Consider the following 70,623-nt stretch of genomic DNA (forward strand, 5'->3'; position numbering starts at 1 on the left):
CACTGGCCGTTGCCCGCTCGGATGTAACAAAAGTAGTGTCCTCGCTCACAGCTCCACCCGGAGTGCACCAGCACGGCATAGAGCACGTAGCCCAGTGGCCCTGCCTTCCGCTCAGACGTGTAGGGCTGCACGTCCAGGCACTGGGGATAGCGCACCTCCTGAGCCCTTTTGGCCCCGCTCAGCTGTGTGAACCGCTTCAGCACCAGCACCAGGACCTGGGAGGTGCTGTGCAAAGTCAACGTCTTGGTGGCAGGCACCTTCCGGAGACAAACGCCACAGTCATAGGCATTTTCCGCCTCCAGCTTCTCGGGCTTGACCAGCTCTCTCAGAGCTTGCTCCACACTCTGAGCCGCCGTGATATCCAGGCTGATGTCCAGATAAGGGTCGAACGTGTCCGAGACACCGAGGCAGTGGAGACACTGGATCTGAGACCTCCACGTCCCGCCGAAGATCTGACGGACGACGCCGGTGTCCTCGGAGGCGTGGCCCGACGGCTGGGATGCACTCAGGCACCCTTGCTGCATGCCACTCAGAGTGAACATCAGAAACTCGTGGGCATCTTCCTGCTGGTGTCTGTGGAAGCCCGCCAGCAGGTCCGTGTGGGGCCGGATCACCTCTCCCGCGTGAAGGAGGGCTCGGGTCACGTGAGCTCGCATGGCACAGAGCGTGCAGGAGCCGCCGGCCGGACAGAGGGTGGCGTGCTGCCGGGACACCAGCCAGCTGGCCAGGGGCGGCGTGTGGCTCAGACACTGCAGCGCCGCATTCACGTAGCACGTGTTCCCCAGATTCTGAAGCCCAGCGCCCACACCCCACGGCCCCCTCCAACTCAGGGCGACTTTCTGGCCAGGCGCCAGCCCCGCTGACCCGGGAGCCAAGTCACCCCGCTGGGGGCGCCCGACTGCCGGCGACGGCCCCTCAGGGACAGAGGGTCCCCGAAGGGCATCCGCACCAGCGGCGCTGGCCCGACAACCTTGCCCTCCGGCTAAGACGTTGAAGGGAGCCGGACACGCACCTCTCCCGTGCTCAGAAGCAGCCCCCGGGTCTCTGCAAACAAGGCCCACGAGGTTTTCCATCTCCTACCTGCAGCTGCACGCCGGTGCCTCCTTCCCTCACACCGTCGTCTCCAAAAAGGGCCCGGGCTCCGCCCCCTCGGTCCTTTGGGGGCTTTCCCACCGCCCCACCCCCGCACGTGCAAGCTCCTCATTCGCTGAGGCGGCCGAGGGCCTGCCCACTCCCACTCCCGCCATCCAACCACCAACACTTTTCTCGGCGAATTCCCCTTGAGGAAGCCCTGCCTGGAGCCACCCCGGGAGATCCCAGCCATGACAAGGTCGTGTGGTAGAGAACTGTTAAACAAGTCTTGAGAACTCAATGGGCTCCCTAGTCTTTCTCGAGCATCCACTCCAAAACCAGTATCTGTCTGTTTTACTATTTCATGACTTTCACCATCTCCTCTAACATTAACTGGGTGCTATTCTTGACCACTTTCTCTGGAGAAAATCATCTTAGAACTATAGCTAATAAGTCTCCTGTGCATGAGAGAAATATTTCCAATCAAAACCCCCTCTTTTAGCATTATATCTTGCTTGGCAAATATATCCAGACTGTTGCACCTAATCATATGATTATTTACAGCCTCCCTACTGTGAGAGGCATAGAAAGCCTAAAACATAGAGCCTTTCAAAGAGTTAACAGTTATTCGAGTAGTACTAGGCATAGGATTTCTTTGTTGGGCCAATGCTTGCTGCTGAATTCCCATATCTCTAATCCACTGTGCACCTGGGAGTGCATTAGTTAACATAGTTGGAAAGTAAGAAAAACAGGTGTAGCCTGAAATTAACCACATCAGACTTTTGAGCTAATTGGTTCTTTCTTGTAACTCACTGCATCTTTGCTTCGTGAGAATGTAACTCTGTTTGATACTTTCTGAGGCCGATATAGATTAGAAATATAAGAAAAAACATTTCAAGGGAAAATAAGTTTTCTGGTTGAACAGCCTTTATCAAAAGAGGGTCATAAAATGTTCACAGGCCTCCAAGGCCAGAAGATAATGTACACAATATTGTTTTTGGGAAAGGTTTACAGAAATAATCTTGATTTCGATAAAGACAAAATAGACGTAATGTTTGGGCTGACTCTGTATGACTTTGCATCTTTCATTTCCCTCTATGTACAAGTAAAGGTATAAAAGACCCTTTTGAAAATAAAAACAATGGGCCTCACTTGAAGAAGCTTGGTAACCCCGTGTTTTTCTTTTTTCTCTGTTTTTCTCTCTTACTTTCTTTTTCAGGCTGATCCTTGGAGCATAGAGGCTCCCTGCGTTCACTTATCTGCCCGGGTTTCTAAGACCTGAATGGGAAGACGTTCTGCATCTTCATTCCCTTGGGAGACCAGGAAGGCACCTGTGGCCTCCGTGAACGGGGCAAACTTCTTGTCTCGAAGTTTTATTGACTTTCTATGGAAACCAAGGAATATCAGCCTCTTTCTCTCCTCTATTTTCTTATCTACAATGTTCTTTCCTTATTTCTCTCTAAATCATCTGCTGAGGCCACTTTTCCTTCAGGTTCCCCTGGATCCTGCGGGGGTTGGACCCCGGCAAAGCCCCACAGGCACTTCTGACCTGGCCGCCTGGGCCAAAGGACTCTGGATGCGAATGATTCAAGGGCATTGGCCTTCCAGCCTTGCCCGCTAGAGATTCACTGCAGGTCTTCCAAGTTCAGCACACAAATGCGGACTGCAGAGGAATTCCGTGGGCTCACCATTCACATCCTAACACACTTCTGGAAACATGTCTGCCCACCTACCCTCTCCCCTTTAGGGGTCTCCCCACCCCAGACCCCTGCCTGAGGACAATCCCTCCCCAGACAACAATAAACCCTTTCTTCAACTTTGTTCTCCAGTGAGGTCCACTCCGATTTCAATGCTTTCTCACTGGACACTCTTCTAGTGTTCAGGGTCCTGGCACCAAAAGATGCTGGGAGAGGGGCACATATGCTTCTCTCCCTTCAGGGCCATTGGTCAAGCCCCAAAGCGAGCTCATTCCGAAAGACATAGGCTTGCTGCAACTTTGGATTCATTTCCTCAGCTCCTTTCCTCTCTCCCTGTCTTTTTTGTTTTCCTTTTTTTTTCTTTCCTTTTTTGTTTTTGCTTTCTTCTTTTAATCATGCTTATATGTTATTTTCTTTTTTTGTTTTTTGTTGCTTGTCTTTTTAAGATAACCAATGTAGGCTTATACATTCACGTCTCAAAATTCTCGTGCAGATCACTTAGCACGAAAGTTGCAATTCTTCTCTTCCTGTTGGTTCAGCCTCTTTCTCTCATGCGGAGTGTCTTTCTAGTTGTTCAGTTTGTTTTCGTATTTTAAGTTTACAATTTGTTTTCTCACAACATCAAAGTCCAAGTTTCAACTATTGTGTTTTAGCATTTTGTTTCAGCCTTCTTAAATTGTACTAGTAGCTTTCGTTTCATTTTCATCACTTTAGTTTAGTTCTTTTCTCCTAGTTCCCTTAGAGTTTTGCGAATGTTCCATTTCTCCAAATCCCACGTTTAACTGTATTTTAATGAGTGTATGTATTTCTGTCCTAAGAAAATATCTGTACTTTTTTCATGTCCCTCTCTACCCGACCACCTGTTTTATCCAGGTGTTAATTATAGCAGGCCCCACTTTGAGTCCACATTGCATTCCCCGGCTTTTCTTTTTACATGGTCGTTATTTTCCCGCTATTTTTCTCTTTCCCATCCTCCTCTCTCCCCCCGCCCCATTCTATGTAGCCTTTTTCATTATTTCCCCTTGTACTAGCTGTAAATGTTTCTTCATCATGTTCTAGATTCCCGCTGTGTCTTTTCCTTTCCTCATTTATTTTCCATGATATAATTGTTCGTGCACCTTTTCTGCAAGTGACTCAGATGGGTTCTTGTATAGCTTATCCGTTTCATATGTTCGACAGTCTTTTTATATATTCCACATTGGTTCCACAGTCATCAATGTCTTTTTCCTTCCTATCTCCTTGGCTGATAAACAGTGCTTGCTGTGTATTTACTAGCATACTTTGGAGTCGTGCCTGTTTCAGTGGTGGTTTTATCACGGTATGCCAGTGCGGGTTAGCTGTTCACTTCCAGGATTTTTTTTTTTTTTTTTGAGGACTATCCATGGCCTTTCTCTAGTGTTCTTTAATTCTGCCACAGTGAACACTTTCCCCTTTCCCCACACTCTCCACACACTATTGTGAGTTTCTGATATTTCCATTGTCTCATGTAGTTTTGCTAAAAGGAGACGTTTATTTTAGCTTCTTCATTTTTCACTAGCATCCATATACTCGAAGAGTGTTTGCCTTGTGCCCATTTTTATTGGGCTGTGTATTCTTATTGAGTTATTTAGCGCCCAAATAGTCTCGGAAGTAATCTCCTTTGTCAGTTTATTTTTTTTTCTTTTTTCATTTTATTCTTTTTTCTCCCTTTCTGAGGTGTTTTTTCAACCTGGTTTATCTGTACAAAGTTTTTAACTTTAATTTATAGGTCTTGTTTTTATTTTCATTTTGTGGGGTAGGATCACAGAAGGTTCTTGCTGAAATAATTAGATAAGATTGCTTGTTATATTTATGTATAATAAATAAGTTTTTAAAAGTTAAGTTATGGTTTTTACAGGGGACTTTGTAATCATTTTGCGTTTTATTTTTTGTGTAGGCACGTGGCTCTCAATTTTTTTACATACTGGCCAGTTTTCCCAGCACCACTTAAAAGATGGTCATTAATATCCACTGTTATCCTCTAGCCTCCATCCATTCTTTAATCTGCTTAGCTGTCTCTGAGTGAACACGCATATTCTTTGACTGGGGAAGATTAAATCTTGTGAAAAATTGCCCATGATAATTGTTTGAGGTTATATATAATATTTTCCACAATATTTTATTCTCCCACCCTGGAGCATGGAATTCTCCTCTCTCCCTCACAGCTCCTTTGTCCCTAGCTGTATTATTATGTTGTAATTGGTAATGTGATTTGATTCTTTTTTTTTTTTTCATTAAGGGGAATTTGGAAAACAGACTTCTGCTATATTTCTATCCTGGGACATTTTGCTTCATTAACTTAAACACAATTTTGATGGCATCACAAGGGTTTCCCGTCCCACTGTTTCCTTTTTCCAACCTGCATTCATTCTTTTCTTCTGATTATTTCTGTAGTTGACTCCAAAAAGTATGTTGAGATTATTTGAAGGATCTGTGGCCTCTCTTAAGACTTGATTAGTATGTGTATTTGTGGTTTTGCTCTATATTCTTGTTGAATTTGATCTATTTTCATCTGTGTATTGCCTGTAATATTCTAAATTTGTGGCCATTGGCCAGGACAGACTGTGCCTTGTTTTCGGAGGTGTTTTACATGTGCGTTCTAAGAGCTTTCAAAGTGACTTAGAAAATTCACTGTGAAGATCAGCCTTTTTCTTTCAAGAGAGTTCCACCATAGTTGGGGATCTCAGAGCTTGGTAATTTTTCTTACAGTTTCTGGATGTCTTTCATTCTTTGAGGTTGAACTTATTAAACTCATATCCTTTTCTCCTGAAGTTGTCATTTATGTCAAAATAGTCCTGATTCATTGTGATCTTATTGTTTCTGTAATCTTCAACTATAGTTTTGTTTATTTACCTTCTTCATTATTGTCTTTATTTTTTTATTACCTTTAACTTTAAATCCTTTTCATTTCTTTCTTTGCTCTGAGCTTTTCTCTGGTTATTGAGATTGCTTTATGCGTTGTTAGGGGCTTTTAGTTTCCCTTTAGTCTGTCTATCGTCTATGAATTTTTTGATTCCCCTTTTTTCCAGTAATTTTCATCATTGTTTTTGGTGCTTCTTTTCTGTACTTAATGCCTTTGCTCACACGTTAGTCAAAAAGATCCTGATACAAAATTTTATTAAATTTACTAAGTGACCCCCAAATTGACTTCTGGAAAATTATGCACTTAATAATTATTCCCACTTGGATGCAATGTACTGAAGATACAATTCACATCCCAGTTTGTGTAAAGGGTTTTCCTGTTTTGACCCTTATTGGTGTAGGTGTTTCTTTTGGAGTTGCTCCAGGTTCCCCTTTGTGTCTCTGTAGTAACATGCTTTTGAGTGCATATGTTAACAATTTTCTTCTTCAACTGAAATGTCATTTAACTTGCAGCATCTTCTGTTATTTTAAATTTGATATAGCAATTTGCCACTCCACCTCTTTTGACTTTCATTGTGTGGGAAAATCTTTTTCTCCTCATTTTTCAGTCTTATATGTTTAGGTCTGTACTGTTTTTTTATGCAGCAAATAGGGCTTGTGCTTCTTCAGCCTGTCCTACAAAGCTATTTCAAATTCTAAAAGATGATACTGTAAAAGTGCTGCACTCAACATGTCAGCAAATTTGGAAAACTCAGCAGTAGTGACAGGACTGGAAAAGGTCAGTTTTCATTCCAATCCCAAAGAAAGGCAATGCCAAAGAATGCTCATACTACCGCAAAATTGCACTCATCTCACACACTGGTAAAGTAATGCTCAAAATTCTCCAAACCAGGCTTCAACAATATGTGAACCATGAACTTCCAGATGTTCAAGATGGTTTTAGAAAAGGCAGAGGAACCAGAGATCAAATTGCCAACATCCACTAGATCATAGAAAAAGCAAGAGAGTTTCAAAAAATCATCTATTTCTGCTTTATTGACTACACCAACACCTTTGACTGTGTGGATCACAATAAACTGTGCAAAATTCTGAAGAAGATGGGAATACCAGACCACCTGCAGGTCAGGAAGCAACAGTTAGAACTGGACATGGAACAACAGGCTGGTTCCAAATAGGAAAAGGGGTACGTCAAGGCTGTAAATTATCACCCTGCTTATTTGACTTATATGCAGAGTACATCATGAGAAGCGCCGAGCTGGATGAAGCACGAAGGTCTCCGCGTAACCTGGAGGGGCTCCCGGCTAAGACTAAGTGCCCCCTTGTGGCTGTGGCCCACGGGGGGGCCCGCTCACCCTACACCTGAGGGACCCCTGTGTCTTTGGGAGGTGGCCTGGGGGAGGTGGGAGGTGGGATGGAAGAAGGAGCAGGTTCAGAGTTTAGACGCAGAATGGGCATCTGAACGGTGCCGGTGGAGGGGAGGGTGGGGGTGGGAGTGGAGGTGCAATTAGACCCTGGTGGAGGGGGGCGGGGCCCGCGGACCTTTGTGCGCCCCCAGCTCTGCTCCTCGCCCCTCACTGGGTGTGCCAAGGGCAGGAGGGGCTCAGAGTGCCCCAGGAACCTTGGTTCCCCGCGCTCCACCCTCGGTCTGCGGGTCTACATGGCGACCTGCGGGGGAGAGCCAGCTCCCTCCCTGTGGGCGTCGGCGGCCTCCTTCCCAAAGGCCACACCCCCGCAGGTGGCTCTGTCTGCCGCCTGCCTGCTCAGGGCTTCTCCGTGCCAAGGGTGGTCACGGCGGCCAGAGTGGTCCTAGAGCCCTGGGTTGTCTCTAGCAGTGAAGACACTGTGACCTCCTTCCTGAGCGCAGCACCACCATCAGCGCTGTGGCCCGGCTCAGCTGCCCACTGGTCCTGTGGGGCTGGGAGCTTTTCAACATCCCGGGAGCTGAATCCAACCTCGGCTGGCTCTCATTTGTCTGGAAGATGTAGCTTTAAACTTTCCCCAAACGCAGAACTCCTGGTAAAGAATGTATAGCAAACAAGGGAAGGACCTGCCCCAGTGTAGACATGCCGGCCCTCCTGTAGTCGGGTCTGACCCAGTGTAGACACACCTGCCCCAGTCACGCCTGCCCCCGTGTAGATAACCTGCCCCAGTGGAGATAAGCCTGCCCCAGTGTAGACACACTGGTTGGTTATCTCGGAGCTACTCTCACATGGAGGTTGGCAGACTTGGCTCCAGCCTCCACAGGTACTTTCTTCCGCTTTGTAAAGAAAATTGTAGTATTTAGGACTAGGAGTAAATTTTTCTAAATTAAATGGATAACTCCTTACCCATGAGGGGTGCTGTAAGTTCCAAAAGTTAATTTGGAGTGTTTAGTTTTAACACGGAACCTGGGAGGCTCATCCAGATGTCAGCACAGTCTCCCCAGCCCCTCAGCTGAGGCCCCACAGAATGGCATCAGAGGGCCTGTTTGTTTACCCTGAGACCCTGTTGGATGTTTTCTTTCCAAGCTTTTGATTTTCAAATATTAAATAGCACTTCATAAATAATAGAGCCTGTTCCAACTGAGAACATATTTTCTGGCTTCTGTCCGAGCACACTGGGCAATGCCAGGCTATGAACAAGACCTTAGGCATGGCACTACACAGTGAGGCAAGGACCTGCAGTGTAGACCATCGTACAGAACATTATCCCCCATGGAGGCAGGGGCTTAGGGACAAGAGCTGCTCAGGTTCTACCCGGATCCAGGGGCTGAGGGGCATAGGCTGATGTTATCCTGGCCTGGCTGTCAGCCAGAGTGACAGCCGTGGCGGTGGCTGGAGACCTGGGTGGGAAGAAGTGTCCTGTGCAAATGCCCACATTTACTGAGAAGTGCTGAGCAATAGCTGAGATAGAGGAACGAAAGGCAAAGAGGAAAGGAAAGATACACCCATCTGTATACAGGGTTTCGAAGAATGGCAAGGAGAGAGAAAGGCTTCTTAATTGAGCAATGCAAAGAAATAGAGGAAAACAATTGAATGGGAAAGACTAGAGATCTCTTCAAGAAAATTAAAGATGCCAAGGGAACATTTCATGCAAAGATGGGCCCAATAAAAGAAACGGTACGGATCTAACAGAAGCAGAAGGTATTAAGAAGAGGTGGCAAGAATACACAGAAGAACTATACAGAAACAGCCTTAATGACCCAAACAAACACGATGGTGTGGTCACTCACCTAGAGCCAGACATCCTGGAGTGTGAAGTCAAGTGGGCCTTAGGAAGCATTACTAAATAAACAAAGCTAGTGGAGGTGATGGAATTCCAGTTGAGCTATTTCAAATCTTAAAAGATGATGCTATAAAAGTGCTGCACTCAATATGCCAGCAAATTTAGAAAATTCAGCAGTGAGAAAACTCAGACTGGAAAAGGTCAGTTTTCATTCCAGTCGCAAAGAAGGGCAATGTTCAAACTACCACACAATTGTACTCATTTCACATGCTAGCAAAGTAATGCTCAAAATCCTCCAAGCTAGGCTTCAACAGTATGTTAACCAAAAACTTTCTGATGTACAAGCTGGATTTAGAAAAGGCAGAGGAACCAGATATCAAATTCCCAAACATCCATTGGACCATTCTCAGCAAGGGAATTCTAGAAAAATATCTGCTTTATTAACTACGCTATAAAGGACTCTTACTCCTTGGAAGAAAAGTTATGACCAACTTAAGATAGCATATTGAAAAGCAGAGACATTACTTTGCTAACAAAGGTCTGTCTAGTCAAGGCTATGGTTTTTCCAGTGGTCATGTATGGATGTGAGAGTTGGACTGTGAAGAAAGCTGAGCGCCAAAGAATTGATACTTTTGAACTGTGGTGCTGGAGAAGACTCTTGAGAGTACCTTGGACTGCAAGGAGATCCAACCAGTCCATTCTGAAGGAGATCAGCCCTGGGATTTCTTTGGAAGGAATGATTCTAAAGCTGAAACTCCAGTACTTTGGCTACCTCATGTGAAGAGTCGACTCACTGGAAAAGACTCTGATGCTGGGAGGGATTGGGCGCAGGAGAAGAAGGGGACGACAGAGGATGAGATGGCTGGATGGCATCACTGACTCAATGGACATGAGTCTGGGTGAACTCCGGGAGTTGGTGATGGACAGGGAGGCCTGGCGTGCTGCGATTCATGGGGTCACAAAGAGTTGGACACAACTGAGTGACTGAACTGAACTTAACTGAAAGCCTTTGACCGTGTGGATCATAACAAACTGTGGAAAATTCTTAAAGACATGAGAATACCAGACCACCTTACCTGCCTTCTGAGAAATCTGTATTCAGGTCAAGAAGCAACAGTTGGAACCAGACATGGAACATCGAACTGGTTCCAAATTGGAAAAGAGTACATCAAGGCTGTATATTGTCACCCTGCTTATTTAACTTATACACAGAGTGCATCATGTGAAATGCTGGACTAGACGAAGCACAAGCTGGAATCAAGATTTCTGGTAGAAATATCAATAATGTTAGATATGCGGATGACCACCACAATAATGGCAGAAATCGAAGAGGAGCTGAAGAGCCTCTTGATGAAAGTGAAAGAGGAGAGTGAAAAAGTTGGCTTGAAACTCAACATTCAGAAAACGAAGATCATGGCATACCGTTCCATCACTTCATGGCAAATAGGTGGGGAAACAATGAAAACAGTGCCAGACTTTATTTTCTTGGGCTCCAAAATCACTGCAGATGGTGACTGCAGCCATGAAATTAAAAAACCCTTCCTCATTAGAAGAAAAGCTATGACCAACCTAGATAGCATATTAAAAAGCAGAGACATCACTTTGCTGACTAAAGTCCATATAGTCAAAGCTATGGTTTTTCCAGTAGTCATGTATGGATGTGAAAGCTAGACCATAAATTAGGCTGAGCACTAAAGAATCAATGTTTTCAATTCTTTAGTCTTGGAAAAGACTCTTGAGAGTCCCTTGGACAGCAAGGAGATCAAACCAGTCAATTCTAAAAGAAATCAACCCTGAGTATTCATTGGAAGGACTGATGTTGAAGCTGAAACTTCAGTACTTTCGCCCCCTGATGCAAAGAGCAGACTCATTTGGAGACCCTGATGCTGGGAAAGATTGAGAGCAGAAGAAGAGGACGACAGAGGAGGAGATGCTTGGATGGCATCATCCATTCAATGAACATGAGTTTGAGCGAACTTCAGGATCAGTGAAGGACAGGGAAGCCTGGTGTGCTGCAGTCCACGGGGTTGCAAAGAGCTGGACATGACTTAGCGACCGAACAACTGAAAAGTGCAGTTAGAGACAGAATGTGAATCAGCCGCGGTAGGGCTGGGGGGAAGGTGGGAGAGGATGCGGGACAGGTATCCTTGAGAAGGAGACAGAAACACCCTCTCACGCCTGGGAGGAAAAGCTTGCAGGTTTTTGGAGGCTGAGGAGATGGAGCCAGTGGGTCAGACGATTTCCTCTGTGAGAGGAGAGACTGGCTTCCGTGCTGCCTGAGTCGGGAAAGAACCTGGGAGTGGGGCAGCCTGGCCATGTGGAGTAGCTGCTGGGGAAGCAGAAAGGAATTCCTCCAGAAGGGCCTTGTGAGGCCCCTTTGCAGACTGAGTTAGAGGAGCACCAGCCGCCAAGGCGCGGGATTTTCCCTATGATTCTCCACAGGCCTAGGAAGTGACCAGTGTGCCTTCACACACTGGTGTGAGCCCCCAAGAAGCGAGGACCCCAGGCCGCTCTGCACTCTGCTCCTCTCCATCCCTTCCACACCAGCGGGTCTCACCTAGAGCGCCTAGATCTTCCTGACCCAGGGATTGAACCTGGGTCTCCTGCATTGCAGCCAGATTCTTTACCATCTGAGCCACGGGAGAAGCCCTTAACATCTCCGTGTATACCATCTGCTTTTCTGCTTTTAATTACGTGATCTCAGATTCCAGACTGAGCAAACTGAGCTGAGAGCGTCCCTAGGGACACAGACAGCCGTGCTTGAGCTTGGGGACAGGGCTGTGCCTTCCTCTGCCTTGGCTTCCCTCTCCAGCTGGGCTCTCACCACGCCTCGGGCAAGGAGAGCAGCTGTGCTGCGGTGGGCAGGGCCCTGCTGTCAGGAGGTGGGGCCTTGGGGAGGTGCGGAGGTCGTGTGGGTGGAGCCCCACGAATGGGGTCGCTCTCCTGGTTACAGAGCCCCCGGGAGCCCCTCTCCCTGTCTCTGTCTCATTCTCTCTGTCTCTGTGCTTCTGTGTCTCTTGGCTTAGGAGCCAGGGCTGCGAGGATCTACTCTGAGCTCCCGGGCTCCCAGCCTTGTCCATGGCAGTGGAACCAGAGCCTCAGGAAACCTCCCCACCAGCATGCGGTCTGCATGCGACCTTCCCAGGCTCCAGCCACGACTTCCCACCATCCTGTCCCTCCTGCCAAACTGCTTCAGTGAGCAGAGCTGGGTGCCAAACACATCCTATGAGCTTGTTTCTAAAATGATATTCAATCAGCATGCTTTCTGGTCCATTTCCTAATACCATAATGCAAGACACAGGGTAATTACTCCAAATGCAAGGAGATAAGGAGTCTTTCCTTTGGTTGCAAAGACAATTTATTCAGTGTTTCTTCACAGATGAATCCTCAGATAAAATACAAAACTGGAAAGGTTTTAATACTTTCCTATTTTATTTCTTGGCCAAAAAAAAAAAAAAAAGGAGAACAGATAATCATCAACAATAAAGCATCTTCTCTTTGTGAGCACAAGCTAAATGCCTCCTGCTTTCTAAATGTCACTGCTACAAAATACGTTTATAACTTCTGGAATCTGCACTGTTCCACGTGGGCTGCAGAGGCACCAGTGGGGTGAGATGTTCTGAACAGGACAGTGTGGCCCAGCTACACACCTCCAGGCCCCCTTCCACCCAGTGCAGGCAGGTGGGCGTCTCCTCGGGCTGTCCCCTCCCCTCGCCCTGTGCTGGCCATAGGTGGTGGCCAAGGGCTCAGAGCTCAGTCCTGGATGAGAGCATCACCATGAAGGACCGTGGCCGTAGGGCTGGACCGACCACCCACCCCCCACCTGCCACTCACACTTCACTGATGTGTCCCCGCCAAGGTACCAACCTCAGGCTAGAGAATAATCCATCCCAAAGAAAACTTTTGATCCGTTGGGAAAATGTAAAAATTAGGTGACAATTAAACCCATACCTGATGGTTTATTTTATGTCACCTTGGCTAGGCTGTGTGTCTTTCTATGGCAAGTTATATATGCTAGATATTTATAAACAGCAGTTAAGTCTCACAACCTGGAGGCTGGATGCCTGAGATTAAAGTGCTGACCTGGTTGGGTTCCTGTGAAGGCTGGCCTCACAGTTGCAGATGCTGACCTCTCCCAGTAACCTCCCTGGGGTCTCTTTTCTAAGGGCACTAACCCCATTCACTGGGCCCCATCCTCATGACTCATCACCTCCCCAAGTCCTCACCTCCTTACACTATTACTCTGGGGGTTAGGAGCCCAACATATGAATTTGGGTGGACATGAACATTCAGACCATAGCACCGCAGGACTGTTTGGGGTCAAACACCACCTAGACGTCACCATGAAGATGTTTTTAGATGGAACTGATAATTACGTCTGCAGACTTTGAGTAGAGCAGGTCATCCTCCATAATGATGGGGGCCTCCTTGAGTCAGCTGAAGGCCTTATGAGGAAACACTGAGCTTCCCCAAGGAAGAGGGGTCTGTGCCCAACCACGGCCTGACTCCAGCTGCAGCATCAGCTTGTCCCCGGGTCTCCAGCTGCTGGTCTTCCCTGCAGATTTCTTACTTGCCAGCCCTACAGTTGGGTGGGCTATTTCCCTAACATAAAGCAGTCTCTAGACAGATAATAGATAATTGATCAACAATAGACAGTAGAGCCTATTGGTTCTGATACACTCTATTTCCTGCTGCCTCTGACAAAGGGGTCAGCCCTGGGTCTGTATTTCCACAGTGCACGTGCCCACAGGGACTGCACAGAGGCTGACCTCAGAGGCGTGGGCTCTGGCCACTCCAGTTTGACCCCAGACACCACCCAGGCCGTGACAGGCCAGCACCAGCCTCTGGGTCTCTGCCATCGCCTCAGCCCCTTCCCCCTCCACAGAGGTGCATGGCCCTGTACCAGGGCCATGTGGGGCAGATGTGGGCAGCTCATGTGGGAGGACCTGGTTGGCACTAGGGGATAGATGGGTGGGTGGGAGGGTGGGTGGGTGGAGGGTGGGTGGAGGATGGTGGGTGGGTGGATGGAGGATGGTGGGTGGGTGGAGGATGGTGGGTGGGTGGATGGAGGATGGTGGGTGGGTGGAGGATGGTAGGTGGGTGGATGGAGGATGGTGGGTGGGGGTGAAACTATGAACAGCTGGATGGGTGGATGGGTAGACAGACGGTGGTTGGTGTGTGGGTCCACGGATGCGTAGATGGGTATGTGGATGATGAAAGGATGGAGGGAGGGATGAGCAGCAAGAGTCATCCCCTCTCTGCAGCTCCGAGCCTGCTCAGTCCAGGGATGATGTCCTCCTGCCTGGACTGCTGCAGTAGAAAACGACCCGCCCGTATCAGCGCTCACAAACTGCCATCCACTCTTCTCACTGCAGCGAGGAGTAACGCTTCACAGTGATGCTTGGTCACATCAGGCCTGCACCTAAAAACCTTCCATGACTTCCTTTTGGTCTGAATAACGTCCTCACCATGATCAGTGGGCTCTGTGGGACTCAGCCTCAGCCTTTACCATCTCTGTCCTGCCCTGAGCTCAGGCTGTCTCCAGGCTCCAGGGTCTCTCTTCCACTCTTCCACTCCTCGAGTGCCCCAGGGTCTCTCCTTGCCCCCAGAGCTGAGACATGGGGACGTTCTGCCCCAGCCTGTTACCGTCTTCTGGAGAACGCCTGCTCACCCTGCAACTCTAAGCAGAGGTGTCCCCAGCCCCTCACTAGCCTGTTGGCCCTCTGCGCCACCCAGGACCCTCTGCTCCTCATGCTCACCACCACGGCGCTCAGCCTCCTGTGGGAGGGGTCTGACCGTGTCTCTCTCAGGGCCTGAGGGAGCCCATGAGGGGCTTTCCCTCACCGTTGTATTTCCAGTGCTAGATCAGGGTAAGTGCTGGAAATCCTAGATTAGCTATGAAAGCTACATGATGAAGCTGGGGCAGCATGGTTTCTTGCAAAGGGCCAGGCGTAAACTTCTCCTCCAGGTCCATGTGGTCTCGGTCACAGCAGCTTAGGGCTGCCCTTGAAGCTCATAGTAGCACAGGGGATACGACCAACAAGCATGGCTGAGTGCCAATAAAACTATTTACACAAACACCGATGGACTCGTTCAGACCAGGATTCATAGTTTGCTGACGCTTGATGACTTGCTGAGTCATGTCTGACTCTGCAGCCCCGTGAACTGCAGCATGTGAGGCTTCCCTGTCCTTCTCCATCTCCCAGAGTTTGCTCAAGTCCATGTCTGCAGGGGGCGCTCCGCAGAAATAGAGGCAGTGGAACTTCCCTCAGCAAAGCCGAGGGGTCCCGAGGAGAGGAGAGCCTGCTGTCCCCCAACCCAGCCCCTCCGAGAGTGAGAGACAATCAGACAGACAGGGGTTCCGTCTAAGTAGTTCCGCTTTATTGCCACAAACTCCTGGTTTATATAGGCAAGCAAGGGGGTTTTTTGAGGGTTGCACCAATCACGTTAAAGGTCAAATTGTAATATGCCATAGTTGCACCAATCACTTTAAAGGTCAAGTCGTTATGCGCTTCATTGTAACAACAGTCTATGGTGATCACCCGCTGTCCACGTGCATGGAAATCAAGAGCGCCAATCAAAAGTTTTAACAAACAACTTAGGCCACGCCCTCATCTCTTCCGCCAGGCGCCATCTTAGCTCTAAACCGCAAAGCTAGCCCTTCTTTTTTCAAGGTTTCCCATTTAGGGCCCCACACATGTCCATTAAGTCAGTGATGCCATTCAACCATCTCCTCCTCTATCGTCCCCTTCTCCTCCTGCCTTCAGTCTTTCGCAGCATCAGGGTTTTTTCCAATGAGTCAGGTCTTCCCATCAGGTGGCCAAAGTATTGGAGCTTTAGCACCAGTCCTTCCAATGTATATTCAGGGTTGATTTCCTTTAGGATTGACTGGTTTGATCTCCTTGCTGTACAAGGGACTCAAGAGTCTTCTCCAACACCAGAGTTCAAAAGCATCAATTTTCAGTGTTCAGCCTTCTTTAGGGGCCAACTCTCACATCTGTACGTGACTACTGGGAAAACCATAGGGTTTGACCCCTGTGATAGTTAAACCCGAAAAAGAGAAATTGATTTAATTGGATAAACATGAATATGCCTCTTTTCTTATCTGCTTTCATTATAAGTTTTGATCTTTAAAATGTAAGCACACCAACAGATTATGGGTTCTTCAGAGCCATTAATAACACCCAAGGGTCTTGTCTCTTTACTTTCATTAACAATCAGGCATTCTTAGTTTAAAAAAGGTGATAATTAACATACAATATGCAGCGACAGAGGCCGCGCATTCTCGTTCTTAGTGAAAACAGTTGCCAGCCGCTCATGCAAGTATTCCTGTTGGACGACCCTGACCTCAGCCTCTCCCACACAGTGCTGCAGTCCGCATTCTTTCAGAGCCCAGATAAGAGTATTGGGGACTCAGCTAAATCTTTCCTAATGAACATGGCTTAATTGTCCCAGGAGATCTGCTCAGTGCTTCAAGCCAACATAATATAACCAAAAATAAATAGAAACAAAATCAACTGAAGAACCAGTGTGCCTGCTCAGGTCAGATGAAGCCAGAGGGCTGCCAGAGGGCAAGAAAGCTGTGTTGCCTGGAAAAAGTTAAACACCAGAGAGCATGGTGGCTCTGATACTTTCTAGAAGGATTAAAGTCACTTTCCCAGTCTTTATGAGAATTGGGCCGAAGCTTAGCTGGTGCAACGAATTTAGAAATGAATGCACTTGCATTTGAAGATGATGTGTCTCTGCCTTGATAGCTAAAAATTTTAGAACTAATCTGAACGTCAACTGCAGGAACCTGCTTCTGGCGTGGTTTTGGTGTCAGCATCTTCTCACCCTCTCTAGTAATTTTCAGTATGCATTTCTATTTTCGTGTAGTTATTTACCGGAGCATTTTATGGAAACCCGGCTCAAATCTTTTTGGGTGCAGGGGTAGTTCAAATGCACTGAGACCCTCAGTGTTCACTTGCTAATCTCCTCCAAAAACCCTGTTCTCCTCGAGCGACAAGGTCAGCAGGGCAGCACGTATGTTCCTGTCACTGCCAACTCAAAATATGAAATTTAAAGAGTTTCACCATCAAATGCAGTGTCGTGGACTGCCCCTGAAGCAGGTGTTTATAATCACGTGTGCAAGTGTGAAGCAAGCACAAATCCTCAGTGGAAAACGGGCAGAGGACACGAGCAGACAATTCTTTTTAAAAAACTGCACAAATTAGCACACTAGGCATGGATGAGCGTGCAGTACCGTGTTGCATGGAGGTGACAGATGCCAGAGCCCGGAGGAGGTGCAAAGCTCACAAACAGATGCGGGACCGGCAGGAAGCCGGGGACGGGCCTTCCTCCCCTGAAGCAGGAGGACGCGCCCTACAGAAAGCCGCTGGATCCTCCAGGCATTTGTTGTGAGCACTTAATCATCATTCGTCATATGACGTGTACTCACTAGTAAAAGGCAGGACTGTGTCCCCCCTCTGCTGACCTTGGCTCTTGGGGGCTGATATGAGCCCCTGATGAGCCTCATGAGCCGGGGGAAGTAGAACAGGCCCAGGTCCAGCCCGTTATTGGGGGGGGGAGATGGGGACATGACCGGGAGGTGGGCAAGGAGAGCGTCTACAGCTCAGGGGAGCCAGGGATCACCGCTCCCCCTTCCTGCAGGTCCCCAGGCTCACTTCCAGGGCAGTTAGCCTGACCACCGCCCACTGACGTCAGTAACTCTCCTTCCCTCCAACGCAGGGCCTCCTGTGAGGGGCCAGAGGTCATGACGCCATCTTGTTGCCAGTCACCGCGGCCGCTGAGCTGAGAGGCGGGCACTGTGGCTGTGTAACCGGTGGCCTGGCCCCTCCCTGAGCTGCTGCCTGGGCTTGGCTTGGGGTGCGGGGGGCGGGGAGGGGGTCTGGGGAGACAAGATTCATAAACAGGTGACAGAGGGAAGTGCCGAGAGGAGAAGCAAGAGCCTGGGAGAACGGCAGCGCCCGGTCTGCCCCTCCGAGGGACCCCCACCCCCGCTCGGTCTGGCCCGGGCCCGCGGCTGCAGCGTGTGGGGTCTCAGTGGGACCAGCGGACGTCACAGCAGGGGCACGGGGCCTGAGACGCCAGGCGCCTGGCAGGGCCCACACTGGGTGGGCGCACCCCGCCCCTGCCCACCGCCCCCCCGGGAGCTCCCCCTCCCCCTCCTGCGGCTGCGGCTTTCCTGGTCTCGGGGTGAGCCTCTCCTCTCTCTCCTCCGCCTCCTTTCTCACCACAAAGGGCGTTCATGTCACATCCCTGAAGCTGAGAGGCCTGAGGGGCGGGACCCAGTCAGCGAGGCCCCCAGAGCCGGCCGCAGGGAGCCGGCCCGCCCCTGCGCTGGGAGGCCCGGCGCAGAGCCCTCACGCCGGGAGGGGAGTAGCGCCCCCTGGTCTCCCTCCCCGCCCGAAGACGCCGGGGCGGAGCCGGGGCGGCGCGGGGAGGGGCGGTGCCGGGGCGGCGCGGGGAGGGGCGGTGCCGGGGCGGCGCGGGGAGGGGCGGTGCCGGGGGCGGAGCCGGGGCGGCGCGGGGAGGGGCGGTGCCGGGGGCGGAGCCGGGGCGGCGCGGGGAGGGGCGGAGCCGGGGGCGGAGCCGGGGGCGGGGAGGGGCGGGGCCGGCAGCGCGGGGGGCGGGGCCGGCAGCGCGGAGGCCGGGCGAGCGCGGAGCCAACCGCGGAGAGGCCGCTGCTGCCGGCGGGCCGAGCGCTCGTCGGAGGGAAGCGGGGTCGGGCACAGAGCCCTTACGGACCCCGAGGCTGCCCTCAGGTAGGCGGACCCCAGAAACAGAGTTCCCCAAAGTGGACGTTTTCCGGGCGCCTTCCTCCTGCCGGCGGGAGGGGCGGGTGAGCTCAGCCGTGTCTGTGGCGGAGACTCGGAGGTCAGGGGAGAGGGCGCCCGACCGACGGGCCTGTGACCGCCCGCACCCCTTCCCCGGCCGCGTCCCGCCCTCCTGAACACCCTCCGCCCGCCCCGCAAGGGCGGTGAGTCGCCTCCGCCGACTGAATCCTCTGCAGGAAAGTTCTCTGTACCCATCCGCGCTGGGCGCGCACCTGGACCAGTGAAGGAACGTTACAAGGCCGGGCAATCCCCAAGCCTGCTTCCCCGGCTCACCTGATGCGCCCCCGAAATGCTTCACACACGGCCTGAAGGCAGGTGTTTCTTGAGCAACTGAACCTTCCTTACTGTCAGAGTATTTTTCAAAGTAAAAGTCTTCCCCACTAAAGAGGATCTTGTGTGTCCATGGGGTAGATGAGATCGGAAGGGTTAGGCTTGGGGTCAGAGTCAGAGTCCGGGTCAAAGTCAGGCACTTTCACCATTCCACAGTCAACGTCTGTTCCTGGGATGACAGATCCAAGGCCGTGTCCGCGCCCCTCCACTGCTCTTGTCCGGGCTGGAGTTCTCAGAACCGCACTGCCTCTCAGGCTGATCAGAGGTAACAGAGCTCACTTGGGTAGACGCACCCCCTGGACGAGGGAGGCCGAGGTGTAAACAGGGAAGATCTAATGATCCCAGGGCAAAGGGGGCAGATGTGGGAATAACACAGAAGTAGCGTGAACCACAAATGTTCTTTGCTGTTACAGAAAATCAGGCGGTCCCAAACACCCACAGCTGCGGCTGGTGTGTCTGAGGCAATGATGGAAGGTGTCCAGTAAATAAACACCAAGGACCTCCAAGATACTCGGAGCGAGGCATCGATGCCTGAAGGGACACTCGTGTGCTGACCCGTGCATAGACGTGTCTGAAAGTGTCATCTCATCCTGCCCACATCTGTGCTCAGTCCCCGCAAGTCTGCACTGTACCTCCAGCTCCAACCATCACCACGTGGATCACAAACCCTCTGTTTGGCCTAACAGGAACTTGGCAGAGGCTTCATTCTGGGAGCCCTGGCTTAGTGCAGGGCGCCAGGACATGGCCACTTGGGAGCGGGTCTGCTCGGCCTGTGGGCGCCATCCACACACTAAGCCAGGTCCCAACTCAAGTTCCAAATCCACATCCTTCCCCAGGAGCTGTAGGCGCAAGTGTTTCAGTCCTCAGGCAGGCCGTGGTTCTGCCCCGGGAGCTCAGCCCCAGAACCGTGGGGGATACCGGTCTCTCACTTTCGCACAGAGGCCACAATGCCTCTGGCTGGCGTGATGCCCAGGTTCTGCCCCCAGACACATGTGTGGCAGCCCTGCCCCCAGCACCTCCCATCGGGCCTGCCTGTGACAGCAAGGTCTTTGAACAGAGAATTGAGTTAAATGAGGCCATTCAGGTGGGCCCTGATCCAATAGACCCGGTGTCCTTGTGGGAAGAGGAGGTCAGGACATAGAGACCCACACACACGGGGTGGCCAAGCGAGGACACGGGCAGGAGATGGCTGTCCACAGGCCAAGGGGAGAGGCCTCAGGGGGACCGGTCCTGCCCACACCTGGGTCTTGGGTTCCAGCCTCCAGGACGGGAGACGGTAAATGTGTGTTGTTAGCACTACATCCATAACACTCTGTTACGGCCGCCTGATGGGCAAATGCAACTGCAGCCTCAGACTTAACCCCAGACGGCAGGAGTGAGCGGCAAGCAGGGGCCACTCAGCTGACCTGCCGGTGGGGTCGCTGAATTGCAAAGAGGGTGATGGTCTCCAGCACCTTCCCTCTGAATGCCAGCCGTGTGGTACCTCCAGTGTGGACACCAACTTCTCTGTCATTTAAAACCTCCATCGCTGCCTTGATACTTCTCAGGGTGACAGCTATGCTTCTCTCCATCTTGTCTTTCTTTTTCCAAAATGGAGCTAAAAACACACCAGCTGAGAGCTGGGCTCCCCTCCTCTTGCTACCGTTCAGTTGCTAAGTCACATCGACTTTTTGCAGGGACAGTTGAACCAATTCTACACATTCTAACGGGAATGGGGCCCCCAGGGACAGAGTGGGCTGCACCCCACGATGGGGCAGCTCCAAGTACGAGCGACACAGATGTCATTACTCGTAAACCCCAGTCAACGGGCAGCAGCACCTGATGGATGAGCGGAAACAAGCCAGGATCGTCTCAGAGGCCCAAACAGGCCCTAATTGGCAGAAAACCCCAGGCAGAGCGACCGCAGGGCCACAGGCCCGCTCCAACCCGGACGTCAAGCCCTGCCTTCAGTGAGGTAAAGAGTAAAGTCAGAGGAACTTTTCAGAGCAGGAAGCAAAGGACACTCCCTCAGAGATGAATCTGGAGAGAACCTGAGAAAAAGTCAACCAGCACGTGAGTGAAACACAGAAGAGGCAAACCTCCCAGATGAAAGAGAGAGAAAAATGGTTAAAATGCCAAAAAGTGGCACCAGAACATGCATTTCACCCTCAGCTATCATCAGAACTTGTGTGGGGTCTTGTTACACATGGTCAGGTGGGCGTGTCTGTGATCAAGTGAGAAGCACCTCCCACTGGTTCACCCACTTCACCGTGAGGTTTGGTGACACCATGGAGCTGGGGGTGGCAGGGTCGTAGGGCAGCTGTCCCCGGATTTCAGAGTCACGGTCAGCAGGAGTGTGAGCAGGGGCTGGGCACCTAGGGGTAATGTGGGGTCCTCAGCGGGAGACACAGGAGTGGATGAGCCACCCCGCGAGGGAGACGGTCAGACAGTGATGGGTCAGGGCGGCCTGGTGCCCTGCAGGGGACGCAGGTGAGGGAGGGGGCGGCCCGGAGTGGGGGACCAGGCCCCCCTGACATCCCGGGGCCCAGAGCTGTGCAGGGTGAAGGCCCGGCCCTGGGGTCTTGGCAGGTGGGAGGGTCCAGTAGGGAAGGATGGGCCGAGGGTGGCTGGATTAGAGGAAGGCGGGGTGGGGTGGGGTGTGGGGAGGAGTGGGCAGGCGTGGGGAGTGTGGGGGCGTGGGGACAGCTACAGGAAGGAGGGTGGTGGGTTGGCCCTGGGTTGAGACGAGGAGGCCCCTCGGGTCCCCCCAAGCCCGGCGTCTGCAGTCTGTGGGGAAGAGTGTCCCGAGGCCACTTTTCATCTCCTCACCGTGGATGGAGAGGGCCTCCTCATTGCGGAAAGAGCGGGCCTTCTCTCCGCTGATGGACACCTCCTCTGTGACCTTCCAGTTGGTCAGCAGCTTAATTTGGGAAACACCACCACCAACCCACAGTCACCACTTTTTAACCCACGCTTGGAATTGGAGCATCGATTTCATGTAGGTCACAGCAGCGCCAACACCCACGGGCTCAGTCAGGAAGTGTCCTGACTCGAGAGGCAGAGGCCTGTCGGCCGTGAAGCACGTGTAACCCTGTAACGAGCCAGCCCTGCACATGCACCTCTCCCAGGTCCTTCCTGATGCCAGTGCCCTTGACCTTCACTTACCCGCCTTCCCATCTAGCAATGCTGATTGGTCCACTTCAGGGCTTTCAGGAGAAATGCCCCTGGAGGTGATATTTTCGGTTTGGGTCGCTCTCATGCCTATTTGGGCTTCCCTGGTGGCTCAGCTGGTAAAGAATCCGCCTGTAATGTGGGACACCTGGATTCGATCCCCTGGTTGGGAAGATCTCTTGGAGAAGGAAAAGCAACCCACCCCAGTACTCTTGCCTGGAGAATTCCATGGAGTGGAACAGGCTGCAGTCCATGGAAACGCAAAGAGTCAGACATGACTGTGGGACTTTCCCTTTCACTTTCATGCCTATTTACCAGGGTGGGTGGAGACCTGAAGATTATTCTTTGTTCCTCAGTCTTGGACAAACCCTCAAAACCCCCATACTAGGCTTCAGTAAAGCTCTCCAGTAAAACTATGAAGATTTCTTATGACTCATATGTGAAGCCATCATTCCTACAGAAACCTGGTGCCATGTAACAATTCCATACCCTGAAATTTCTAATTGAAACTCCAATTAAAGTGTCAGACTTTTAACGGCAGAACCACTGCTTTGCTTGGAAGCTGAAGGGGGAGGGAAAACTAATTGCATTAAAGCGAAGGGCCCCCAAATGCAGACAGCACTATTCTCTCAGTGGGTTGGCTGAGGCTGTTTGTCAACATAAACTGAAAACCATTCAACAGTCATCATTACGCTGCCTGCCGCCAGGAAGCAGACAGGTATAGCCGACCACTCTCACATTCTATGGACTGTGAGCAGCCCAGATGCTGTTACACGGGTGCCCAGAACACTTCGAGGAGACATTTGGCTGTTTGGAGGTCAGTGACCTATCAGTCTAGCTGGATTCCCCCATGGTGGGGCCAGGAGCCACACCAGATGATTGGTGCCCAGACAGCACCACCTCCAGGAATTTCCAGGCTGCTGAAGACCCTGCATCACAGCATTCTTCCCCTCTGGCCAACCTTGTTGTGGTGACAAAGCAAAAGGCTGCACAGTGTGGGTTCAGGACACTGAGATGCAGCCCCTGGTTTTGCAGGAAAGTATCAACTGCATGTGATGCTCAGAGAAAAAGCTACCGCAACTTAGAGTTCGTGGCAAGGTCCTGCCTGCAACACCTGTACCCAAAGAGCAGGGTGTGTGGTGGGCTTACACAGTGGGGGGCACAGTCGCCACATTTCACGTGACACATACAGGGACCCGGAAGAACACATGAACCACGTAAACGTGCATTAGGGACACACTCACTTTACTTCTGTTGATTCAGCTCAGTTCAGTCAGTCGTGTTTGACTCTGCAACCCCAGGGACTGCAGCACGCCAGGCTTCCCTGTCCATCACCAACTCCCAGAGCTTAGTTAAACTCATGTCCATTGAGTCGGTGATGCCATCCAACCATCTCATCCTCTGCCATCCCCTTCTCCTCCTGCCTTCAATCTTTCCCAGCTTCAGGGTCTTTTCCAATGAGTCAGTTCTTCACATGAGGTGGCCAAAGTATTGGAGCTTCAGCTTCAGCATCAGTCCTTCCAATGAATATTCAGGACTGATTTCCTTTAGGATGGACTGGTTTGGTCTCCTTGCTGTTCAAGGGATTCTCAAGAGTCTTCTCCAACACCACAGTTCAAAAGCATCAATTCTTCGGCGCTCAGCTTTCTTTATGGTCCAACTCTCACATCCATAGATGACTACTGGAAAAATCATAGCTTTGATGATTAGACTTTATCAAAATTAAAATCTTTGCTCATCAAATCACTGCTCTGACTGCAGATATATATAATTCTCAAAAACATATTTGACAAAGAACTGACACCTAGAATAAATAACATCAAAATTCAGTAATACAAACCACTCAAGGAAAATAACGGTGAAAACACCTGAACAAACACCAAGCCAAGTGCTGGGAAATAAGCGCATGAAAAAACTCTCAGCAGACCAGCCACAGGGAGTCAAGCGTGAATACCACACAACAGGAAGAACAGCAGGATTTACACAGCTGACAGCGCCGGCGGGGACAGTGAAGACAAGCCGGGGGGAATGCCCAGCAGCTCCAGAAAACTAAGCCAGTGCCGCCCCTGCAGCCCAGACCCCCAGGGGCAATGGAAACAGACGTTTTCAGGAAGAGAAGAGGCATAGCAGACGCTCAGCAGCCAGACATCCTGCTGCAGAGGAGCCCACAGGCAGGAGGGGTGGAGAACAGGGAGTGTTCACAGAGGTCCCTCCTGTCCCCACCGCACAGGTGAGTCTCGACAGGTGAGCCTGTCACGCATCCTGTCCTGTGAGGCCACGGGCAGGCCAGCCCTTGGTGGAGACATGTCAGACCCACGATCGCATCAGGGAAATGGCAGGGGACCTGGAGGGGCCCCGGGAACCTTGTCTCTGCAGGGTCCGTCCCACACTGTTCGGGGCAGCCCGTGTCAAAGCTCCACGAGTGCTCAAGCACTCACTGCGTGTGAGCTCTGCTCCAGAAGGAGAAACGCTGTGAGTGGGCATCGACCTAGGGTGGGCGGAGGATAAAACTGGAGAAGTGAAGACAGGCGACTGGTGAGATCTAACTGGCAGTTCCTAGTGGGTCGGACAGGTGTTCACTGTAAAATGCATTCTGTTTGCAATACATCTGGTGTTTCCTTCCCTTTTAATTCTTCCCCACTTCTTCCCAACATTTCTCTGGAAAGCGCATGTGCCTTCTTAAGTGAGAGCTGAAACAGGCATGAAGAGAAAGGCCCAGCGTTCATCCGGCATTGTTTCTAAGGGGCCCTGTGTCAACAGAGGCATCTGGCTGTGGACTGACAGCTGAATCCAGGTCCCCAGCTGTATCACCAACACCAGTGATGTCCCCTGCCTGCCACTGTTGGGTGTGATGAGGCCACAGTGCTTCATCCAACACGTGACCAGCTCAGGGGTCAGCACCTGTGGTGCAGTCAGAGAGGAGATACACCCCCATGGACCTAAGGTGGGAGTGGGAAGGAAAGCTATTCAGAATTAAGATATAGAAGCAGAATTAGGACTGAAAACAGTAAACATTCAAACTTAAAAGGTTGCTTGTCAGCCTGTAAAGAAACATCGTTTGATCTGCAGGTCTGTGGTGCAGATCTGACTTGCTTGGGGCTCCACTGGCCACAGAAATGGGGATGGTCTCCAGACTGCGTTTGACGTGGGTGGCTGCACCGTCGGCTTGAAACCCCAGAGAAGTGAGCTCTGACAGCCCATCTGCCTGGGACCCGACGAGTCTGAGAGTCGTGTCTCATCCCCTCCCATGTCCTGGAATCTGTGTGGAGCTTCAGTTCTCTTCCGTTGTGGCTGAGACACATTTTAAACGTTTTTTAAAGTTTTACGACTCATTTTCCACCAGGTTGTCCTGTGCCTTCTGTTTTGCTCCAAGAGAGAATTACTTTGTTTGTATGCGGCTGATTTTGCCAAATCCTGACTATGTTCTAGCTGGACCAATCTAAGTGGAGGCTGGAGGACCCAGAAGTCGGGTGGGGGGCCTGTCTGGAAAAGGAACCCTTCCTCACTGGCTTGAAGCTGGAAAGACCCTGCTGCCAGGAAGCATGCCCGAAGGTGAACTCATCACAGAGAAGGCGTCTGCTCCAGAGCACAGAGCCAGGCTGCGAGCCTGGGAGCGGGAGGGTGAGCCCTGGGGGAGGGGGCTCTGCCCAGCCCCGGGGGTCTGCGGGTGCTGTTCACCCCAGCGCTGGAGGCCTGGGCACTCAAGGGGCCACCCCCTGGGAGGGCTTCCCCAGTGCGCCCAACCCTCGCCCAACACGGACCCCTCCCCTCCCCCTCTGCATTCTGGTCCCTGCTATTAGGGTGGGCGGCCCCAGGCCCCAGAGCCCCACCCCACCTGCACACATCCTCCCCAGGTGCCCAAGCTTCCCCACCTCAGGGTCAGGCCCCTCCTCTGCCCAGCGCCATGGGCTCTGCTGGGAGGGCCACCGCGCAGATGCTCAGGGCCACTCCTGACCTGTTCCTCAGTGAGGAGTGACGGATGGAGCCACTGCCGCTCCAGCTCTCTGCACCACCTGGTCTTGGGCAATCAGTCCCTCCACCATCTCAGACACCTTTGAAGATACTGGGTGGTTCCTGACTGGACCAAACAGAACATGCCACCAAGTTCAAAACCAGAGCGATGAGACCTAGCATCACCCAGCCCTCCCTCCCTCCCAGGGAGCATCTTGGAATCATCCCTGCAAGGCTGGGCCCCACCCTCTGATCACTGCAGACCACACTTTCTCGTGTCTTCTGCAGCCCCCAAACGTGAGAACATTTCCTCCCCTCCCTCGGCATCTCTCCCTGTGCCCCGGGGAGCCCCTCACCATGGCCGCTCTTCTCTGGGTGGGCTTATGGTCTGCCTGCCTCCGCACCACCCCCGACAAAACAGGCCAAGCCGGCAGGAGCCTGAGGGTCGAAGTGGCAGCAAATGACTCTGCTGCTGTTGCCCTTTGTGATATCTCTTCTCTCAAGGCAGGGAGTGCTCAGCTGCTAGAATTTAGGCCACGTGCTTATAAAGCATTACTTGTCAGAAACACGGTGTGGTCAGGGAGAATAACCCTTGAGGCACCGCCCATCTGTGACTGCAGACCACCCCGCAGCACGAGTAGCAGAGACAAGCAGCTCTGTGCTCCAGACGCCGATGCCGACCTTAAATGTGGAAGGAAAGGAACCGATGCTTTTAAGGGCCAGTCATGAACTAGGCCAATCAACAGGGTGATTATTATTAAAATATTCATAATATGGATACTTTATTATGAATCTAGAAGTTGCAGCTCTAGTAATTTAGACATGTTGGATACAATAAGCACATCAAGAAGTCTCTGAAAAAGAGTTAGACATGCACACCCTCTGCCCATCCAACCACCCTCTTCCCTCTACCTACCACCCACCCATCTGCCCACCTGCCCACTCGCCCACCCAGCCAGCCAGCCACCCATCTGCCCACCCATCCACCCAGCCAGCCACCCACCCATCTACCTACCCGCCCACCCAGCCAGCCAGCCAGGCACCCACCTACCCACCTATCCACCTGCCCACCCACCTGCCCCCCTGCCCGCCTGCCCACCCCCCTGCCCGCCTGCCCACCCCCCTGCCCACCCTCCCCTTGCCTGGATCCCTGCCCACCTGAAAGCGCCAGGTGCACAAGAATGATGACTCAATGCAATACAATGATGTCTGGGGAATCTGGGGGAAGGGTTTCCTGGAATTACTTGTACTATTTTGCAAACATTTTTTGTAACTCTAATTATTTTAAAGTTGAACGATTTTTAACAAGCCCTAGAAGCTCACAGCCTCAAGCAGGAGGGCTCCGGTCCACGCCACCCCCGGCCCCTGTCTGGATGCCACAGTCTGAACAGGGGTAGCGGGGCCAGACCTGAAGAGTCAGTGTGGCCACCGCGGCCAACACACCAGTCATCACCAGAACTCCCACCCCAGAGAGCGGCCTACGGCTACTCTGCCACCTGGTGCCCAGGACAGCAGGTGACAGTCGGTGAGGGGCCGTGTGGACCCCAAGCGCTGAGGCCTCTCCTTTCAGAGCAGCTGTCAGAGGCCCACCTTCTGGGCGGAGGTGACCCCTTGGCCCCCAGTCCCCGAGGTCAGGGGTGCTGCACCCTCCACCTCTGCCAGGCCCGGCTAGACCCCACCTGCTCCCTGCTCCTTGACTTTGACCCTGACCTCTCTGCTCCCCTGGTGTCTCTCCGCCTGTGTCACGGCAGGTCCTGGACACCTCACATGGCCATCCCTACCACGCACACATTTGCTGCAAAAAACATTTTCCTGGAGCAATAATAACATGTCGGCTTCCAATCCTCCCAGATAAGACCCTGAGCTGAGGGCACGGTGTCTGGGCCGGGCGGGCTGTCCTGGAGAGACGCACAGACGGCCTCTGTGATGCTCCCGGGGCTCCGGGGACCCTGCACACGGCTCCCGCAGACCGTCCATCCCCAGGACACGAGCACACCGTCCCAGACAGAGAGCTGGCCACACGAGACACAGAAAGCAGAGTAAGGGGGCCTTCCCGCAGATGCAGGGCGGTGGGCGCCTGGACCGCCACCCACAAACGCAGGGCCTCCTCCTCCTGCGGGACTCTCACTGCCCCTCCACTCCCGGAATGATCCAGCATCCCTGGAGCAAGGATTCCCAAACACCAGCTCAAGGTCAGGTCGGCCACCCCGGCACATGGCACTTCGAGAATTCCGGAGTTGCCTGCAGCAAGGGAGCAGGAGCAGAGGGAGACGGGTGTCTGAAGGGCAGAGTCAGCTTCCATGTGTTGCAATTCGACATTTGAAGCTCAGCTCTTCAGGACACGTGCACAGGACCGTAATCCACAGAATTCAACGTGCAGTTTCACAAGGTTAAGCCTGGAGCCCATGATAGACTGCTGACCTCCTCTCTCAGAGACAGTGTTTCCTCTAATTCCACTCCTTTTCCTGTAACTATTGTTATTTCTCCCAGGGCTTGCTTTCCTTGTTGCCTGTGACTGCGATGGTCAGCTTTACCTTTTCTATTAACTTCTGTGTCTCCCCAAAGCTTTATTTCTATGCATCATTTCATTTTCTGTTAAAAGCAAGCCGTATTACAGGTGATACATCTCACACACGGACGTGACCCAGCCTCACCGCTGTCTCAGGTGCCCTTAGGGAGGCCCTGAGGGTCTCCAGCCAGCGTCTCGGACCCCCGGCGCCCCTGCCTCTCACTGTCCCCCCGCCAGCCCGGCTCCTCAGCAGTCCCTGTGTTGCTCTGACGGGAACCAACCCTCCTGGGAGGCGGCGAAGGTCAGGCCCCGATCTACAGCCGTGCAGCCCCTGCGGGGAATGCACTGGGCTCCCCCCGGAGCCAGCACGCATGTGTGTGTGCGTGTGTGCACAAGTTCACTGCAGAACGCAGGCAGGTAAACAAAGGCCGGCCTCCCGCAGCTGTGAGAGCTGCCGAATGGGCCAATGAGGAGGCGCCCTTTCAGAGGGCCCTAAGGCCGCCCCTGGGGGCCTCCGCTCTGACGGAGCAGATGGTGGGCGGGCCCCCAGCAAGCACCGCCCGCAGCAGCTGGTGGAGTCCCCAGACAGACAGCTAGACCGACAGCTGCTGCTGCTGCGTCGCTTCAGTCGTGTCCAACTCTGTGCGACCCCACAGACGGCAGCCCACCAGGCTCCCCTGTCCCTGGGATTCTCCAGGCAAGAACACTGGAATGGGTTGCCATTTCCTTCTCCAATGCATAAAAGTGAAAAGTGAAAGTGAAGTCTCTCAGCTGTGTCCGACTCTTCAAGACCCCATGGAATGCAGCCCACCAGGCTCCTCCGTCCATGAGATTTTCCAGGCAAGAGTACTGGAGTTGGGTGCCATCGCTACCAACCCTTAAATTCCGCCAAAGCAAGGCCCAGCCCTCGGCTGCCTCTACGCCAATTAAGGCTTTTTCAGAAAAGTATTTTCTTTACCAGCAGCTTCTCCCCACGCGCAGGGCTGTGGGGCTGCTGCTCCCTGCTTGGAACTTCGAGGGAGACCCGCACCCTGGGGCTCGTCCGTCTGCCTATCCATCCAAGCTTCTGGAACAGCCCTGGCTTCAACCTGGTGATGTCAAATCTCACAACCTGGAGGTGGAAAGTACCGTCAGAGTGAATGTTCTAGAACCCCAGGGTCCAGTTTGCTGTTTCCCAGGCTTTCTGTCTTGAAATTCATTTGTCTCTATTATTTCAATAAAGAAGCTCACCAATGTCATAAACCACCGAGTCTAATATTGCAGAAAGATTGTTCAATATAAAAGAAAAATTTAATGTCTTCCGTTACTATCTGGCCCATAGTTTCAAAGAAATCAGATACCTATTTTACAGTAATCTAAACAGGCATCTCAGTTATGACTTTGCTGGCGTTGGGACTTAATTTTGGGAAATACCTAAAAACTATAATAAAATGTGATTTTTCCGTGATTGAAATTGAATAAAGTTTGAAATCTTACAACCAAATCACCACACAAGGGCCACACAGGCATTTAGGCTCAGTTCTTTACAAGCCAGATCGAAGAGGGAAAGCTGTTAAATCGGAGGATAAAATAAAGCCCCTCAGACTTGCTGCAGGTTTAACTATGTTGATCCGCATGATGCTTCCTGCTGAAACAACTTCAGGTTAGTAAAGCAACAATGACTGTAACTGGTCTGATCCTTCTGGGAAACTAGTGACCAGCAGACGACTGCCCGCACCTCCCGCCCTCACACCGCGGCGTCTGGAAACCAGCCCGCTTTCCAGCCTCTGCGGCTCCGGGGCTGCTGTTCAATAATGCTTAAAGGTTCCTGGCTGTGTCACAGATTTGCACAGCAACTTCCTTCTGGAGCTTCTGCCATCTCGGTAAGAGTCTCCCCTCAGGAGCCAGTCTGCTGGGCTCTTTCTGTTAAATCCCCGGGAGCTCTTTTCCCCTCGGACGCTGTCACTGAGCCTGGACCTGCCTCAGGCTGCCAGCTCTGGCAGAGCTCAAGCGCATGCATCCGTGGGGCCGTGGAGACTCTGAGCCAGGGAGGCAGAGGGCTGCAGGCTCAGAACACACACGGCTTTTGTCTGCCCTCCAGCGTGATGGCTGCACTCATGCCATGCCAGCCGCAAGTCAGCACGTGAGTTCTTTTCAGCCATTTGGTGAGTGTGCCGTGGTGAGTGTGCCTTGGTGTCACGCTGGGGCTTTACGCCTTACTCCCTAACGAGTAACACTTTAGCCCTTTTGCTATTTACTTGCTGTCTGGATATTTTTCTTTTCTGAAGGGATTGTGGTAAATACTTTATTTGCTGTGCCTGTATTTGAGCAATTTGTAGTTTTTCGTTGGATGAGATGCTCTGATGCATGTACGTATATAGAGATAAACAGGTACAGACAAAGCCTCCTGTTCTGTGACCTGCGTTTTCACTTTCTTCGCTGTGTCTGTTGATGAGCAGATGTTCTTAATCCCAACGTCGCACAAGCAGCAAGGCTGTTCCTCGTGTTTATCGAGTGTGTGCTTCCTGCTTAAGACGCCTTCACCTCCCAGAAAAAGGGAGACATGCTCTTTGCTTTCTCCTTAAATCTTGACTGCTTCCTCATCCACGTGTGGGCCTGCAGTACACCTAGAATGTGAATTTGTTTTCGCATAAAATGTGGAAAGAGTCAAAAATTCACTCTTTCCCACCTTGAACCAATTAGCACACACATTTTATTTTTGAAACGTCCTTTCCCCACAGTGAGGTGCCACCGTGGCCTGGATCAGGGGGTGGTTTCTGTGTCATCTGTTTGGTCCTTTGGTCCTTTGTCTGCTTTTACATCAGCATCATGGGTGCCTGTGTGCTTAGTCGCTCAGTCGGGTCCAACTCTTCGCAACCCTGTGGACTGTAGCCCACCAGACTTCTCTGTCCATGGGATTCTCCAGGAAAGAATACTGGAGGGGGTTGCCACGCCCTCCTCCAGGGAACCTTCCCCAGCCAGGGATTGAACCCACACCTCTTGTGGCTCCTGCATGGCAGGCTGATTCTTTGCCACTGAGCCACCAGGAAGGCGCACATCGGCGTCACGCCATCTCAGTCACTGTCGCTTCGCAGGAAGCCCTCCAGCTCTGTTCCCACACGTGCTCTGGCTCTTCTAGGCGCTTTGCATTTCTGTATTGTATTGGTTATTTATTGCTGGGCCCAAAACTCGGCAGTGTAAACACCCTCACTTACTATCTCTGAGCGTAAATCAGGGATCCAGAAGTGGCTTCCTTGAGTGAAGGTAACAGCGCTTCAGAAGTGACACTGTGTCCTCACTGAAGAGGGCCCCTGGGCCAGTCCACTTTGGCGAGGGCGGGGGGTGGGTGGCTACAGGAGGGGAGTTGGGGGTTCCTGGGTCATCTCAGAGGCTGATGACCACACACATTGAGTTCCAAGTAAGAGTGCTGATTTCCAGAAAAGGAATCAGCTAGAATATTGATTAGAATCACAGTGAATATTGATTAGAATCGCAATGAATTTATAGTCAGTTTGAGGAAGATTGACATTTAAAAACTGTGTGGCCTCTCGCCCCACTCACCTTTCATTGCCTTCAGCTGGGATTGGTTCTCAGTGCACATGGCATCCGCATACCGCTGGATGCTGTTTGCACGACTGAGCAGGCTGCTGTCTTAGGATTCTGTTGTCTATTTGTCGCTGGTATTGAGAAGTACAAGTGATTTCTTAATATTGATCTGTTTCCATATTAATTTGGGGAGTTTTAAAATGTATTCTTTCTTTGTCTGTACACAGTCACATTATGAATTTTATTTCTTCTTTCCAAATCCTCAGGCATGTTTTTCTTGCTTAGGGAACTATTGAACACACATGGTGGCAGCGTTATTAACCCACGAGGCTGTTTGTGGCTGGACAGTCACCTACTCTCTTTATTGGATTGAGGCTGCTTGTGGCTGGACAGTCATCTACTCTCTTTATTGGATTGAGGAGGTTCCCTTCGGTTCCTAGTGCCAGTTAAAAGGTTTCACAATGAATGGAGTTTGCATTTTATCAATACTTTTCCTGCATCCATTGAGATGGGGTTTTCTCTTTCACCTGATTAAGTGTTCAGTCACATTGACTTTTTAGCTTTAAACCACCCTTGTTTTCCTGGAATAAACCCACTGCATCATGACATATTAGCATTTCTATATAATTTGGCTAGTTTTTGTTTAGGATTTTTTTGTTTGCTATAGTGAAAGAGATGTTTTCATAATTTTCCTTTATTTAAAGTCTTTGTCAGGTTTTGACATCAAGGGTAATGAGGTGCCTTAAATTTCACCTCCGCATATGGAGACTCGAAGCAGTTTTTCAAAAGCTCAACACTCAATTCTGGTTTCTCAGTATTTCTTAATATCTCCCATATGCTCTGAACAGCTGCTTTTCCAATAAGCAGCTTTCCATTTTTAAAAAAGCTCACATGACATGCACTGCCTAAGAGAATTTAAAGAATGAACTTAAACCTAACAGCAATACACAAAGAGCTTATGACCCAGGTAACCATACTGGTGTGATCACTCACCTAGAGCCAGACATCTTGGAATGCAAACTCAAGTGGGCCTTAGGAAGCATCACAATGAACAAAGCTAGTGGAAGTGATGGAATTCCAGATGAGCTATTTCAAACCCTAAAAGATGACGCTGTTAAAGTGCTTCACTCAATATACCACCAAATTTAGAAAACTCAGAAATGGCCGCAGGACAGGAAATGTCAGTTTTCATTCCAATCCCAAAATAGGCAGCGCCAAACAACGTTCAAACTACCATACAATTGCACTTATCTCATATGCTAGCAAGGCAATGCTCAATATTCTCAAAGCCAGGCTTCAACAGTACGTGAACCAAGAATACCTAGATGTTCAAGCTGGATTTAGAAAATGCAGAGGAACCAGAGGTCAAATTGCCAATACTCATTGGATCAAGAAAAAGCAAGAGCATTTCAGAAAAATGTCTACTTCTGCTTCATCAACTACATTAAAGACTTTGACTGTGTGGATCACAACAAACAGTGGAAAATTCTTAAAGAGATGGAAACACCAGATCACCTTACCTGCATCCTGAGAAACCTGTATGCAGGTCAAGAAGCAACAGTTAGAACTAGACATAGAACAACAAACTGGTTCCAAATTGGAAAGGAGTACTTCAAGGCTGTATATCATCACCCTGCTTATTTAACTTATATGCAGAATATATCATGTGAAATGCCAGGCTAAATGAAGCACAAGCTGGAATCAAGATTGTCAGGAGAAATATCAATAACCTCAGCTATGCAGATGACATCACCGTTATGGCAGAAAGTGAGAGGAGCTAAAGAGCCTCTTGATGAAAATGAAAGAGGAGAGTGAAAAAGTTGACTTAAAGCTCAACATTCAGAAAACTAAGATCATGGCATCCAGTCCCATCACTTCATAGCAAATAGATGGGGAAACAATGGAAACAATGACACTTTATTTTGGGGGGCTCCAAAATCACTGCAGGTGGTGACTGCAGCCATGAAATTAAAAGACGCTTGCTCCTTGAAAGAAAAGCTACAGCCAACCTAGACAGCATATTATAAAGCAGAGACATTGGTTGGCTTACAAAGGTCTGTCTAGTCAAGGCTACGGTTTTTCCAGTAGCCATGTACGGATGTGAGAGTTGGACTAGCAAGAAAGCTGAGTGCCAAAGTATTGATGCTTTTGAACTGTGGTGTTGGAGAAGACCCTTGAGAGGCCCTTGGACTGCAAGGAGATCAAACCAGTGAATCCTAAAGGAAATCAGTCCTGAATATTCATTGGGGGAACTGATGCTGAAGCTGAAACTCCATGTAGGGAGATTCCGTGTAGGGAGAAAAGCCCTCTACCCTGTGCAGTTGGTAATACCTCGTGTGCAGTAAGTCGGGGGCAGACAGTGATGCAGAGCCCCCACATCCCAGAGGGGCTCTGCAACCCATCTGTGGGTCCACCGTGGGGGACACTGACAGACAGCCCAGGGGCAGGATGAAGCTGACGGAGCCACAGTCAGGCCAACCTCCACCCACCAGCCTCCACCCCTAAGAGACGGATCTTAGAATGATTTGGCCAAGTTAACAGAACAGCCGAGTGAACTAAACTAAATCCATGACATCTCCACGGGCCGAGGGGTTTACAGGACAGGGGTGGGTGCCGGGGTCCAGCCCCAGCAGGATCCAGGGTACCCTCAGGAGAGACGGCGTTGGCAAGAGAGAGAGAGAGCAAATGAATGTTGCAGTTAAGAAAGTAGAGGAGAGGAAGAGGTTGATATTCCTTGGTTTACACAGAAAGCCAATAAAGCCCCTGCAAGGGACTTGCTCTGTTCACGAAGACCTCAGGTGCCTTCTCAATGGGATGAAGGTGCAGAGCACCTTCTTGTGAGGGCCTTAGAAGCCCGGGCAGGAAAGTGAACTCAGAGGGCCTCTGTGCTCCAGGGGATCAACCTGAAAAAGAAAGAGAAAGAGAAAGAAGGAAACAATGACACGGGGGGACCAAGCTTCGGTGAGCAAGGCCCACAACTTTAGTTTCAAAAGGAGCTTTTATACCTTAAGTTGTACATAGAGAATAATGGAAGATGCAAAGTCATGCAGGGTCAGCAGTCCTGACCCTTATCGAGACCAGGCTTTATTTCTGCATACGTTTCCATTTACAAAGGTATTAGATGATTGACATCATCTTCTGGCCAGGAGGCCTGATAACATTTTATGATTCTTTCTTCTGATAAAGGTTAATCAACCAAAAAGCTTATTTTCTCTAAAGGTGATTTTTCTAAAGTCTAGCACCATTCTCCTAAACCACTAGATAAAGTTGCATTTCTATAGGACAAAGGTGCAGTGGGCTATAACAAAGAAAGAATTTATTAACTTAAGGTTTAATGTTGTTAATACCAAGGCTATTACTTATATTCCTATATATCAACTATATTAATTAATGCACTCCCAGGCACACAATGAAAGGTATGAAAACTTCGCAGCAAGCATTGGTTCAACAATGAAACCCTCCACCAGTACTACTCTAATAACTTTAACTCCTCAAAAGCCTCTGTATTTTTAGAATGTTTTAAGCTTCCCGTGCCTCTCGTGGTTGGGAGGCTGTGAACAATCACAGGCGTGGTTGTAAAAGTCCAGATAAACCTGTCAGGCAAGTTAGAAAGCCATCAGAGGGGTTTGAATGGAAACACTCCAATTATGCCCAGGAGACTTATTAACTAGAGCTCTAAGTTGATTTCCTTTAGAGAAAGGTGGTCGGGGATAGCCCCCTGTTAATGTTAGAGAAGTTGGTGAAAGGCATAAGATAGTAAGACAGACAGATTCTGGTTTTGGGGTAGATGCTGAGCAGGTCCAGGGGGTCCGTCGAGTCCTGATCCGCCTTGCCCGTTAGGTCTCTTCTGCATGACCTTGTCATGGTGGGGTCTCCCGTGTTGGCTCCCGGCAGGTGGGGGTTCGGGGAACGTTGTCGAAACCGACTAACCAACATGGGCATCTGAGCGTGAAGAAGGGGGGGGGGTGTCGCACAAATATTAGAAAGCATGAATATCACGTATTTTATTGCCCAGCTTCTTTTGGAACTAAACACTGTTTGTCAAATAGTCACCCAGGGAGGGGAGACACGAATCACTGTTTCCAAGCTGTTGGGCCATTTTTGAAGTACATTTGACTTACAGAACTGTATCAGTTTCAGGTGTACAAGATGATTTGACCCTTGTGGACATTATCAAATGACTAATGCAGTAAGGCGAGTTGCCCTCTGTCTTCACACGAGGCTGTTACAATGCTGGCACCCACACGAGACCTAGTCACTTTGCCCCTGGAGGCCTGAGCCTCTGATGCGTCACCCGTGTCACTTGGTGCCCCAGCGTCTCCCCTCTGGCAACCACTGTGCATCCTCTGAGTCTGTGGGTCTGTTTCCATTTCTGTTTGCTTGCTGTGTTTTTTAGATTCCACATATAAGTGAAATCATAGACTATTTGTCTTTCTCTAATACTTCACTTAGCATAAAACCCTCCCAGTCCATCCATGTTGTCACAGATGGTAAGGTTTTATTCTTTTCATGGGTTAGTAATATTCTACTATATTCATGTACTACAGCTTCTTTATCTGTTCACTTATCAATGGCACTTGGGTCAGTTCCTCATCTTCACTGTTGTAAATAGTGCTACAAAGAACATAAGAAAGCATGTGTCTTTTCAAGTTAGTGTGTTTGTTTTCCTCAGAAAAACACCCAGAAGTGAAGTTGCTAGATCCTAAGGTCACCCTATTTTTATTATTTTGAGGAACCACCATAATTTTTTCATAGTGGTTGCATCAATTTACATTCCCACCGACACACACTGTTTAACATTTAAATTTAGGATATCTTTATTTTTACAACATAAAAGTGTTTCTTTTATGTAATCTACAGTGGAAACGGTTCTTGATATACCTTATATCAGTCATGTCCAACTCTTTGACCCCAGAGACTATACAGTCCATGGGATTCTCTAGGCCAGAATACTGGAGTAGGCAGCCTTTCCCTTCTCCAGGGGACCTTCCCATCCCAGGGATCGAACCCAGGTCTCCTGCATTGTAGGCGGATTCTTTACCAGCAGAGCCACAAGGGAAGCCCAAGAGTACTGGAGTGGGTAGCCTATCCCTTCTCCAGTGGATCTTCCCAACCCAGGAATCAAACTGGGGTCCGCTGCATTGCAGGCGGATTCTTTACCAACTGATGGGAAGGACTGCATCACCCAGTGAGGCGTGTGGGACGCGGGCAGAGGAAGGAGAGCCCCCAGAGGACCGCCAGGGAAGAGCACTCCTCAGTTCACCTGGCAGGGGTACTGCCCTCGGGTCTGGAGGGTGGGGGGCGTCGGATCCACCCGTGTTCCTCACTCACCCTTTGCTTGGATGAGGCTCTGGGTCCAGGGGACGACGTCCATGCCTGAGGGTCCCATGCAGGGAGCCGGGGTTACTATGGAAACCTGAAGGCACTGACATCAGCCTTCACCGTGTGCTTCAGAGGTTCCCTGAGCAAGCGCTGCACCTCCTGGAACAAACCTCACCCCATCCCCAAAGGAGAGCTTCTTGGGCCCTCGAGGTGCACAAAACAGGCACTTTTAGGGGCGCCCTGCCACACAGAGAAGTGATTGAAATGTTTGGCCTGCAGATGAGTGAAACATCAAATTGGAACAATTTCTACCACTTAAACTTTTAAACTTTTCATTGTTAGAAAATTGGATGCAAAGCCACACTGTTAATAAAATAATGAGACTAAAAATATGTTGTAACAAAATATATTCATAAAATATATGACGATTTCAAATACTCAGTACTTTAAATACCTACCTCTTAACATCCACTTTGCAGGGACTTGGCAGAGAATGAAAACTAAGGTACTGTCTGGGGAGTCCAGGAGAATCACAGTGAACAACAGAAGAAAACTCAGATTTACAGATCATTGCAATGCCAGTGTGCGATCTGGTAAAACCTGTATGTTTGTCTCCAGACCTTCCGATTCAGCACAACGTTTACCAAGCTCGGGTTCAAAGTCTGAGTTAATCATTAATGCGAAGCTGTCGTCCTGGACAGCAGGCACCCTTGCTGTGAGCACAGGGCTGGGGGTACCACGGGGAGCATCTACTGGCTGCACGGCCTCCTTCCCAGCAGGGCTCTGCTGGGATCTCCGCAGGGCTAAGGCCACTCACAGGCCAGGGCCACCCGGGCCTTCCTGGAAAGACGTCATCCTGATGGTCCACGCACCTGGGGGCAGAAATCCCCTGTGACAGCTGGGGCACATTGTCTGGATGGCCTCTCGGAAGAGGCTGCCAGAGGCTGAGGATTGAGGCCATCCTGCAGGAGTGAGAACAGGAGAGGAGGCTGGGAAACTCCTGGATCCATCATCCCAGAATATTCCAAATGGCTGAATTTCAAAGCCAATAAACATTCAGTTCAGTTCAGTTCAGTTCAGTTCAGTCGCTCAGTCGTGTCCGACTCTTTGTGACCCCATGAATCGCAGCACGCCAGGCCTCCCTGTCCATCACCATCTCCCGGTGTTCACTTAGACTCATGTCCATCGAGTCAGTGATGCCATCCATTAGGTCCTATAATAAGGTCATAAAATACAGGAATTGAGCACGAAGCTCCTGGCCATCAGAGTCTGCACGGGAAGTAAGTGTCGCCAGGCTCACACTGCATCTGAGACTCAGAGCATCTCCCGCACTTAGCCGGAGCCTCTTGAAAACCTGACTTGCTTCAGCAACCAGGCACCGACCTTGGTGGTTCCGAAACAGTCACCCTCCCAACCTCATGGATGAAGATGCCCCAGGACATAATGAAGTAGGGAGCAGCCCTGCCCTCTGGGACACCTGGTCAACCCTGGCCTGGGACAGTTCCCTTGCAAAAGCATGTACAGAGTTGCGGCCCAATCCCTCCGTCCCCAACTGGGTAGCTGCCCCCTGGAAAGGGAAGGGGCAGGAAGCAGCTGCTTTCAGTGTGGCATTGCCCACAGCGCCCAGCAGGATCCAAAGGACACAGCAAGGCATCAGGATTCCTGCTCTAACAGAAGCTCCGAGGTCAGAGGAGAGGCCTGGGCTTCAGGAGTCAGCTCCTGAAGTTTGTTCATCCTCAGATTTTTATCAGCATTTCACAACTCTGCTAAGATGGGCTGCAGGGACTAGTGTATATAAAATTCAGGTGTGACCAGAGCAGAAGGAAGCAAGGGTGCTTGCTGGACCTGGCCCCCTTTTCCTCCCTGCCCAGGGAGACAGATGGGGTCCCTGGTCCTGTCCCGTCTGCCTCTGTGAGAGGACTTGTGCACACACCCTTTGTCATGTGACATGCCTGTGCTCCCCCAGATGCGATTCCAATGTGTTTTCTGCCCCATCGATGCGATTTCCATCAGCCAATCAAGTGCTGTCAGATGCCCGAGAACAAACGCGCTAGCACATGTGCATGCGGCTCTGTCTCTCATGCTCCGTCTCGGGGAGGAGCGAGGCCAGGCGGCCAGAGGACAAGGAGGGCGAGACACGCGCGGTGGAGTCAGTGCACGCGTGCGAGAATGAGCGCCTCTTGTGAGCCAGAGTGTCCGGGCAGCGTGCCACACGGTGTTGCTTCCTCAGTGCTAGCTGACACACCTGCCTAATGCCACCTGTAAACAGTGACTGACTCAGCGGACAGGCACCCGGGGCTCCAGACGCCCCCTCGGTCCCCGTGGGACTCCAGACGCCCCTCGGTCCCCGTGGGACTCCAGACGCCCCCTCGGTCCTGAGAGAGCATCTGAGATGCTGGGGCACAACGCGCACTCTCAGAGCTTCCATCCCAACCTGGGAGGACCTGGGTGTGATGGACCCACCTGGAGAGGCACTAAGATTCAAGTCCATGGCCTGGATCGTAAGGCCAGCAAGGGCTTAGCCAAGTATAAGAGAGGCCTCACACAACATCCAAAGGCCACATCATTAGGCAGGGCAGGTGGTTCCCAGGCATCCTGAGTCAGCCAGGCAGTAACTGGCAGGAGGATGGGCCTTCAGTCACCGCTCCCCCTTCCCGTCAGACCACCAAGGCCCCCAGACACGGGTTGCTCCCCCACTCTCAGGAGCAGATGGCTTCCCACCATTCAGACCAGGGAGTCTGTCTCCCCCCAGACCGGGACAAGCCCAAGACCCACACCCTGTGGGGTCAGGCAGCCCCACACCCAGAGCTTTCTGTGTGCAGAGTGTCTAAGATGAGTGAGCCACAAGCAAGCTCTCCAAGAATCTCACTGCACCTGGGAGGTCAGGGTTCATTCTGTTTTCCCACCTCCCATCCTGTTTGTTTAACAACAAACAGCTCCTGAGAAGGGCTTTGTCCCAAAACCTTGAAAATATCGCCCTTGATGGCTCCTTGTTCTCCAAAAACTGACTGACTTCACTTAAGATTTTTAGGCTAAAAATCTAGAGGGAGAGAGAATGAAATCCAGACGCAAGAAGGCATGCACTGCACAAAGTGGGTCCGTTTATTCAGTTAAGGATAATTGCCAGTCACTGTTCTGTAAAAGGTGAGGCTGATTGGCTCTTATTTCGAGAAATGGTTGGAAAATGGTAGACTAAGGTTTATATTCAATCACAGTGAAGTGAATTCTGTTTTCTGCTGACATCCATGGAAGTCAGAGTGGCTTCTGATAGAGACGGAGCCCACAGTGATCTTTACCCAGAAGACCGAAGCCCAGAATCTAAGTCATCATCCTGAAGGGGCAGCGGTTCAGCCAGTTCAGCCAGTTGACAGATCTTAGCACCAAGTAATAGACATAAGCTTAAAAAGCCTTTGTCACCACTGCAAACATTAAGGACCCAGCAGAGTAAGCTCCTGCCCATGTCACCCAAGCCTTCCGCTTAGCCAAGAGGCCTGTGTCCTCCCCAGGTCCTCATCTTTCTCCAGCCCTGGAGAGCAGCTGCAGCCCCTCAGGGCCCAGGAGCGGCCCCTGAGGGAGGAAGGGCCCAGCCTCCAGGAGCCCCCAGTCCTGGCACGAACAAGCTGTCCTTTCCAGCTTGTGAGCTGGTCTGTGGGGTCGAGCCAGCCATCTGCAGATAGCCGGCGAGCTGTTCTTTGTTCTCCCCACAGATGCTCTCAGTGGGTGTGCGCTTGATTCACTGGACATCGCCCTGTTTATGGGCCTCCGATCCGCCGACAGGCCCACTCCATGTCCCAATCCTTGGACCTGTGGATATGTCCCAAAGGGCCCTGGGGAAGTGGCTAAGACCAGAGACCTGAGGTTGGCACTGTATCCCAGACGTTCCAGTGGGCCTGACCTGTGACACTGACCCCGGCAGACAAGGAGCACTGTCTCCTCTGCCCTCTGAAAGGGGTCAGAGAGGCTGGATGGTGAGAAGGACTCTGCCCACCATCGCTGGTTTGAAGGGACAGAGGCTGGACAGCCAGGAAGCCACCTCAGTCCTGTGACGGCAAGGAGCTGAGCTGCACCCACGGCAGGGGAGCCTACAGATGGAGGGGACTCTCCCCAGACCTCGGATCAGAGCCCATGCCTCCCTGTCACCCACGCAAGGCCCTGGCCAGAGGGCCCAACTGAGCTTGACCTGTGACTCGCAGGAAGAGCTCACAGATGTGGGCGTTGACCTACGCCATGCAGGGCACCTGTTAGTGGTCTCCAGAGACTGTGCAGGGATGTGGGCACATCTGACCCAGAAAAGCGCTGCCCACATGGCCACCCTGGCCCACGGCCACCCCACGGCCACCCTGGCCCACGCAGCTGCCCCGGCCCACAGCCACCCATGGCCACCCCGACCCACGCGGCTGCCCCGGCCCACGGGGCAAGAAGCAGATGCCCCAGATGCCCTGTTGCTGCCACTCGCTGAAACTCCTGATCCACCCCTGGAACCAAAGTAACAGAAAATGAGGGGAACAGCCAGCTTTCCAAAATAACAAGGCAAGCCAGAGAGAGTAGACAGATCTTTTTTCAAAAAAATGGCGGCGCAGTGGCACAAGTCCAAGACCTGAAATGAACGTGTGTTAGAGAAAGAAAGTGAAGTCACTCAGTCATGTCCGACCCTACAACCCTGTGGACTATATGGTCTATGTGATTCTGCAGGCCAGCATACTGGAGTGGGTTGCCATTTCCTTCTCCAGGGCATCTTCTGAACCCAGGGATCAAACCCAGGTCTCCTGCATTGCAGGCAAATGCTTTACCCTCTGAACCACCAGGGAAGCTTGTGTTAGGAATTCCTAAAAGGGGAGTCACGAGCCCCGAGACACCATCAAGTCAGCCTCCTTCAGCCGCAAGCCCCCCAAGAAACCCTGAGTCTGCCGCCTTTAGCCACATCTGGGTGACCTTTGGGGAGGACCGGGTGAGGTCTGGGATGAGGCTGGCTGGGGTCCCACACAGAGCTCGGCATGGGGCAGACAGCACAATCCATGCACCCGCCTGGGAGGGAGCAGGCCAAGGGGAAGCGGGGTGCTGACTGAGCCCCCCCCCCACCCCCTGGGCCAGCAGTGAAGAGCCCCTTCCCTCCTGGTTCCCTCCTGTCATTCCAGACAACTGAGCAGCCCAGACTTCTCCTGCCCCAGGCCACCTTGCCCATCCTCCAGTGTCCACTCTCGGACACTCCCTACTGCTCACCCCCTCCCCCCTGCCCCCGGGCTCAGCGGGTACTCCCGTCTGAGCAGCAAAGGGCCCTGACAGCTTCTCCAGCCCCGGCCCGGCAGCCCCCAACCATGCTGACCAAAACGCAGACTGAAGCCCCCAGAGAGCAGCTCAGAAGCAGGACAGGCCCCAGCCTGGTGTTGGGGGCAGGTTGGGCGCAGGCTTGCACGAAGGGGTCAGGTGCCACACCCTGCGTGTCCACATGGCCTGGAGTCCCCCAGAGGCAGCTGCTAGGGCCTGAAGGAGGCTTTTAAAAGTATTCGAATAATTTTGACCAAATCACATTTTACATGTCTCTCCCCATTAGCCCCCGTTTAGTCTGCCATCTTGAAACCAAATAGCACCTACTAAATTCCTCAGTGGCCAATGTTTGTGACTTTTACAAACTTGTGGTAAAAATAAAGGAAATAGTGTGGGAATGTGTGAATGCAAATATTTAATATTTAACCCTTGTAATTGGACTTTTTGCAGGCTATGGCTTAACCCAGCACACTGCCTGTGCTTACGGGAGAAGCCGTTAACACCCTCAAATCCATCATACCATCACTGAGGGAAATTCAGAACAATGGAAGTGGTAAATTGACCTCTAGTTGGCAAGACAGCATAACAGCACTGACTGGGGCAGACAGTCCTGTGGGACAAGCAGAGAAGAAAAACATGGGGGGACACCTCCTCATCCCACCACTCCACATGGGAGCACAGGCCAAATGGAGTTTACAGCCTCTCCTTGCTGAGCTGGCTGAGAACACACTTCATGCTTCCCACGGGTGATTCAGTCGTGACATCTCCCTTTTATTTCAAGTTGGATCTTCTCTGTCCACATCTGCCTCACATTTCACTTTGGCCTCGATTCTACACTTTCGTGGGCAAACATGTGGCTCAGTGGGCAGAGCTGACCCCTGAGGCTTAATGTATTTTCATATTCAGTTCAGTTCAGTTGCTCAGTTGTGTCTGACTCTTTGCAACCCCATGAATTGCAGCACGCCAGGCCTCCCTGTCCATCACCAATTCCCAGAGTTCACCCAAACTCATGTGCATTGAGCCAGTGATGCCATCCAGCCATCTCATCCTCTGTCGTCCTTCTCCTGCCCCAAATCCCAATCCCTCCCAGCATCAGGGAGGGTCTTTTCCAATGAGTCAACTCTTCACATGAGATGGCCAAAGTATTGGAGTCTCAGCCTCAGCATTAGTCCTTCCGATGAACACCTAGGACTGGTCTCCTTTACGATGAACAGGTTGGATCTCCTTGCAGTCCAGGGTGCTGGGGGCCAGCGTGAGGAACTCTGCCCATGGCAAAGGTCATGAGGAAGGAGGCTTGTCATATGCAAAGGCATGATCAAGCCTCAGGAAACCCCCTGTTCCCGAGCATCTACCCCAAAACCAGAGTCTGTTTTGTGCTCTCACCTACACCTCTGACTTTGCGGGGGGCTCTCCCCCATAACCGTTTCTCTCTGAGAAGGAGTAAACGTGCAGCTCCAAGGCAATAAAAATTCCTGGGCGTGACAAGAGTGTTTCAGCTTACAGATTCCTCTGAAGGTTATCTAGCCCACCTGTATAGGTTCGTCCGGCCACATGTGATTGTTTACAGCCTCCCAATCTGAGAGGCACGAGATGTTTTAGACTTACTAAAGACAAATTCTTTTGGGAAAATGTCAGTATAGTGGGTTGGTTAGGAATTATATTGGTGAAGGGTTTTTCATTTGTTGTGCCATTAAGTGCTGCTAATTCCCTGCCCTGGGTGTGACAAGGGTGTTTCAGGTCAAACCTCTCTGCTGACAGACTAGCTTGTGTGACAGGATTATCCATACTCCTGCCACATGATTGTTTACTACCTCTCAACCATAAACAGCACAGAGAGTTTTTGAGTATTTTGAGAGTCTTAAGTAGCATAGGGCTTTTCTCATTGTTGAGTCAATGATTGCCTCCAGGCCTCCATATCCTCAGGCACCTGGGATTATATTAATCAATGTATTTGGAATATAGAAAAGGAAATAGAATAGTTTTTGATGTTAGCAATACTAGACTTTTTGAGCTAATGAATTTTCTCTTTTGTAATAGACCACTGTACTTTGTTATAAATCACTGTGTCCTTGCTATGTAAAAATGTAACTTGATCACTATCTTAAGACTAAATAGATCTTAAGGGGAACATTGGTGAAAGGATTTTCATTTGTTGGGCTGATGTTTGCTGCTAAATCTCCATATTCCCTGCCCTTATAATGAATATAACTAGCATATAGGAGAAATAAGAATTAACCTTTAAGCATATAGGAGAAATAAGTATTAACCTTTAAGATTAATCATGTGAACCTTGGGTTAAATAAATTCCTTTCTTGATTGTAACTCACTACACCCTCACCCTATAGGAATACAACTTTATTTGGAGGGTGGTGCCTGGTTTAAGAAAAAACACCCTTCGAAAAAATAAGATTTTTGGTTATCAGAAAGAAAGGATCATAAAATGTCAGCAGGTCTAATGGCCAGAAGATGAGGTAAAATCCCTAAGACTTTTTTATGTGAAGCACCTGATTTTCATAAAGGTCAGGACTGCTGACCCCCACGTGACTGTGTATTCATCCCAATGTGTAACGAAACGTATATAAGCAAACCCCAAAATAAAGAAATCGGATCAGTTTCCAGAAAGACTGATTCCCTCATGTCGTTCTTTTCTGCTCCCCGTTTCTCTGGCTAAATTCCCATCTGGAGCGTGGGTGCTCACCACGTTTACTTACTTGCCCCGGTTTTCAAGCCCATGCCAGAAGGAGCCCAAGGAGGGGCACCTTCCGATATTCAAGTGGCACCGGCGGCCCAACGTAGATGGTGCAAATTCCTTGTCTTGGAATTTTATTGGTATCCCACGTAAACCAAGTTATTCAGCCTCTTTTTCTCTCCTACTATTTTCCGGCCGAATTCCCATCTGGTGCATGGGTACCCACCAAGCCTATTAATTTTGCCTGGGCTTCTAAGATCAGACTGGGGGGGGGGGGGGCGCTCAGTGCCTCCTCTCCTTCGGGAGAATGGGAAGACGCCTGCGGCCTATGTAGGTGGTGATTGGTATTCCATGTGAACCAAGTTATTCAGCCTCTTTTTCTCGGCTAATTTTCTAATCCCTCTCTGTCTGTAATTAAATAAGTTATTTCCAAGGATGCCGACTCTGTCCCCACCTTAGAATTCCCTGGATCCACCGGGGCTGGACCCCGGCACCAAGGGACCCACAAGAGTCTTCTCCAGTACTACACTTCAAAAGCATCAATTCTTCAGCACTCAGCCTTCTTCACAGTCCAACTCACATCCATACCTGACCACTGGAAAAACCATAGCCTTGACTAGACAGGTGTTTGTTGGCAAAGTAATACCTCTGCTTTTTAATATTTAGGTTGGTCATAAAATGGAGGAAAACAATAGAATGGGAAAGACTAGAGATCTCTTCAAGAAAATTAGAGATACCAAAGGAACATTTCATGCAAAGATAGGCTTGATAAAGGACAGAAATGGGATGGACCTAACAGAAGCAGAAGATGTTAAGAGGTGGCAAGAATACACGGAAGAACTATACAAAAAAGATCTTCACGACCAAAATAATCACGATAGTGTGATCACTCACCTAGAGCCAGACATCCTAGAATGTGGAAATCAAGTGGGCCTTAGAAAGCATCACTGCGAACAAAGCTAGTGGAGGTGATGTAATTCCAGTGGAGCTCTTTCAAATCCTGGACAATGCTGTGAAAGTTCTGCACTCAATATGCCAGCAAATTTGGAAAACTCAGCAGGGGCCACAGGACTGGAAAGTGTCAGCTTTCATTCCAAGCCCGAAGAAAGGCAATGCCAAAGGATGCTCAAATTACCTCACAGTTGTACTCATCTCACACGCTAGTAAAGTAATGCTCAAAATTCTCCAAGCCAGGCTTCAGCAACATGTGAACCATGAACTTCAGATGTTCAAGCTGATTTTAGAAAAGGCAGAGGAAGCAGAGATCAAATTGCCAACATCTGCTGGATCAGTGAAAAAGCAAGAGAGTTCCAGAAAAACATCTATTTCTGCTTTATTGACTATGCCAAAGCCTTTGACTCTGTGGATCACAATAAACTGGAAAATTCAAGAGATGGGAATACCAGACCACCTGACCTGCCTCTTGAGAAACCTGTATGCAGATCAGGAAGCAAAAATTAGAACTGGACATGGAACAACAGACTGGTTCCAAATAGGAAAAGGACATCATCTGAGTAATCTGGTTCTAAATATAGGTTTTTAATTTTGAAATAACCCAGCTTATTTCACACCAAAAATGTACCTTTGAAGCCAATGCTCAAATCTGCCAGTGACTTCACCAGTTTCTTTACATTTTGAGAGACCCCGTCAGAAAGTTTGCTGGAGGTTAGGGGAGCGTTTCCTGGGTCACAGGCACCCTTGGGCGCTGCTGATCAGCGTGGGTGTTTACTGTAAACACTGGTTCTGAGAGCTGGCAGAGGGACTTTGGTCCTACAGACACAGGAGCGGCTCGTCACCAGCAGCATCTGTGGCAGGTGCAGTCACTCCGTGGACACAGCCCCCGGCCCGGCCCCCACACCGGGCGAGGTGCCCTGCCAGCTCTCCTCCCTGGCTGCTCCCATCCCTGGGATCAGCGAGCCTGGGACCCTCTGGGCCACTCACCCACTCCCTTCCCCCCTCACAGGTATGGACAAGTCATCTTGGGGCTGGTTCCCAGAGGAAGGCAGTTCAGTCCCAGTCCCAGTCCCTGTACTTAAAGTACCGGGAAAGAGCATGCATGAAAAATTTATATTCTTCAGTTTCAGAGTGGAGTCTTTGCAAAGAACTTTTAAGTCCAGAAATCATATAAAAGTTGAATTAAATGACTACATACTGATCTTTACATATTTCACGAAGTCCAGTGGTAAGTATCTGGAGAACATTTGTGCAAATGTGTATGCCTAATAAAAAATTGAGGTCAACTTTGCTTCATGTAAAAGCAAAGTATTTGGAAAAACAACTAGTAACAGGAACTAGGTTGGTAAATTCTAGTACAGTTACACAAGGCAGTCTCATCAATTTGCGTTTGAGTGTTGGTGTATATTAAATGAAGTAGATCTATAGGCACTGCAAAAATTGACAGTGAAGCTGTTCATCGAAACTAAGTTGGGGCTTCCAGTGGTGTTCTTCAAAATAATATGCATCATCTGCTGAAGAAACTTAGATGGAAAGCCAAAGAGAGTAAGCAAAGGAATTTTGAAAAACAAACAAACAAACAAAACCGCTCAGGAAACAGGCTTCCCTGTGACTTGGACTCTGGAGTCAGAAAGATAAAAGCGTCTCTAGAAATAAAGATGGGCCACACCTGCTGCTACAGCCTCCCGGCTGCCCACTGGCGTCCCAGCCCCGAAACGTCTGTTTCACGTAGATCCAGAGCCAGATGTGTCTGGTGTGTGTGGGTAGCCTCCACTCTGCAGCCCTGGCCTCCCTGACCTCTTTCCTTAACCTGGGAGTCATGGATAACCTCCACTCTGCAGGCCTGGACTCCCTGACCCCTTTCCTTAACCTGGGAGACCCACACGGCAGCCACACGGATTCATGATTGCCCTGTGCAGTTGTATTAGGAATTACCCACCTAGCTCCTTTTAATGGTTGTTTCCCGAATACTATGCTTCTATATTAGGCAATACTCATACCCATCATCCCCATCAAGAGCTCCTAGCCCCACCTTCCATGGGTGCAGCCCTTCTCTCCATGAGCTTTGAGCTGTTTTCCCCAGGAAAGGACATAACTTTCCCACAAAATGCAGTACTGGGGGGCAATCTCAAAACACGACAGAATGATCTCCGTTCGTCTCCAAGGCAAACCATTCAATATCATGGTAAACCAACTCTAGGCCCCTACCACTAATACTAAAGAAGCTGAAGATGAACTGTTCTGTGAAGACTATAAGACCTTCTAGAACTAACACCCCCAAAAATGTGCTTTTCATCACAGAGGACTGGAATGCAAAAGTAGAAAGACTAGATACAGGGAGTAACAAGCAAGTTTGGGCCTTGGAGCACAAAATGAAGCAGGGCAAAGGCTAACAGTTTTGCTAAGAGGATGCGCTGGTCATAGCAAATTCCCTATTCCAAAAAGCACAAGAGAAGTTTCCAGACATGGACATCACCAGATGGTCAATACTGAAATCAGACTGATTATATTCTTTGCAGTCAAAGACAGAGAAGCTCTATACAGTCACCAAAAAGACCAGGAGCTGACTGTGGCTCAGATCATGAACACCTTATTGCCAAATTCAGACTTAAATTGAAGGAAGTAGGGAAAACCACTAGGCAATTCACGTATAACTTAAATCCCCTGTGATTATACAGTGTGACAGATTCAAAGGATTAGATCTGATAGGGTGCCTGAAGAAACTATGGATTGAAGTTTGTAACACTATACAAGCAGTGGTGATCAAAATCATCCCCAAGAAAAAGAAATGCAAGAAGACAAGATGGTTTTCTGAGTAGGCCTTAAAAATAGCTGTGAAAAGAAGAGAGGCTAAAGGCAAAGGAAAAAAGGAAAGATACACCCATCTGAATGCAGAGTTCCAAAGAGTAGCAAGGAGAGAATAAAGCCTTTCTCAGTGATCAATGAAAAAAATAGAGGAAAGCAATTAGAATGGCAAAGAGTAGAGATCTCTTCAAGAAAATAAGGGATACCCAGGGTACATTTCATGCAAAGATAGGCCTGAAAAAAGACAGAAATGGTATGGACCTCACAGACCAGAGAATATTAAGAAGCGGTGGCAAGAAGAGCAGTAAGTGGGAAACTTTTCATTGTTCATCCCCCAAACCTGAATTAGAAGGTACTTGTGTGAGCTGTGGCTTATCCACTTAGACATGAGGTTGCTGATAGGAAATATACCAACTGGTCCTGAAGGATACACACACTCCTATCCCAGCTCTGGCCTCCCCATCAGTGAGGAACAGGCTGTGTAACCATTCTACCCTCGCTTCTGCTAAAGCAGAGATGGCAACGGTATCACATCGCATCACTATGTGGAGAATTGCATGAGATAATAAATTCACCAGTGCATAATACGTAGTCACATAGCAATCCTAGTAATCCCAATACATGATTTGAGGTTATGCCAATTGTCTAAATGGGCCCCAGAGTGGGCCTTCATTGTGTCGGGTTATGGTCCTGCGTTTGGACCCTTTGCATCACTCATGGCCTGTTTCTATTTCTCCATGCTCCTCAATCCACACAGACCCAGTGATTCCAAACGAAACTGCACTTTCCCTTGTGCGGGGTTGGGGTTGGGGTTGGGGTTGCGGGGGGAAGCAGCTTTCTTCTGTGCCCACCCCCACAGCCCTTCAATTCAAGATCTTATTTAACCCTCAGAATAATTTGCAATATTTCAGTATTTTGACATTTATTGAGCTTTTTTTGTGGGCCGGAATATCTTCGTAAACTTTTCATGTTTAGTAGGAAAGAAGTGTTATTTTACTCTGTAGTTCTTGGAGTTCTTTATAAATGTTCACTACATGAAGATGAATAGTGTCACTCAGATCTTCTACATGCTTAACAGATTTCTTTTTTTGGTCTCAATGCTATAACAACAACGTTGCTATAGTTCATAATTATATATTTTTATTTTTTCAAAGTCTCTGTCTACTGTACAGATTTCTATTACATACTAGAAGCTTACTGAGGTTATATAAACTCATGTAAAGGATTTCACAGGCAATTATAAATGCTTATTAAAATACATAGAATATATTGAAAATACTGAAAATTTTATTAAGTTTATTAACTAATTCATAAAGTCCACTATTTAATATTTTAAAATTAAACATGCTAATTCTTCAAGGAAGATATTTTTGAGAGTTTGAAATGTTCATATTTTAGTCCCAAGGTAAATATTACTTAAAATACAATTAATTATATAAAGTTTCAAGGATGCAGGGGAGAAAAGAGTAAGATGGGAGACAGTGGGCTTAGTCTGAATTCAGGCATATTTGTAAACGTTGTGACAATGTGAACTGAAGAATTTCCTCAAATTATCTGATTCACGTGTGCAGTAGAAGATGATTCCTTTTGTGGAAAGTACTGAGAATGTTTGAAGATACGCAGAAAAAGTCTGAAATATTTGTGAAGCATAGAATAAGACTTAATTATCCAGATATAGTACAGTGGCAAGAGATGCTTGAAAGGTGGTGGGAGGTTTGTGAACCTCCCCAGGTTTAAGATGCTAGTTAGATTCAGCCATGGAAAAGCAGGCATGTGAAGTCATCCAGGACTGGAATCTTGATAGCAGATGTGATAAAAGGTCAGAAGTATATGGAAAGTGTTGGTCTTCATAACTATATGTAGAAATGACTTGATTTGATGAATATGACATAAAAACAATGATAGGTTGACACAGATATTGAGGGAGTGGAGTCAATTCAATGGAGGTTTTCCAAGCACTTGGGGTCAGGAAAGAAACTGAGTAAGAATTTCAAGGAGCTTTAATTACTTTTCTAAAAACTCTTTGATTTTTGTTTCCTCATACATAGATTTGGTTCTTTCTTTCCCTTGTGAGGAGCAGCAGCCAAACCCTCCTCAGTGTTAACTCTGGGAAACAAGGTTTCCCCCCTTTGCTCTTGAACACGTCACATTTGCTGGTGCCCCGCTGGTAGTTCCTGCCCAGGTGAAGGTCTGGGAATTCACGACGAGGCCTGGACTTTCCAGATAGGATTCCAGTCTCATGGCTCTCTTCTGTGTCCTCAGGCTCACTCACTTAGAGAACGTGCTGACTCTGAGATAAAATACAGAGGGAAACAGCCAACAGCTGAGTTCTTGGCGATGCATCTCTGTGTGACCGGGACTTGCTCTTTCTCCTGAAAAGATACTCTCTTCTCAGTGGGTACAATGGTATCTTCACTTGTACTGAGTCTTCTAATTGTATCCAGGAGGCATTCCAGGCTCCGACCACTAGTTCACATTCAGCATTTCTGGGAGGATTGTGGGGTGGGCAAGCGCTAATGCAGAAAATGCCTCCTTTCCGGCATTAACACTGAGAGGCCTGAACCGACCAGAATCTCCGAGTAGGGAGATGGGGAAGCGGCAGGAGGAAAAGGATCATCAGAGCTGTGAGGTTCCAGAGAAATCAGAAGGAAAAGAGCCCTCAGCTCACGGGAGAGGGCAGCCTGGGACCCTGCTTCAGTTCTGCAGCCCCAGGGTCACTGGCTTGAGGAGGAAAATCTGCCTGTTGTAGCTTGTGAAGAATGACTGCTGTGTGTAGAGGTGATAAGGCCAGCGCTTCCTAAGCCCAGGCCCACAGAAAGCCGGCTCCAGCCTGCAGAGCACTGGGCGCCTCGCCGAGGCTCTCGGAGAACCTCAAGGCTAGTGTTCCCGTGGCTTTACCTGGGTTTTTTTTGTGTGAGAAGCTCTTACCTATTAGAACATTTGGTCACTCAAGTGTCTTAGGAGGTTATGAAACTATTTCACACTTGAGAATTCTGAGGTTTATACTGAGGAATTTTGCTCACAGTCACAGCTAAGTTAGTGGCAGAATATGGATATTGTTTGCCTTGTGCTTAGTCTGTGAATTTAATCAAACTTTGTGGGGAATAGAGCATATTTACGAACTCCCAGGTACCAGTTTTATAATCACCAGTCAGGAAGTCAAAATTATCGTTCTGTTGTGGAATTTCCAGATGTTTCAAACTACTCCTCACGTGATGTTCCTTCTTCATGAAAGTTATTGTGGATTCAGAATGTGCCCATCTCTGGGAGGTATCTGAAAGGCATATGAGCAGTCACCCCAGCGATATATTGGACTTGGCCTCAGAGTTTAGTTTTGACCCACATAGCTCTGTTTCCCCGGTGCTGTCACCCTCAACCGTCACCTCTGCACACTGTGAGCAATGGTGCCACTCGAGCCAGAACGTCCACCGTGTTTGTAGAAATCAGTGACCTTCAAGGATGAGGCTGTGAACTCATCCAACGAGCGAGGCTCTGCCAGATGCATCCCAGAGGAAACTGCAGGGATGTGATGCTTCTCAGAAGTATCTGGCAGTTTCTATGAGTACATGAATGCTCAGTTGCTTCAGTCATGGCCAACTCTTTGAGATCCTATGGACTTTAACCCTCCAGGCTCCTCTTGTCCATGGGATTCCCCAGGCAAGAATACTGGAGTGGGTTGCAGTGTCTTCCTGCAGGGGATCTTCCTGACCCAGCGACTGAATCTGCGCCTCCTGCAGTTCTCGCACTGCAGACAGATGCTTTACCACTGAGCCACCAGGGAAGCCTCGACAGTGTCCATAGCGGATGCTGAGTCAGATGGGGGCTGTGATCCAGGTACAGGAGTTTGCCATTATGAACGGAGCAGGAGCCTATGGTCCTTGCCCCCCACCCACCATGTGCTCTGCCTGCCTTTTGTCTGTGGAAAACTTTAGTCAAAGAATAAGTTTAGCTAGAGAAGTGAGAAATGTTGAAACAAAGGAATACAGTTAAAGGAGACTAAATGTAGTCCTTAGGCATAGTCGAGGATCCTGACTTTTCTCAAGGGCTAGAGATAACATTCTGAGCCACGTCCTGTGTGCTGTCTTCTAGATACTAAAACACCAGGTGGGAGAAGTTAGCTACGTGGTGCCTAGACTGTACCCAGGACATGAGCTGCCACAATTCCAAGAACTGGCTGCAAAGAAATGGGAATAAATGGACTCCAGAACTGAAGATCAACTGTACCTAAAACAACCATGATGGCGCTGGCCAGCCCAGTACTGACCAACTCGAATATGCCTGTTGGAGGCGGCTGTGGTGTTTCTGCTTGCAGTCCCACCCGTTCTGTCTATAAGAGTTGCGAGCCCCTGCTTGGTGGGAGTGGGTGGAGTCAGCCTTTGGACAGTTGTCTGCCAAATTCTCTCCATCCCAGTTGCCAGATCTGAAATAGGGAAACTTTCCTTTCCACGAACCTGTGCTGTTTATTGGCTTTTGACGGGCGAGCAACCAGCCTCGCTCTTTTGTCACCGATGTCGGCCCCAGGGCGGGGCTGGCTGCTGCTGGCTCCCGTGCTCTCGTGGCACCTGGCTCTCCTGGGCTTTCTCGGGGAGCTCCGTGGCCATGACAGTGCACGAGCCTGCTGCCTGTGGTTAGCTGGCCCCTAGTAGGGGATTTGGGAGATGTTCCTAGCAGCTATGGAAACCGCTTGTTTTGAGAATCCTCTCTGTTTCTCCCCTGCTGGGCACTGCCTGCCAGCTTTTGCTTTTTGTTGGCGGAATGGAAACTTGCATTGGGAGGAGCTGACAAGCTCCAAGAGTGGGTTAGTCCACTGTGCACTGGCGTGCACGCAGCAGCCTTCCCACGTGTGAGTGTTGGTGCTATTTGGCATTCTTGCCAGTTGGTTCTGGTGTGTGCCTGATGTTGAGGATCATTTGTGAGCACGGACTGCTATTTAGGCATTTTTACCAATTCGTTTTGAGTCCTGACTAACAGAGCAGGATGGGTGCAGCCCTTACCAGGTGGCCATTGCTGTGTCTCATTACTCTGCACCCTGTTACTAGGCAACAGGTCTTGCACGCCCATTGGTCGGCACCTCAGTGGGCCCCGCCCAGAAGCAACCAACTGTCGACGACGAGTGTTAGTTGTCCTGTTCAGCTATTGGTCAGCACCACAGAGGGCCCTGCCCACTGGTAACTGTCAGTGAGGGACCACTGGGGAAGCGATTGAGCCAGGGGTCAGTGGGGTCCTGGTCACCCAGTGCAGAGTGAGGTAAGAGGCAGACTCAGGCCTTCTCCGGGAGGCCCTCCAGGTTCCCCAGCCTTCGGCCCGTGGGTGAGTGGAGGGCCCATGGAGCAGACTGGGGCTCCATCCTGCAGGGCTCCAGAGCCCTCATAGGGCCTCCACTGGCCTTGGCCCAGCCTTGAGGCAGCAGTGAACCTCTCTCTTACCCCTGTCTCTGTGGCCTAATAGCAGCGGCCGTCTGTATGAGCCACAGTTTGTGGGACCCGGTCTCCCCATTTGAGCAGCTGAGGAGACTGAGGGCCTGTTGAGTTGGGTGCCTGGCTCCCTCAGGGATGACAGCTGGGCAGGCTGTGGAAACCTGGCCCTGAAGGAGCTGCCAACTGAGATCTGCTTCCTCTCAATGAGGACTGGGAGCTTGGAGGGTGAGAGGTGTGCCTTGGGACCCCGCCCTTTCCTGTCAGGACGGATCGCAACATTCGTCTGGTAGAGATCTACAGGAAGATCACTGCCAGGCCTCAGAAGCGAACGCTCTGCCCCCGAGAGGCCTGAAACAGCGGGCTACGCCCATCCCTCAAGTTTTGCTTTGGAGGGGGCTTGCTGAAAGGATTCAGTAATGTTGGAGTTCTTAGGGAATGAGCAACCGATCTCCTTGCATGGATCTGTAATAAGTCTTTCTCTGTTCCAAGCTCATTATAATGTTTAGAATTGATAGGCCTCACTGTGTGCCGGGCACATGAGCTTGCGAATTCAGTAACATAACCACCCGTGAGGACTGTCTGTGTCAGGGAAGTGTTCCTTTGGGACTCCGTACTGATCACCCTCGGAGAGGGTTTGTGACTGATCTGTTATTCAGTGTGTGAGACTGTATTCCATTTGGGTGATTGGTATTCTTGCTGCCTTATATAAAATGACAACTCATTAAGGTTCAATTAATTAAGAAAAATTTTAGCTATAAAATTATAACTAAGACAAAGACAGATGACTCTTTTTTTTTTTTTTTTTTGAATAATGTATGGCAGCAGCAGATAGTGAAGGACAGGGAATCCGGGCGTGCTGCAGTCCGTGGGGTCACAAACAGTCAGACACAACTGAGTGAGCAACAGCAAAATGGCAACATTATTTTTTAAACTTCAGAGGGAATTGGTTAAGATGAAACTCTTGAAAGTCACAAAAACGGGTTCTTTTTGTATATGCAGTTAGGGAAAGCTAGCTTGATAAAACAGGTTTCCAAGCTCCTGAGGAAACAAAAATATGCCTAGGAGAAAGCTTGACGTTAACTGTCATCAAGTCCTTGACATACAAACACAGTCCACTTTGCCTGTGACTTTGGTCTTTGGTTAATTGGGTAAAAAAAAAGAAAAAGGAAAGAAGCCTTTTAAGAATAAGTATGTAAAGTTGGCTATTCTATTACCCATAAACTGATCAGTTTAATTGCAATGCCTAATTCATGAAATGTAAAAAGATGAAACAGTGAGATCTCTGTCTGAATGTCTGTGTGTCTCAGCACGTGTGTTTGTCTTTGTATAATATTGCTGATGTTAACTTGTAAAGAAGCTCTATTTAATTGGCCTTAAAAATATGGTCACTTACAAGTCAAAGAAATCTAAATTTACTTAGTTTTGTCTTGTAAGACCAGAGGGAAACTAGAGATGTTTTGGTTTATTAAACCTGTATGTTGTACTACTGAAGAAAAATTATGCCGTGAAAAGTGTGTATGTTTTTAGGGGTTATAGAATATGTTCTTGAGTTTGCCAATCAAAAAATGCTGGTATAATATTTGACTCACTGAGTTTCATTAAGGCTTCAAGGGGTAAAAATTGTGATATGTGAAAATAATAAGGGAAACATTTCTGTGTGTAAAACAAGTAGGATATGTGTTGTTGTGAAAGAGAAGATATTTTTGTTGAAGAAAAATGATAGTTTTGTCCTACAGTTCTTTGTTTTTTGATGAAGAAATACAGGACAAATTTGTTTGGATCTAAAAAATAATAAAAGGTTTGTGAAAAAGAAACTTAGAGAAAAGACTTTTGTATATTGTCAGGATTAATATTGGACTGAATTTAATTAGGTATATAAATTTTGTTATTAACAGTAAACTGATGCAAGACTGAATTTCTTCTTTTTCTCTGTTAAAAAACCAAAGTTCTCCTGGAATATTGATCTGAGTTGGATAACAGAGACTTCTAATGGAAAGTAATTGTTTGGATTCTAGTTTTGACCCTAATGGATGGAAAAATTGTCCAATGAAGTTGTCACAAAGTATAACTACTCATGGTGTGCAGCACTGCTGTCCTTAAGTTCACTGCTTAAAGCACGTGTGTATTGTTTGTGTGACAGTTGGGTATAGATGATAAAACATATGGCCTATGAAACATTTCCCTATTAGCATAACTCTGAGCCTGTTCATGGTACCTGATTAGTTTCTTCCCACTGGACAACTAGGCAAATATATAAACAAAAAAGAGGCCTAGCATCAAGGGACATGGATCGACCCAGAGCAGGCCAAAGAGCCACTCTGGCAATGTTGGAAAAATATATTGATTGTCAATGCTTCCTATGGAAGGAGTTACAACTAAAAGGGGAAGATGAAGGAGAGATTTCCATATATTGAGGCCTGGGGAGGTCATTCTGGCCTATACACCATCTAATACAAATGTTAGGTTAACCAAAACAGCCTGCTTGCGGCCTATGTAACATTCACTGTACATCTGCTTTAGTAATTAAGACAGAATAATACAAAGAGGCATTTTTATTATTATCCTCATTGTAATAAATGTAGTAATTTTTAAATATTTGGGTACTATGAAAGTTTATTACCTTTCTTGCTCTGTACTGGTCCCTCCTCAAGATTGACTAGTATCAAAGCAAAGGGGAGATTCAAACGGAGCAGGACCCTATGGTTCTTGCCGCTCTCCCCTCCCCCCCCCGCCACACCCCCCTCCCCCCCACCCCCCCGCCACACCCCCCTCCCCCCCCACCCCCCCGCGCCGCCACCCACCATGCCCTTTGCCTGCCTTTTGTCTGTGGAAAAAGTTTAATCAAAGAGTAAGTTTAACCAGAGAAGTGAGAAACGCTGAGACAAAGGAGAACAGCCAGAGGAGACTAAATAGTAATCATGTAGTGATTCAGCACAGTCAAGGATCTCTAATTCTTTCTCAAGGGCTATAGATGAGATTCTGAGCCACGTCTTGTGAGCTGTCTTACAGATACTAGACCATCAGGCAGAGAAATTAACTGCATGATGGCCAGACTGTATCCAAGATATGAGCTTCCACAATTCTGAGAATCAGCCGCAAAGACATGGGAACAGATGGACCCTGGGACTGAAGGTTCAGTTCAGTTCAGTCGCTCATTTGTGTCCAACTCTTTGCGACCCCATGAACCGCAGCACACCAGGCCTCCCTCTCCACCACCAAATGCCAGAGTCTACCCAAACCCATGTCCATTGAGTTGGTGATGCCATCCAACCATCTCATCCTCTGTTGTCCCCTTCTCCTCCCACCCTCAATCTTTCCCAGCATCAGAGTCTTTTCAAATGAGTCAGCTCTTCCCATCAGGTGGCCAAAGTATTGGAGTTTCAGCTTCAACATCAGTCCTTCCAATGAACAGCCAGGACTGATCTCCTTTAGGATGGACTGGTTGGATCTCCTTGCAGTCCAAGAGACTCTCACGAGTTTTCTCCAACACGACAGTTCAAAAGCATCAATTGTTCGGTGCTCAGCTTTCTTTATAGTCCGACTCTCACATCCATACATGACCACTGGAAACACCATAGCCTTGACTAGATGGACCTTTGTTGACAAAGTAGTCTCTGCTTTTTACTATGCTGTCTAGGTTGGTCATAACTTTCCTTCCAAGGAGTAATCGTCTTTTAATTTCATGGCTGCAGTCACCATCTGCAGTGATTTTGGAGCCCCCCCAAAATAAAGTCTGACACTGTTTCCACTGTTTCCCCATCTATTTCCCATGAAGTGATGGGACCGGATGCCATGATCTTCATTTTCTGAATGTTGAGCTTTAAGCCAACTTTTTCACTTTCCTCTTTCATTTTCATCAAGGCAGAGGAACCAGAGATCTAATTGCCAGCATCTCTCTCAAAAAGCAACAGTGCCAGAAAAAAATCCACTTCTGCTTTATAGACTACACCAAAGCTTTTGACTGTGTGGATCACAGCAAGCTGTGGAACATTCCTCAAGAGCTGGGACTACCAGACCCTCTGACCTGCCTCCTGAGAAACTGTTGAAGCCTGGCAGAGCAGAGGCCAGAACCTGCTCCAGGACTCGAGGGTGCACACCCTGCGCCCTCCTGACTGTCCTAGCAGGCGTGCAGACGGACATCCTTAGGGCAGAGTGTGCTCCCTGCTCCGCTTCACTGCCTGCCCCTTCGTCCGTCTCCAGGGAGACAAAGCAAGATATTCCTGGTTAACAGCAGAGCCTGCGCTAATCAAACTCACCAGCATAGCTTTTCCCTAATCGTCTCATGTGACTTCTACCAATAAAAGCACGGCTAAAAGGACCCATTTTGTCTTCCTGCCATGGAGGGCAGGAGGACCCCCCGACTCCCCGCTTGCCGAATTGTGTGTGTTTGTCTTTCCATTATGCCCCCGCCCCCGTTTCAGGTCTTCCTCACCCTCTGTGCTGGACGTGGCAAGAAATCTGTATGCAGCCTAAGAAGCAACAGTTAGAACCGGACATGGAACACGGACTGGTTGCAAATAGGAAAAGGAGTACGCCAAGGCTGTATATTGTCACCCTGCTTATTTAACTTCTATGCAGAGCACATCATGAGAAACGCTGGGCTGGAAGAAACACAAGCTGGAATCAAGATTGCCGGGAGAAACATCAGTAACCTCAGATATGCAGATGACACCACCCTTATGGCAGAAACCAAAGGACTAAAGAGCCTCTTGATGAAAGCGAAAGAGGAGAGGGAAAAAGTTGGCTTAGAGCCCAGCATTGAAGAACCTAAGATCATGGCACCCGGTCCCGTCGCTCCCTGGCGAACAGATGGGGCAGTGCGACAGCGGCAAGCGCTCGCCCCTCGGGCCCGGAACCCCGCAGACGGCGGCGGTGCAGCCGCGCGGGCGGGACGCCTGCTCCGGGGAGGAGCCCCGACCAGCCCAGACCGCCCATCAAAGGCACAGGCAGCGCTGTGACAGCGAATGTCCCTCTTGTCAGACCTGCTTTTTTCCAGTATTCACGTATGGATGTGAGAGTCGGACCATAAAGAAGGCTGAGTGCCGAAGAATTGATGCTTTTGAACTGTGGTGCTGAGGAAGACTCTTGAGAGTCCCTTGGACTGCAAGGAGATCCAACCAGTCCATCCGAAAGGAAGTCAATCCTGAATATTCACTGGAAGGACTGATGCTGAAGTTGAAACTCCAGTACTTTGGCCACCTGATGTAAAGAGCTGACTCCTTGGAAAAGACCCTGATGCTGGAAAAGTTTGAAGACAGGAGGAGAAGGGGAGACAGAGGATGAGATGTTTGGATGGCATCACCTATTCGATAGACATGAGTTAGAGCAAGCCCCGGGAATTGGTGTTGGACAGGGAAGCCTGGCGTGCTGGGGTCCGTGGTGTCGCAAAGAGTCGGACACGACTGAGGGACTGAACTGAACTGAATTAAACTGATTGCTGATCCTGTTCACAGCGCCAATTGTCTTTCTGCAGCACACTGTTTGCACTGTTTGCTGAACCCATGGTGGACAAGGTGAGAGCTAAGACGCTTTAAGGAAACTCAAGGAGCCTTAGGAAGTGCAGCCGTGTCTCTTCTTTCCTGGCCGGCGTGGCAGCCATAGCAGCAGACACAATGCATTCTCTTCTCTCGTGTGGGGGCCGTGGACACAGCCTCGAGGCAGCAGTAATGCGTCTGCTTTTCAGGTGGCGCGCGTGTCCGCGCACTGCGCCAAGCAGCCCCGTGACCAAGCAAGCGCCTCCTGCTGTGCGCGCACAGTGCTGGAACTGATCTCAGCCGTCACAGAGTCGCTATTTACAACCCATGGGTGTGAGAGCCTGAACACGCCGTTTTGGCTAATTTGCTCTCTCCCCACAACTTTTAAGTGTTTAACTGTGTTGTGTCATGAAACCCAGGAACCTTTCCCACGGTGTGTGACATTCCAGGTAAGGCCGAGGTATCGTTTTCTTGCAGTTGCCATAACAATAGGACAGGCTGAGCCGGGAGGAAGGAGGGGAGTGAAACAATAGAGACTTCTGTCCCCACATGCCTGGAAGCGGGAAGCCCAGGGCCCAGTGTCTCGTCATGTGGTTCCTCCCGAGGCCTCTCCCCGGGCCACGTGGACCGCGGCGTCCTCAGTGTGTCTTCCCCTTGGGCATACAGCCCTTGCGCTCCTGTTGGCCCACAAGCTCTCTTCTCGCGAGTACACAGTCTGATTGGATTAGGGGCCTCCTTAATACCTTCATTTCAATTTGCTCCCCCTTTTAAAGCCCATCCGCAAGCCCAGTCATATTCTGCCAGTGGGATTAGAGTGTCAACAGTTGAATCTGGGGACATGGTCAGTTTAGAACAGCTCTGAAAGGTCTTCCCCATCTCAAGATCACATAAGAATTTATATTTTCTTTTCGAAGCTTATGGTATCAAATCTTATAGTTTAACACCACTTGGAGTTTATATCCTATATGGCATGACTTTTATTAAGAAATATATTATACACAGGTACACAGATAAAATTGTAGAGAAAAAATATTCTCACTATGCACAATGAGAAATAAAAGATTCTACTCCTCCGTGTATCTCAACTGTCTGGCGTTTTCTTGCTTTGAGAAGAGACTCCCACATGCATATGCATTCCTAGGTGACAGTCGGCTTCTCCTCTTCTTGTTCTTTGTATATAGAGTCATGCAGTGATTATCCTTTGTCATGTGATTGTCGTTTTGTTTCCAATTTTAGTTGCTGAGATTTCTCCGTGTTACTTCATGAGCTTATTTATCTTTACTATGTAACAGTCTGCACTTTAGATATATCAGAAGCAATCCAATACAGTTAACACGTTGTTGCATGTTTCTGGCACTTTAATTCACAGAAGCGATTCATGTGCCCCCTCTGTGCCTTGGAGAGGATGAATAAGTTCTGGGGCTGCTCCCCCACAGGGGCACAGGGTAAGGACGCCCGGCTGATAGCGTCGTTACCCCGTAGTGACGGGTCCTGCAGTTCTTTCATCTCAAGCCCCCATTTCGCTGCCTTTCTCAAGTACATGCCCGGCTGTGGGGCATGCAGTGGTGTCTCACTGTGCCTTTAGTCTGTCTGAGACGGAGCACCTTTCACAGTGTTCGCTGGGCACCCCTCGTGCATTTTACATGACATTCTCGCTTCTGTCTGTCTGAATCCTCTTACAATTATCTGGAAAAGCTCTTACTGATGGCACATTTCACTTCCATATTATCTTAAGTAGGCTTCCAAATATACATTTATTTGTAACCTTCAATTGACCTGGAATTGATATTTATGCCTTGTTTCTGAAGGGAAGCAGCTTCCATTCTGGCAAAGCCTGTGGAGAGAAAACACTACACACACACACACACACACCCCGCCCCCCGCATTCCCCTTCACCCACAGCCCTGCCTTGGCCTTAACATTCCCCCTTTGGAGACTGACAGAGATACAAGAAAAGACTGAACAGGACAAGGGGACAGAGAGAGAGAGCGATGTGGCTGATGTGTTCCATGGGTGGTGTGGAAGTTTCCTCTAGGGAGGGGAATGTTCGGTAGATGCCATGAAAACGGAATGAATGAGCCGTTTATTGCTGGAGGTTCTAGAGAAGCCCATTTCAGCAAGACACAGGGAAAATAATGGGTATGCTCTGGACAGAAGGGTGCTCAGAGATTTCGAACAACAGGAAAGGGGCCGGTGTGGCCAGAGTGTGTGAGTGGACTGAGGAGAAGGGAGCTGGGTCCCTCTCGGTTCTCACAAGCTTCTCCCCTCCAGTTTAGTCCCATCCACAGCCTGATTGAAAACACCTAACTTCTAACAAAGCAGACAAAATCTGAGGTCTACCTTCCGGAAGTTGGAACCCAGGACCCAGGCTGCTTTACTTTGCTTCAGTCAACAGAGGTGTCAGCCTGTCCCTGGAAGAGGGTCTGGCCAGGGTACCCTGTCCGCGTCACCTCAAGGACCATCTCCTGTCCTCTCGCCCTGACTCCGCCTGTCCCCTTGCCTCCCTGGGACATCCTACGCGCCAAAGACACGCAGCTCCTCGCCCTGAGTCAGTGAGTCCATCCGACACGGAGAACGCCTGGAACCGTGAGCTCTGTGGGCACTGAGTTAAGGAAAAAGCGGTAACACCCAGGGGGTGGATATAAAGCCCAGCAGTGTGTGTGGAGGGAGTCACATGAGAAGAGAGAGGCGGAGAGGACAGGGGAGGGGCGCTCGGACAGCACAGGGCAGGCCAGGGTCCCGGCCAAGGACACTGCAGCCCCAGTCGGTCTGCCTCCGGGGGGTCGGGGAGGCTCCTGTAGTTGTAGAGTCTGGCAGCATGCAGCTTACTGGTGTGAACTCCTCAGCGGCTTCCCTCGAGGCTCGGTGCTGAAGAATCTGCCTGCCAGTGCAGGAGAGGTGTGTTCAACCCCTGAGTCTGGAAGATGCCCTTGGAAAGAAATGGCAAGCCTGGGAAATCTCATGGACAGAGGAGCCTGGTGGGCTACAGTCCATAGGGTCACAAAAGACTCAGACATGACTTAGCGACTAAACAAGTCCTGGGCTGCAATCCTAGCAAGTCTGAACAAAAGCCTTTTCATTTCAACAAGGTCTGTGTTCTGGGAATTCATGGTTAACATGGACAGCTTTTCTGTCTGCTTCCTGTGTTCTGGTCATCATTCCACGGGAGGCCAAGCTCATCCTGTTTTTTCCCAGGATTTGTGCTGAGCCTTCAAGCGTGCAAAACTGCTGCAGCAGATTTACACTTAACCTGGAGTTTTTTTGTTTTTTGTTTTTTTTTTAACAGTTTTTTTCCTCGCATGTACTTATATAACAATGCTTTGTACATTTAAAAATTATTTGAATATTTTCAAGCTGTTAAAAAAGGAAATTCAACTCAGTAAATTTTAAAGATCTTCTTGGCTTTCTTCAGTGATTCATGAGTCTGGCACCATCCTGTCTAGCAGACAGAGAGAAGCTTCAAGAGCTAAAGAAGATAAGACACTTTACAGGCAAAGGGAGCAGGAGCAAGGAAGCCACACTAGGCAGCAGGCTGGTGAGTAATTCAGGTCCACTTTCCTCTAGGGGAGGGAAGCAGCCGCTCAAACAAGCTGATCAGGAGATTGCTGATTGAGTGGTTAAAGATTTTATTTCTGAGAGAACTGCATCTCTGCGTAAGTTCAGTCTCACATTGTTGACATGGGGCTTAACACAAGCCCATTTGGGGTCCATTTTCTCATTTTAACAGAGGGCAGGCAGCTAAATAGGAGATACATTTTCTGCCCCTCCCTCCTTTTCTGTCTCTCTGAAGGCTGAAAGAGATGGGAAGACCAGACCGCCTGACCTGCCTCTTGAGAAATCCGTATGCAGGTCAGGAAGCAACAGTGGGAACTGGACATGGACCGACAGACTGGGTTCCAGATTGGGAAAGGAGGACGCCAAGGCTGTATATTGTCACCCTGCTTATTTCACTTCTATGCAGAGGACATCGTGAGAAACGCTGGACTGGAAGACACGCAAGCTGGACTCAAGATGGCCGGGAGAAATAGCGATCCCCTCAGATATGCAGATGACACCACCCTTCTGGCAGCAAGGGAAGAGGGGCTAAAAAGCCTCTTGAGGAAAGGGAAAGAGGAGAGTGAACACGTTGGCCTAAAGCTCCACATTCAGAAAACGAAGATCATGGCATGCGGTGCCATCATGTCGTGGGAAAGAGATGGGGAACCGGGGGAAACAGGGTCAGACTTTATTTTGGGGGGCTCCAGAATCACTGCAGAGGGTGACTGTAGCCATGACGTTCAAAGACGCGGACTCCTGGGAAGAAAAGGGATGACCAACCTAGATAGCATCTTCCAAAGCAGTGACGTGACTTTGCCGACTAAGGTCCGTCTAGTCAAGGCTATGGTTTTTCCTTGCTCGTGGATGGATGTGAGAGCTGGACTGTGAAGGAGGCTGAGCGCCGAAGAATGGATGCTTGTGAACTGTGGTGTTGGAGAAGACTCTCGAGAGTCCCTTGGACTGCAAGGAGATCCAACCAGTCCATTCTGAAGGAGATCAGCCCTGGGATTTCTTTGGAAGGAATGAGGCGAAAGCGGAAACTCCAGTACTTTGGCCACCTCACGAGAAGAGGGGACTCGTTGGAAACAAACTCGGATGCTGGGAGGGATGGGGCGCAGGAGGAGAAGGGGACTGCCGAGGATGAGATGGCTGGATGGCATCACGGACTCGATGGACGTGAGTCTGAGTGAACTCCGGGAGATGGGGATGAACAGGGAGGCCTGGCGTGCTGCGATTCATGGGGTCGCAAAGAGTCGGACACGACTGAGCGACTGAACCGAACGGAACGGAACTGGAGGCAGGCAGGAATGAAAACCTCCTCCCACGGAGGGGAAGCTGTCAAGTGACGATGGCTGCCTCGACGCACGTCCACGATCCTCGCACGCATGAGCGGGGTTTCCTGGGTGACAAAACAGGAGGAGACTCCTTTGGCCTGACACGAGGCGAGTGTGTCCCTCGGCCACCCTCCCCACCCCCCAGCCCCCTTCCTCCGCACGGTGCCGAAAGGGGCAGTCTCAAGGTGGAGACATGGAATGAGGGGATGGGGATGGGGATGGGGATGGGGATGGGGATGGGGATGGGGATGGGGATGGGGATGGGAGGAGGGGTGCGTGGGTGGGGCGGATCACCATTCAATGGAGAGAAGCTCGAGGCGAAGTCAGAGGCTCTGACTTGACTGGAAAGCTTTCTGCATTTGAATGAAGCTATCGGACGAGGCCCTGCAGGGGGAGGGTGGGGGAGGGTGGCGGTGGGGCCCGCAGACAATAGCCCCTGCCTGCCTGCCGGCCTGCCGGCCTGCCGGCCTGCCGGCCTGCCTGCAGGCCGGCCTGCCGGGCTGAGGAGGCCCTCTGGCGGCGGCGGGGTCACGCTCCGGACTCCTGCAGCTCAACTCGATCCCTTCAAGGAAACTCCTGGGGTGACTCCTGTCCAGGGAATCATCCAAATGGGCCTGTTTCTGAAAAAGGCCCGAGACACACCTGTGACAGATTCTGTGGATCTCTTGACCCATGGATCGACCTGCACCCTCCCTCCCATCCTGTCAGATCCTTTCGACACGCTTGAAGAGGTCTTTGGCCTCGGACCAGAAAACAGGCCAAGATAAACAAATACGTTTTGGTCTTTTTCTTTTTTTTTCTTTTGAACAGGGCGAAAACGATGCATGGCCGTGGATTGGAGAGAAGCCTGCTCCCCTCGCGCGCCTGAAGGCAGGGAGTTCTCAGCGGGACAGAAATGACATTCAGAAATGAACCGTTTAAACTTGGTGACTATGCCAGAACAAATAGTGACACCAAACTTTGATACAGTGCTGTGATTTCCTTCTGGGAGGTTTCAGACCCCTCTCTATTGACCTTTAAGTCGATCATCAGTGTGTTGTCCGTCTCACTGCGTCAAAGCCCCTGCTCCCATCATAACCTCACTGAGATCTGTGATTTCCACCCAATGGACAGAGTCATCACACGCTTAGCTCCACCCAGCTCCTCACGCAACAGCGTGGACGGGCAAGTGCGTGCGTGGGCGCGTGGGCTGGTGGGTGGGTGGGTGCGTGGCTGGGTGCCTGCGTGCGTGCGTGCGTGCGTGGGTGGGTGGGTGCGTCCGTGCGTGCGTCCCTGCGTCCCTGTGCCTTTCGCCTTTCAGATTATGAACCCCGCCCCCTCACCTCTCCCGCTCCCCCGCCCCCCCCCACTGCCTTGTCCTTTGCCTAGCTGTGTCTCTGTGCCACCCACCCTCCACCACACCCACAACCACAGGCGCACCACACACCACGCGCATACCCGCACACACACCCCGCCTGCACACAGCGCACACACACATCCCGACCCCAGACACATACACACACACACACACACACGCAGCACAGGCCGCACACCACACACTCCCCCCTACCCCCTACACACACACACACACACACACACACACACACACACACACACACACACACACACACACACACACTGCGTTGTCCTTTGCCTGGCTGTGTCTCTGGGCCACTGTCTCTGCACGCCCCACCCCCTTCCGGCCACGGCCACGCCCACACCCACAGGCGCATCCCACACGCACACACCCATGGTGCCCACCCGACACACACTCGGCCTCACGTGGAACCTATACACACACCACACACGTTACCCCTCCCACCCACCCCCACCCCCACACACACCCACGCAGCACCACCTGCGCGTGCCCCAGACGCACCACCACACACCGCCTCCTGCCGGGGTCCAGCCCCGTCGGATCCAGGGAATTCGAAGGCGGGGACGGCGTTGGCGTCCTTGGATAAAGACATATTGAATGACAGAGATAGATAGAGAGAGATTAGAAACGGATCGTGTCGTAGGAAAATCAGTGGAGGAAAAGAGGCTGAATCACTTGGAATTCGGCCAGAGAAACGGGGAGCAAGAAAGAAAGAAGCGACGTGGGGGTATCCGTCTTTCCGGAAACGGATCCGATGTCTTTCGTGGTGGGTTTGCTTCTATCCCTCTTGTGACATATAGGGATGACTACAGAGTCACGTGGGGGCCGGGAGTCCCGACCTTTCTCAAAATCAGGTGCTTTCACATACATGTACGGGGGGGGGGGGAAAAAAAATGTCTTAGGGATAATGACATCATCTTCTGGCCCTGAGGCCTGCTGACGTGTGATGATCCTTTCTTTCTGATCCCCAAAACACTTACGTGTTCCGAGGGTGTTTTTTCTTAAACCGGGCACCACCCTCCAGATAAAGTGACATTCCTGTAGGGTGAGGGTGTCGTGAGTTCCAATCAAGAAAGGAACCGATTGAACCCCAAAGTTCACATGAGTCGTCTGAAAGGTGAATACTTATTTCCCCTAGATGCTAGTGATATTCACGATAAGGGCAGGGAACATGGAGATGGAGCAGCAACCATCAGCCCAACACATGAAAATCCTTTCCCCAATGTTGCCCTGAAGGTCTATTTAGTCTTCAGAGAGTGATCGAGTGACATGTTGACATAGCAAGGACCCAGGGATGGGTCGCAAAGGGCAGGGATCGATTCCCAAAGAGAACGTTCCTTCACTCAAAACGTCTAGGATTGCTCCCCTTCAAGACGACTCTCTTTCCTTTTCTACATTCCAACGACATGGATTCATCTATTCCCAGGTGCCTAAGGATATGGAGGCCTGGCGGCCATCATGGACTCGACCGTGAGAAAAGCCCTGTGCTCGCGAAGACTCTCCAGAGACTCCCAGACTCTCTGTGCTGTTTACGGTGGAGAGGGAGCCGACGCTCGTGTGCGTCGTGGCGGGAGGGTGGGTGACCCTGTCACGCGAGCTAGTCTGTCAGCAGAGAGGTTTGACCCGAGACGGCCTTGTCACACCCAGGGCCGGGAGTGAGCCGTCAGGATCGGCCCGACGCGTGAAACACCCTTCACCCACGTCATTCCTGACCAACCCACTAGACTCATCATTTCTAGGTAGACGCTGGCTTTGGGGGTAGATGCTCGGGAACGGGGGGTTTCCTGAGGCTTGATCACGCCTTTGCGTGTGCCAAGCCTCCTTCCTCGTGGCCTTTGCCGTGGGCGGAGTTCCTCGCGCTGGCCCCGGCAATTACAAGGAGACATGTTGTGTATAACTGTGTGATACTTTTTGTCTGGAAACTTTTTCAAAACCGTTTACTAAATGGATTGGAGAGAAACCTGCTCCCCTCGCGCGCCTGAAGGCAGGGAGTTCTCAGCGGGACAGAACCTGCCTTCACTTCTCAGGGGGACCGGGACAGTCCCCTCACCCCGTGCACCCCCAACCCCGAGCCCAGTCCCGTCCCCTCCCCTCCCCGCCCCACCCACCCACCCACGCACGCATGCACGCACCCACACACACACACCCACACCCACACCCACACCCACCCACCCACCCACCCACCCACACACACACACACACACACACACACACAGGCGCGCGCGCACGCTCACCCGGACCCGGCTCCCACCCCCATCTCCTCAACCTCACACCCCCCACCCCCACCCCCACCCCACCCCACCCCACCGCTCCCCTCCCCTCCCCGGCGACGAGGGGGGCCCGGGGAGGGATGGCTGTCTCAGCCCTGGTTCTGAGATGTCCTTTGGGGAACCGCTCTAGGCCGAGACGCCAGCTTGCTGCCCTGCTGCTTGGTGTCCGTCTCCATCAGCCGTGTCCCCGAAAGGCACGTGAGCTCATGGACGACAAAGAGCGCACCCAGAAAACACCAAAGGGTCCTCCTGAACCCAACACGGCCATGTGTATGGATCCACGTAGAGGTCGTGGATCTCCCCATCGGATGCATGAATAGGATCCACACAGACTCGGTTGTGTTTCCGCTTCGATGGGCTGCCCTATCCGGAGAGATCGCGTGGGTCAGCGAGCGAGCAAACACGGAAGGGAACGAACCCAAAACCGCGGCCAAGTCGAGGGAGTGCTGAGCCCGAGGAACTCGCCGATCCCGTGGCATCGTTTGCCATACACAGCCTTTCTCTACGGCAGAGGGAGATGTGGCATGGATCCCCGTGTGGGTCGTCCGTGCCCGAAACCACGCTGCGGAGAGTGGTCGTGTCTCATTCGAATTCTCTCTCAAAAGAGAAACCAGGTCCCATGATGGGATGGTATCTTTGAATGCAAAAGGGGATGACACGTGACAGGAAAATCAAAGTGGAGTCCGCATCGCCAAGAGAGCGCCCCAAAATAGAGAAGGGGAGGGCCATGGAGGAAGAGGTCTGTGTCTCGGTCTGGAAACTCGGAGCACCTCCTGGGGAACAGAGGCCTCCGGATCATCGAAACAGTGTTCCCGACATTCAAGACCCCCTATCACACACACCCTCCCCTTTCCCTACATCACTTGTGACAGTCTATCTACCCTGGAAGAAGAAACAGTTCCTTGTTTGCATGACAGTCCATCATCATTGCTCTCAGGTCGCTTTCCAACCTCACGGAGTTTCAGCTTTCTAAGCCCCCGACTCTTTCCTGGGCAACGTTCCCCCCCGGTTTTTATTCAAACCTGTGTCCCTGCATGGCCATATCGAAGACCCCCAAATAAAGCTTTCTTTTTCTTTCTTTCTTTTCTTTCTTTCTTTCTTTCTTTCTTTCTTTTTTTTTTTTTTGGCGCAGCCGATACTGACTCTTCATGGAAAGACAAGAAAACTAGGTGATTTTATGTGTTTAACTTTCAGGTGTATTGAAATATCATTTCCTTCGTGAAGGACATATGACATCCTTCGTCCTCATGTGTACAGAATGGGGACAAGAGGCACCTGTATGTTGCCAAAGAAGAATGACCACCCAAGCGGTAGCTCATAGCTTTCTCACAAGCCACACAGATCATGACTGGATGTGAAAGAGAGGGAAGTCACTCGGTCGTGTTCGACTCTTTGCGACCCCACGGACTGTAGCCTACCAGGCTCCTCCATCCGTGGACAGTTCCAGGCAAGAATCCTAGAGTGGGTTGCCATTTCCTTCTGCCATTGGACGGGAGGAGAATGATTCATGTCCACTGTCATGGCAACTTTCTCAGATGATCATGCTGCTGCTGCTGCTGCTGCTGCTGCTGCTGCTGCTGCTGCTGCTGCTGCTGCTGCTGCTGCTGCTGCTGCTGCTGCTGCTGCTGCGTTGCTTTGGTCGTGTCCGAATCTGTCCGACCCCACAGACAGTAGCGCACTGGGCACCCCCGTCCCTGGGATTCTCCAGGCAAGAACACTGCAGTGGGTTGCCATGTCCGCCTCCAAGGCGTGAAAGTGAAAAGTGCAAGGGAAGTCGCTCAGTCGTGTCCGACTGTGAGCGACCCCCGTGGACTGCGGCCCACCAGGCTCCTCCCGTCCATGGGATTTTCCGGGCAAGAGGACTGCAGTGGGGCGCCATGGCCTTCTCTGAATAGTACCATACTATAATAATCATGCTGTTCCTTAGAATCACCGTGCTCTTTGTGACGTATACAGTATAGATGTACCTTATCCGTGAAGTCGTTTTTTGTTTTTTTCTTTCCCCCTTACATCAATGCAATATCTTCCCATTTCTCCCTCCCCCAG

General features: G+C 50.3%; 1 protein-coding gene and 4 long non-coding RNA genes across 9 annotated transcripts in view; 2 read left to right on the forward strand and 3 right to left on the reverse strand.

Annotated features, from left to right (window-relative positions):
• The window catches only part of LOC138439850 (ubiquitin carboxyl-terminal hydrolase 17-like protein 6), a 1,602-nt gene extending 529 nt beyond the window's left edge, over positions 1-1,073 (reverse strand). Inside the window, exon 1 of the mRNA XM_069588917.1 lies at positions 1-1,073. This exon is cut by the window's left edge and continues 529 nt beyond it. Coding sequence (XP_069445018.1) covers positions 1-1,073 — 1,073 coding nt within the window.
• A 14,138-nt stretch (positions 1,074-15,211) lies between these two features.
• Positions 15,212-18,299, reverse strand: LOC138439026 (uncharacterized). Of its 3 annotated transcripts, XR_011256560.1 has the most exons (3): positions 18,086-18,279; positions 17,095-17,739; positions 15,212-15,887 (listed from the first exon to the last, which is right to left on the reverse strand). It is a non-coding gene; the product is annotated as an uncharacterized lncRNA (long non-coding RNA). The 3 variants fall into 3 exon arrangements; XR_011256558.1 differs by lacking the exon at positions 17,095-17,739 and having other exon boundaries at positions 18,086-18,299; XR_011256559.1 differs by lacking the exon at positions 18,086-18,279 and having other exon boundaries at positions 17,095-18,037.
• Positions 17,694-22,584, forward strand: LOC138439025 (uncharacterized). 3 transcript variants are annotated; one of them, XR_011256556.1, is made up of 4 exons: positions 17,694-18,047; positions 18,828-18,999; positions 19,175-19,283; positions 19,432-22,584. It is a non-coding gene; the product is annotated as an uncharacterized lncRNA (long non-coding RNA). The 3 variants fall into 3 exon arrangements; XR_011256557.1 differs by lacking the exon at positions 17,694-18,047 and adding an exon at positions 18,471-18,616; XR_011256555.1 differs by lacking the exon at positions 17,694-18,047 and adding an exon at positions 18,476-18,616 and having other exon boundaries at positions 18,865-18,999.
• Positions 22,585-35,195: 12,611 nt separating this feature from the next.
• LOC138439796 (uncharacterized) lies at positions 35,196-38,076 on the reverse strand. Its single transcript, XR_011256811.1, has 2 exons — positions 37,934-38,076; positions 35,196-36,095 (listed from the first exon to the last, which is right to left on the reverse strand). It is a non-coding gene; the product is annotated as an uncharacterized lncRNA (long non-coding RNA).
• Positions 38,077-62,778: 24,702 nt separating this feature from the next.
• LOC138439797 (uncharacterized) lies at positions 62,779-65,981 on the forward strand. Its single transcript, XR_011256812.1, has 2 exons — positions 62,779-63,614; positions 65,761-65,981. It is a non-coding gene; the product is annotated as an uncharacterized lncRNA (long non-coding RNA).
• The last annotated feature ends 4,642 nt before the right edge of the window (positions 65,982-70,623 follow it).

Source organism: Ovis canadensis, chromosome 4 (assembly GCF_042477335.2).
Source record: "Ovis canadensis isolate MfBH-ARS-UI-01 breed Bighorn chromosome 4, ARS-UI_OviCan_v2, whole genome shotgun sequence".
Taxonomy (NCBI): Eukaryota; Metazoa; Chordata; class Mammalia; order Artiodactyla; family Bovidae; genus Ovis; species Ovis canadensis.